Genomic DNA, 57,288 nt, shown 5'->3' with positions numbered 1-57,288 from the left:
TGGGGCCACAGTCATACTGAGAGTAATCAAAACACTGGCGTGTTCAAGAGTACACGTGGGTTTGTAGCTTGTCCTGCCAGCCAGCAACCTGCATCAGTGTGAAGCTGTGAAGCCTTCAGGGAAGAGAGGAAATTATTATTATTTTTTTAAAATATATGTTTCTGTCCTTGCTCTACAGCCTGTTCTAAAGTTCAGCGATTGCTGCTGGAACACTCCACATGAGCAGGTTTAATCAGGCCCACAGACCAGTTATGTAAGCATGACGCAATTTGCTGGGACGAAAATATGGAGCAAGTTCAGCATTTCATTACCCGTCCAGAGACTCGGTCCGTACGTAGGCTGGAGGTTGACTAAACCGGGTGGGTAGGTGGTGGTAACACGAAGCAAAGGCGTCAGGATGTGCTGGTGGCATCCCTTAACCTGGCCAGATGGACGAGCTGTCTGGTCCTGCAGCACGTTGTGCCTAGGCGAGAAGATACTCCTCCAATGATTAATATATATACATATATATATACACATATATCTTCACTTCTTAGTGGATGTTTCTATATTGCCAAATTTGCCTAATCTAAAACGTTTTCCCAAGCAGGGAACAGCAGTTTTTTCCCGTCATATGAAAGTAGCTCAAGCTAAATGGGTGCAGAGAAGAGCTCCAGCAAGGCTTGCTTGGAGTGGTTTACTAAATACAGACACAGAGATGAAGGTCTACACGATAAGCCCCACAGACAAGGGGAATGTATGCTGTGAGTTTCATCGCTTACTTAGGATACTGGAACATCCAGTTACCAGTAAGAATGATCTTTTTGTGCCTGTGTGTGTGTTTGCTCATGGCAAAGAGGTAGCAACATTTTTTGGACGCTTTGCCAAGAGCTATTGCACTCTTTGGTGCGTGCAGATTGCATTGCTCTTGGATGTCCTGCCAGCTTTGGTATTAGGGAATCCAGCATTAATGGCCACAAACTTGTACGAGCGATATATTCTCTGAGAAGCAGCAATTTAAAATTTTATTTCAGAAATGTATTTTAATTCCAAGTTCCTGTTTTCAGATCCATAAGTATTGTAAAAATCCTGTTCTCTGAGATGTGTGTTAGTCTTAGCTGTGGGGTAATTTTACCTATTTATCTTGTTACTTCCTTAAATAGTCTGGACAAGTCTGTTCTGTTAACTGAGTTCACAGCATCTCACAATGAATTGACATCAGCCATTTCGGCCATTGCTCTTTAGCTGCTAAAGAGATTCATGCAGTCCAGCACAGTATCATTATAAAATACTTCACACTCTGCTTTAATCCTCAGCCACGACTTGCTAACTACTTGCTATGCAGGAATCACTACTCATTCCATACTCTTAATTAATACTCTGTTAAATGCTCTTTACCACATGGGGTTTCCCTGCTGTGCTGGAGGTGATCTCTCAAGGTGAACTCATGCTCTCCCCTCAGCACTCTGTCCAAGGGATGAGACCCTCCCTAAGGATTGGCAAACCTCACATGTCCCCTCCAATGCTTCCGCATGTGCTATTTCTGAACAGGGCCTTTTAACTATTTTGTGAATAACTAGGCTTTTTTTTTAACTTCTCACCTGGATTTGGAAAAGCAGACCTGCTGGCCTTGCTGGGAATGGTGTTTCTCACATGTGGTGGTCGCAGATATGGCAGTGTTCCTCGCTAAAACACGGGGCAAGGGCAATGCAGGCAAGCAAAGCTGCGAATGCCGCAGCATGTGAAATACTACTCGGCTGTGTTTATCTGCCCTGCAGCGAGCAGAGCTAAATGCCTAGCCTTAAAGGGAAGTCCCTATTTTAAGGGCTTACTCTGGCGAGCAGCGAGGCGAGAATTTCTACCAAACGTGTTCACCATAATGTAAAAATTTCAGGGATAAGGATCTGGATGAAAGGGGTCAGGGGGAGGTACATTAGGTTAATTCCCCTTGTGCCAGGCACTAGTCAGGAAGGTGTTTCTCTGGGCTGCATGTCCCAAAACTGCCTTCCTGCACCGTCACTGCCCCTGTCAGCAGCTCCCTTGAAGCAGGGATCAAAAGTCACTGGTATCCTTCTCTGTGAAACAAAAACCAAGCACACACAGTTTGCAGATTTGAGACTTTATGAGTTTCTTTCTTTGGATGCCTTTAAAAAAAAAAAAAGCGTGATATGATCTGCCCAGAAGAGAGCAGCATTGACACCCTAGGAAGGACAACCAAGGTATTCTCTTGCCAGACAGGAGGCTGGTTCACCTTATCAGCCATTGATACTGAGATGAAAGATTCTTAATAGGAGCTACCTGAAGTTTGATGAGAGCCCTTTTGTGAAACCAGCATACCTCAGAGCACACCACAAAGGAACATCAGCACAGGAACTATGTAAAACATTTCAGGCTTGCTGATGTTAAAAACGCACCGTGGCACACACAAAGGCTGTCCTTGATGTGCTGCAGGTGTGCCCTTAGTTAATGGGAGACGTAACCTGTTGTTCATGGGGGATTTTTGACGGAACCACTTTAGAAGGAACGTGCACAGCACAGCCCGCACTTTGCAGACAAAGTACAACTAAGTGCTGCGGCTTGGGGATTTGGGGGAGGAAGCCGAGGGTCCCTTTTCCCTTTGGTGGGACAGCATCGCCTCCTAGTCCCAGCTTGATGGTGGCAGCTGACACAAACACAAAGCTCTGAGTTTTTTCCCTGTCGTAGAAGCCCAACTGCATCCACGTTGCTGTGTGGGTGCCTGCCTCTGATCCCACACAGAGGAGGCAGCTTTCTTGAGGAGTGTGCTGGGAAGGAACAACTGTTGATCTCCCTCCCGAAATCCCATCTGTTGTCTTCAGCAACTATGACTTGCTGGCTGGACTAGATAATGTTTCCCTGGCAGGAGCTGCAAGTTTCCAAGCGCTTGCTTGGTGCAAAGTCAGAACTTGATTAAAAAAGGACAAGCAGGAATATAATTTCCCTCTCTCCCGTCTGTTCTGTAGCACAGTACGAGGTACGCTGCCAGCAGCCAGACAGTGCAGGGTCTGTGTGAGTTTTGGGGTTTGTTCCATGCCTCAGAAAGGCGAGGAGCAGTATGCTAATGCTAGAGGCGGGCTCAGGAAACAGGGAAGCCTTTCTGGGCATTAATATTTGTGGTGTTATTACTCCGCATGTGTTTGACAATCGGCCGCTGTAGATTTAGTTTGAGGTGGAAACAAAGTCAGCAGAAGCTGAAGTTAAATGTATTTCGATGTAGCAAAGCACTGGCTGTGCCATGAGTTATTTGGGGAAATAAATGAGTTATTTGGGGAAATAAAGTTAAATGGAAGCCTGTATGGCAGCCTGAGGAGTTGGGGGAAAAAATGACTGACTTTTAATGAGGTATATATCCCCCTGAACCTAGTCCTGAGGAGCACTAGTGCCTGCAGGAGCCGAAGCACAGGGGCAGGGGGGCTCATGCCGGGACCTTCCCCCACAAGCAGCCCCCGGTGGGGACCCCGAAATGGCGGCTGCCCGCGGCGGCCCCTCCGGCCTCCGCAGGACGGGGTTTGCTCCGGGGCGCCCCGCTCGCCCTCTGGGGGTCCCCCAGCTCCATAGGGACCCCCGGCAGCCCCCGTTTTGTCACGGGCCCGGCCCCCAGCACGGGAGGGAGGCGGATCCGGGCGGCCGCCCCCGCCCCTCAGCCGGCGGAGCTCCGCATGGGGCGGCCGAGGCGGCGCTGCTCGGGCTGAGGAGAGCCCGGCCGGGGCTCCCTGCCGGAGGGGGCCGATGGCCGGGACAGAGGGCGGCCGGGACTGGGCGTACAGGTAGGCTGAAACTCCGTCCCTGGGGTGTGCAGGGAGAGGTTGGACCTAGTGCTCGGGGACATGGGGCAGGGGGTGACACTGGTGGTGGCAGGACCAGGTGATCCTGGAGGGCTCTTCCCACCCTGCTGGCGCTGTGTTAAGGAGAGAAATGCACCCCGGGCTTCCGTGCGGTCGTAATTTGGGTCGATTTTGCACACAGCAGAGCCTTTGCTCTAAAAATGCCTCGCTTCTAAAGCGAGCGAAATCTGTAAAACTGCCTGAACGGCGCGTGTGTAAGTTCATTTACTTCAGCAGCTTGGATACGCTGTGCAGCCTGTGTGAAGTAAGTGTTTGCTGGGAGGAGAGCTGCGTTTAGAAATAGCAGCTGGAAGTTATTTAAAGCATAATTAACTTTTTTTTTTTTTTTTCCTCACTTGAAGGTATGTAGAAGCAGTTGTACAAGAATTCTTATACTTCTTTTTGTTTATTTTATAGGGTTGATCCATATGGATTTGAAAGGCCAGACGACTTTGATTACGCATCCTATGAAGCTTTCTTTTCCAGGTACCTAGTGGTACTCACAAGGCGAGCGATAAAATGGTCCAAGCTCCTAAAGGGGAAAAACAGCATACAGAAGAGTCTAAAAGGTGAGCTGTACGTTTACTTAAAAGTAAAAGAGCATTATGTTGGAACCGGTATACATCATATTCAGTTCATGTGGGTTTTTGAATGTTGAATTTTATTTTCCTCTTCAAATGAAAAATATTATTGGGAGGATCATTGATTTGATTTAAAGCTTACAAAGGAGTAATCCTTCTTTGGCATACACTGTAATATTTTATTACATCTGTAACCCAGAGATTATGGCCAGTGGCACTTCCAGGTGCTGCTGTACAGCTGTTATATTGCTCTGTGCACTCTCTGAAAAGACGTGTGATGATGCAGGAGGCACTGTCTTTAGCCTCTCTCCTTGGCAGTTTATTGATTGCTGAAATTTTCTAGTTCATTTTATCCTCCTTTTGTAAAACGATGTTCACCTTGCTGCTAGAAAGGTGTGTACAGAGAACTAAAACTTAGCGCCTTACAGAGCAAAGAAAGCAAAAATTCATGCGGGAGCTAACACAGCATTGGAGAACATGCTGATGGAACAGTTCACGGCCAGTTCAGAAAGGAAGAAAGCCTCTAATAATGTTTCATTTTACAAGAGAGATGATGGGGAGAAATAAGTACATGGAGGGAATCAGAAGGGGACAGGGTGTTGTCAGACTGAAGGTCACCCCCCCTCCCTTCCTCTGGATTAGTTATTTTTCCATATAGGCATCATTTTTTCCCTTTGCTCTCAATTATGTTATTCAGCTTGCTTTCTTTTAGGAAACCTTTTGGAGTTCCCTGTAACTATATTAAAGAAAAAGTGAGCAAAACAACCCAAAAGTTCATGCACTGGCTGTAACACAGCTGAATATTCAAAGCTCTGCTTCAGGTGTGGACCTTGAGTGCTAATTCTGGCTGTTTGTTTTTTTTTTCCCTTGGCACCAGGAATGGAATGATAACAAGTGAGACATTTTCAGTGGAACAATGTATTTAGTGGAAGGATGTCAGTTTTGTGGCCGAGGAACACCAGAAAATGTAGGTTTGAGCTATAGTTGCTAGATCATATGCTGCTAACTAGAAAGTAACTACTGATACTCTCTTATTTTTCTTCCAGAGATAAAGAAGATACTGTTTAGGGTGTACATTTTTAATATAGTAGTAATTATGCAGTATTCTGAGTTATTTTGAGGTTCTGAGTTATTTGCAGTATTCAGAGGATTTTGAGTTTCTGCAGAATTTAGGGTTCTAGTTGTGGAAAAAATAATCTTGGGTTTTAATTCATTTCCTTATTTTCTTAAAATGGGTGAACCATGACAGGTGAAACCTTTAGTAATTTGCACGAGGTGCTCACATCTCTCTGCTCTTGTGTAGCCTGTTCCAGCCTCACAGATGCAGAACGTTCCTGTGATGCAGCAGTGTGTGTGCCTTTCGTCTTATTTCAGAGCTGAAACTTTGACTAATTCTCTCAGCTTGTCCACTAAGCTTCAGTACCAATAGTGGTGCTGCCCTTCTAGCCACGTAATGATAACAACCATTACTGTCATGTTTATCTTCCCTAACAGGCTAATGTGTTGTATTTTTAAAAAAGTCTGCTGCAGTTTGTGAAAAATGGGGTAAAGTAGATCCATTGAGTGGGTGCAGGCAGCAGCTTTGGCTGTAGAAGCCCTTGCAGGCTGGCATATCATCTTTGATGCTAGTTTTTGTTAAAGGTACTCAAATATGTGTTCTCATGCATATGTGTAATCTATAATGTGTAATTATAAGGAGAGCGACTGGAGTTAAGTAGCGTTGAGGAAGTGTAAATTTGAAGTCGTTACACTAAGCCGCCCTCATTACCGTCAGCTGATTCCTCAGCGGAGGAGAGCAGCAGATTAACCTGTACAACTACTGATTGAAATGCTTCCCCTCTGATACCATGTATTTAGATCGAAGCCTGTCAGTTCTGTGAAGCACAGAATTATTTACCTAAGTAGTGGCTTCGTTGTGTGTTTTATCCTACAAGATGATCCTGCAGGGCCTTGGGGAGCAGAAGGTCTGATTTGTGGGGTGCTTGCTGCCTGGTGAGGCTCTCCACAGAATTACGAAATCACCCAGGTTGGAAGAGACCTCAAGATCACCGAGTCCAACCCTGACCTAACACTAACAGTCCTCCACTAAACCATATCGCTGAGCTCTACATCTAAACGTCTTTTCAAGACCTCCAGGGATGGGGACTCCACCGCTTCCCTGGCTCCAGCACCTGGCTTCCTTGCTCAGGAGCTCAAAAAAAGCTTTAAAAGGCGCCCTGCTGTGTCTAGCAGGGGGAGAGGCGCTGTACGTGTGACACCTCTGTGGCTCCACACCCATTTCTCCCCACACAATGAGGAGCTCAGCGTTGCTGGCCAGGAAGAAGTGATGACCTGTGCTAATTTTCCAGTTTGGAAATGTGGCGTGTTCACGTGCTGCTCAAGTTAGCCTCATGCCCATGTGCGGTATGGACACATGTAATTCTGTCCTACTGCAAAGAAAACTAATTAGGCTACATTTTAACGAGGGTAATTAAGCGGTGTATCCTGTTGTTCTGGATCAGAGCCTTCCGGCAGGGCAGGGCATGGGAGTTTTGGCTGGTAGTTCCTTTTGCTCCTTCTCCAGCCTCTTCCTTTGTGCTATTTTGTGGTGTTCTGTTTCCCTTTCTACCCTCGTTATCAATGCTGTCTCCTCTGCACATGAGAAATTCCAGTTGGCACTCGGTCGCTTACCTCCTCTCTCTCTCACAGGATCCCAGTAACAAAGGTAGAATTACTGCTTTCATCCACTTGGCTGCTGTCTTTATTGGGACCAAAAGACAACTGCAGGCAGGCAACAAACACTCTGAGATAATTACCCAAAGGAGCTTAACTCTGACCAAAAGTGTGCTGTGTAAGAGAATCGGGCAGCAGAAGGCACTCTCTGGTCTTTGAGGCTGGTAAAATCCAGTGAAAGGTGAAAGTGGTTGTCGCAGGAGCACAGCTGGTCCTCAACAGATGTTGGAGGAAGGAAGGAGCTTCTTGGAAAGTCAGTTTGTACGTTTGACAGGAACTTGAGTGCTCGCAGCACAGGTCTGCTTTGTTTCTTCGATGTATGCATAAAACAAAACCTTCAGCTCCTTGTTGGGATGCTGTTCTCAGCTCTGCCGTAGAGTTTTTTCCAGGGTCTGAGTTACTTTCCTCAGCATTTAATCGGAATTGTTATGTGCAGGTGTTTTTCAAAACCACACTCTTCTAAAATTTTAGACACGATGATTTTTGTTTTTAAATGGCATTTTCCTGAGTAACTTGGTCTGCCCATGGTGTAGAGTGAAACAACATTAAGGGGAAGGGGAAAAGGTAAACACAACTTTAACTTGAGGCAAAAACCTTTGCCTCACAGAATTAACCTTTGCCTCACAGAATTAACACAGAATTTTCATATTCTGTGTTAAACAGCTTGCTTAAAGACTGATGCTTCGTGTTTCATCTATGAACGGAGGCAAAACTTTGATGTACAGATATTTCTTTATCACATACTCCGAAACTTAGACTGTTGAAGGCTTGGTGGTTTGGAGCAGTGCTGCTTTTGAGATCAAGCCTCTGGTGTACAGTTGGAGTCTGATGCGTGCTCGAAGACACATGCACAATCCGGCTTCATCTGTGAAAGCTTCTTAAACCCGACAGTGGGAGGATGTTCTGCTGTGTGGGATGTTGTTGTGGGTTTTTTATTTCCTGAAGATAATGTGGAAGCACCCGGGGCGATAGGAGCCTCTGGCTGCCTATTGTCATGTGAATGATGACACTGAGGAATAATGAGTGTGTTGGGCGCTGCAGGGCTGCTTTCCCCTTGTGCCAATGTCAAAGGCCTGTCCCCACTTCCCTGAGCGTATTGTTGTTGGATGTGGTTGCTGGCTGTGCTTTCAGGATTGATAGTTGTACCAGGAAAAAAAAATAAATCCCAATTTGTGTGTTAAAATATGATAATCCGGTGATTTTTACCCACTAAGTATTCTTCTAGGAGCAGAATGGGGCTGCTTCCTCAGCTGCGTTCCTGCGCTTGCTGTGCCCATCTCTAGGATTTATTGAGCAGCGGAGTTCAAAATCTTGTAAAAAAAGATGAAGTGGGGATTATCAAACAGAAATGAGTAAATTATCTCCAGTCTGCCTAGAATAAGGTTGCGGTTGAAGTTACTTTACAGCTGGAACAAGAGAGGCTGTTACCCATGGCATAAATCCTCATGGGAACGCTAAATAAAAACTGTACCCTGAAGGCCAGGTGCTTATTGCAAATGTGAAGGGTAGGAACGTTTTTTTGAGAGAAAGTGCCAGATTTTAGGTGGGCGGAATGCCCATTAGAGATGCACAGATCTCTCCGTTGACATTGGGAAGGCAGTTTTGGCTCCTAAAGCATAGGCAGCTAAAAAGAGGTGGAAGCGAGGCATGTAGAAGGTCGCTGGCTGAGTTGCTGTAAACTCATTTCGTTCTGCTGTTTTTAAGGCCAATTGCCTTTAATTCAGACACCGTTTATCTTGAGTTACAAACCTACAGAACTGGATAAAACCAGGTTATGTATTGATATTTTGTGCAACAACCAAGAATTCTCCACTCTCATCCGAGTCCCGTTGAATTTGGAGAAGAGAAGCTGCAGCTTTAATGAAGTGTCATTCATTTAGTAGTAAATGTCTGATTCCTTTGTCACTTTCTTCTCCCTGGAAAAAGCAGAAGGATCTCAAGTGTTTGGCTGTCTTTTGGGGTCAGAAGGGGTAGTGCTGATGTAGGATTACGTACCGATGAGCAGCATTGGTTCCCTTATTAATATCTTTCATTCCATTCCCAGGAGGAAGCTGCTTTGGCTGTTATTAGCCTGATGCTCCTTCCTGCAATCTTGCATCCTAGTTATTCACACTGAATCATCTGCTTAAAAAAATAAATAAAAAAAAAAAATAAGGCTAGGATGCAGGAGATAACAGCTATTTTAGATCTGAAAAGATTTCCCCAGTTATTCTGGGACAAACCGTCTGCTGCTCTCTGACATTTCCATCCCTTCTAAATGAGTTTAGGCAGTAGCCACGTGTTTCGTACTTCTGTGTCTGCGATGGTTGCAGTGGTTAGGTGCTAAGCTGAAATCCCAGCATTAGGTTAACGCAGCCATTTATGCTAGAGCATAACCAAGCAAACAGTGGTAACGTGTCAGAGGCTGTTAGGGAAAGAAAAAAGTTGGTGCTTGTCTGAATGATAAAGGAGGAAGATCAAGGAGAAGCTTTTTGGTGTTCCTGTCTCAGAAAGTGGGAAGGATTCAAAGTCCTACTGAGGCAATAGAGGACTGAGAAAAGCATGGGTCTGGTGATCAGCATGGGGAGTTTGAGTGGCAAGTATTTAGGCAAGAATCAAAAATACACGGTAGCTGAGAAGAAAATGCTTATCCTATGTGGTGGTCTAGGGGAGAAAGCGTAATAATCTCTAGTCGATAGTTGTCCTGTGACTTACCAGCTTTCTGTTGCTTGTTCCAGAAGAAAAATGTATCTGGAAATGTTTTCAGAGCAAACCAACAAACAAAAGCTTCTTGTTTTGCAGTGAAGAGGTATATCAGGAAAGGCATCCCCAATGAACACCGGGCGTTGATCTGGATGATCGTGAGCGGGGCCCAAGCCAACATGGAGCAAAACCCTGGATACTACCACAGGCTGCTCGAAGGGGAGAAGAATGACAAGCTGGTCGAAGCAATCAAAACAGGTTATTGTCCTGATAATAAAACCTGTGTTTATCTACTGTCTTATGTCCTTAAATTGTTAGAGGTGAAGTTATGTCATGGAAAACTTGGGTTTCTGTAGTAGTGGTTTAAGTGCTGAATTAGCATGTAAATTAGATTAGCCATAAGCTCTTTAACAGCACAGATCTTTCCAGGTTCTTCATGTAGCCAAAAACATTAAGGAAGATTAGAAATTTTTTTGGAAAGGAACTGAGAACAAACTAGAAGGCGTTGTTATGTCATCTCCTAGGTGAATGATGAGTTCTAACTCTGTAGTGTGAGACCTGCCTTTGCATCTGTTTCTCCTTATTTCAGTCCCAAAAGGACCTGGAAGAGCAGCAGGAATGGTTGAAGACGTGGAGCAGTGTCTGCGTAAGGCAGATGAATTACGCTTGCATCTCAGCTCGAGGAAAGATTGCTAAGGAAAAAAGCTGCTGACAGACCTAAATGAATTATAAATGGTGTAGAGAGGGTGAATGGGGAACAGTTGTTAACTGAAGCAATTCGTTTCGTCTAGCAAGAACTAAGGACACTGGATGAACTTTGCCATGCTGTGGATTTAGAAGAGCGTATCACTGAATTGTGGTGCTTGTTGCTGGAGGGTGCTGCTGAGGTCAAAACCATGAACCGGTTCAAAAAAGAATTTAACAAGCCGAGGGGTGGGGAAGTCCACTCAGGAACTGGTGGTTTTACCGTGCTGGGCAGCTGAACACCACAACCGCTCTCTCACTCCCCCTCCTTAGAAGAGGAGGGGAAGAAGTAAAGGAAATAACAACTCACGGGTTGAGATAAGGATAATTTAATTAAAGGGAAAAAAATAATTATCAAGGAAAGGTTATTATTAATTAAACAATTTAAAGGAAAAAAAGAGAAAGGGGGAAAGGGAAAAAACAAAACAAGTAAAGGCTGTGTGGAAATGCAGAGGAAAGAAATTACCCTCTACTTCCCACAAATGAGCGATGCTTGACCACGTCCTTGAAGCAGGGCCTCAACGCACGTAGCTGGTGTTCGGGAGGACAGATTTTTTCACAACGAGAGCCCACCCCTCCCCTCCTCTTCCTTTTTCCACCTTTTATTGCGGGGTGTGACATCATCTGGTATGGAATATCCCTTTGGTTGGTTTAGGTCAGCTGCCCTAGTGATGTTTCTTTCTTGTTTTTTTGCCCACCCCCTAGGAGGGTTAGAGAGAGGCCCGATGCTGTGCCAGCACTGCTCAGCAGCAGACACAACACTGGTGTGATAACACTGCTGTTCCATATACAAATGCAGAGCACAGCCCTGTATGGGCTGCTGCAGGGAAAGTTAACATCCCAGCCAGACCCAGTACAGGCCGTTACAACGGTATGGATGTACCCCCTGATGCATGAAATCACTAAATGTAAGTCCTTGAAAGAAGGGAAGAAGAGGAGGGTGAATACCACTCCCCTACTAGTCCAGTTGCTTATTTGTACATTGACTAGTGGCCAAAAATAAGTGACAAAGTGTTAAACCACCCCAACCTTGCACTGGCCCTCTAGGTGTCTGAAAGAGACAGGGATGGGACAAGTGAGTAAAAGGTTGATGTAACTCGTATTTGTCCCCAAATTTTTCAACCTGTTGCAGCAGAGTTTTTGCGGAGAAGTTGTTGCTGCCTGGATTACCTGATTCCTGAGTTGAGAGGTAGGACTGTGCTTTGGACAAGCATGATGCTGAGGCTGTTATGTTAGAAAGGCAGGTGCAGTTACTGTTGTCTTTTTTTTTCATCTTAAAAAAGCCAGGTAGTTAAAGCTGGGATTTTACTGATTTTAGTTGGAATTGGGTAATCATTAGAACTCCTTTTGTTTTAGTTCCAATTTTCCCCTCCACAGCAGCACCGTGGGCTTTTGGGACTACACACCTTAGTAAGGCATTTTGAAAGACAAACTTTCATGTTCCTGCAAATGAAGACTAAACAGAAATCTCCAGGCTCATATCCTGCCTAGGGATAGACACAGCAGAGCTCTAACTTTATCTATACGGAGGGAAATGAGTTTCTGTAGCGGCCTAGAGAAGGAGCAAAGTGTATTCAGTGCAAAATTCAGAGCAAAATGTATAGTTGCTGCAAGCGGGAGATGCAAGCAATTTCTTTTCTGAAACTAGACCATAGCACAAGTGGTCATAGTGTGACAGCAGGAAGCTTTTCACACTGGTTATACAATGAATTAAAATATTTCTGCGGGGGAGGAAGAATAATGTCAGAAGCTGAAGATCTACTTCTGAATTACTGAGGAACTAAACTTTTGGAAGAGCAACTGCATGGATAGGTAAATCACAGAAGAGGAAACTAACAGGGAGCAAGTGAGACAAAGGGATGAAAGAAAATTGGGTTAGAGGGCGAAAAAATATGAAGAGGACCTCAGACTTCAGTGATAGATTTCCCTTCAGAAAGCAAGCAATGATGTGAACGTATGGGGGTTAGGAGAAAAGTACATTTTTAGACAGTTGTGCTGTATTTAGTCATATAGTCCGACTGTAGAGTAATAGCCCAACACAATACTTTACACCATACTTTAAAAACAAGAGAATAGTAACCATGCTTTTTTTGTTGTTGTTTTTGATGGGAAGGACTGGAGGGCAAGGCCAACTTAAGACTTTAAAATCCCTTGTAAAACATTTAAGAGCCAGTTACCTGTTTCTTTTACATGCCCAGAAGCTCCAAACAATTTTAATTTCCATTTGGAACTTATTTTCAACATGGAAATGTCTTCAATGGGGTGTAACTAAATTAAAAAATGCAGGGGGACTGTACAAAGAAATGGTCTAATTCTAAAGAAAAATCTGCTAAGTAATAACAATAAATCTAAACTATCCTTTGACCATTCTTCCTCTTCATCTCGTTGATTCTTAACTGTTGGGCTTTATTGCTGATTTTATGAAGCTTCCTTTTGGAACACTTTTGGGTTTTATTTTTGAAGAGAAATGTGGGAGAGAAAAGACTTCTTTAAACATAAAAATAAGACCTTAAAGAATGCAGGTCTCAAAATGTTGATGCCAGTTTTCATAGTTTAGGTTATGTACACATTTAGAAGGGAATATGTTTCTACAGAGCTTTGTTGTTCATGCCCTGTTGTGGTAAAGTTCAGTTGGACAAGTGGTGTTGGCCCAGTAGATGTGGCTGTCCTCTGATGCAAAGCCCGCCTGCTGGTTATTGAAAGGCCTGGGTGTAAGTTAATGTAGCTTCTTTGCAGTAAGTCCCTCTTCAACCAGGCCATTTTTAGTTAAGCATGTAGTGTGTGCAAGTCTTCCTGTGTACACGTGCAGCTAATATCCATGTTTCCACTTCTTTTTTCCCGTCTTAAATCTGCTCTCAGAGAGACACAAACAACATCACTTTTTGGCTCAGCTCTGGTCAGCAGCGGGGCCCTCACCTAACATGGGGCAGCTTCTAGATCCTTCTCACAGAAGCCACCCCTATGGCCCCCTGCTACCAAAACCTTGCCACATAAACCCACGACAGCATTTCATGAGGGGGAGCTGTATTGGTGACAAACATATCTGATATCTGAGAGTCCCCACGGCCTGTATGGCACCTCATGACTGCTGGCCTGAGGGCCTAGCTGTGTGGGTCGGGTAGCGGTTGTGGGATCCTTCGTAATAGGTTCAGAGCTGTAATTCAGACTATAGTAAGCTATAAAATCGACTCTACACTGCTCAAAGCATGAGTAAGTTTCTCTGAAGGGGGGTTGACCTATTTGTGGAGGTTAGGAACGTTCTCATGAGTTTTACATGGCGTTTAGCCATGGGGAAGAGCAGCGTCAGCTCTTTGGGCTCTGTGTTAAAGTTAAATCAGGTGGTGCCCAACTGCTACCTCGCTTCCTTGTCTGTCTGCCAAAACAGTTAAAGGAAGAACTGGAGAAGGAAAGTGTGTGGTGATACTTCCTCAGAATATTTTACCTACCTTCTCTCCAGTTCTGGTATCACCTTTTGGAGGCAAAAGGGACTGGAGTTTATGCAATAACCAAGACACAGGATGCTGCTTAATTGCAATTCCAGGCAGTGGTATTACTGTTCTCATCTCCTTTTGTAGAAAATCCTATCCCAGTTTGCTTTCTTCATTGCTGTAAGCTATTGAACTGTTACTTGAAGCTGGGTGATTCAGGCTTGATTTCTCTAGTCTTAGTTGATAGCAAACTTCAACTTAACTTTTAAAAATAAAAAAATTATTTTTTTACTGAGAACTAGAACAATTTCTAGTTCTCATTGTTACAAAGTAAACATTTACTACAAAGTAAAGCTTGAAGCTGAGTCCTGAATACCAATTATATCAAATTTAAAATACCTTTTACATATTTTACTTTTCCAAATCATTATCGATGACCTCCAGAATAATGAGATTAGGTTTTCACTGGAGTTTTTTAATGCTTGTACTTGACAAAAAATTAAAAAATGCCTGGAATCTATTCAGAACAGAAGCAAGTTACAGACTAGCAGTAGTGAAGAAGTGTGATCAAAATGGAGTACAGCGTGTTAATAAATAAATAAGTACTTGTGTGATCTACTGGGCATTGTGTCTGGGAGTGGGAGGCACATTGATACGAAGATATGTACAGAAAGGGTGGGGTAGCAAGCTGAAGAAGTCTGGCTTGTAGGCATGCCTGGCTTTGGAAGTACCCTAAATGTGAAAAGCACTAGAGTGATGCAAAAACACTAAACATCTTTTTGCTCCAGAAATAGCATCTACAGTTCTAATTGTGTGTGTTAAAATAAATACCTCTTCAACTGAGGCTAATGTGGATTCCTGCCTATGTTTGTCTTGCTGAATGCGAGGTGTAAATGCTGCAGTCCTGGGGAAGGAAAGAAGCAAGCCAATGCTCTTCTCATGCTTGCTGCACAGAGATGAATCAACAGGAGAAGAAAGCTGTTGGTTTAGTGTTTCACAGGAGCTTAACACCGCCAGTTCCCAGCATTGAAGGATCTGAAAAGAAAAATAATACCATTTTGGGATTTAATCGGAGTGTACTGCAAAGAAGTAGCTAGTCATTTCTCTGTGACTTTCTTCCTGGACCCATGTTCCTGTGCATAGCTTGAATCTCGTCAGCAGGTCTTCACACAACAAGATTGTCATGGTTTGGGGTTTATCTATCAGTAAAAAGCATTAACTTTGATTTCCTTGCTCAGTTTATTCTGGTGATTTTCTTTCCCCAAAACTGCAGTAGCTCGAGGTTGTGTTCCTTTGGCTGCTAACATCTGTCCAGAGGGAAGTAGGTGAGCGGAGAGCAGGTCAGCTCTGAGGTGTGGATTCTGCACAGGTTAGGGGGAAGAGCCACAGCTGAAATGTCACCATTCATCTTTTTCTTTTTTTTTTTTTTTTGAAAAGCCCAGCCTAAGTTTCAGTAAACAAGAAATTATTCCAATTATGCAAACACAGTGCTGCTCTTCCTACCAAGAGGAAAGACAGCACTTGGTTATCCTGTAACTGCCTGGCTGTTGCTCAAGTCCTTTTAAAAATTAGCTTTTTCCTTCAGCTTTTCTTCTAAGTCACATGAGCGGTGAGGTGAAATATTTTCTAACCCTCCCATTTCTGTAAATGATTTATTGACTTCAAAAGGAAGAAAGAGTGAGTAAAGTCTTTTTAATGCTTGTGATTTTCATGAAACTAATCACGATTTTGTGCGACTTTCTTCCTTGAGTTGCTTACAGCTCAAGTTTGTGTCAGAACTGTAGTAGGCTTCTTCCAGTATGGAAGACCTAAAAGAAAGCTAACCAAAATAACTTGTTTTATTAATGTCTCAAGGTTCAAAAATCTTCAAAGTAATGTTACTTTCAAATCATTTTTTTTTCCCCCGACTTGGACTTCTAAAAATCAGACGTGGAAGTGGATTAGTAACCTTGGCTTCCCTCTTTATAGAGTGAAGCAAGCTAAAAATTAACTCTGCCTGTTTTTCCAACAACCAAAGGGTGTTTGGGTGACTAGCTCAAACCTGCATGGTTTAGGCCTTTGTAAAGAGAGGTGAGTCCTGCTATTCACATCATAGGGAAAAAAAAAACAACTGTGATTCCAAGTAGACATGCTCAGTTACAGGAATGAGACTATTTCTTTTTAGTTGTTTGGGAATGCTTGGTTGAAGCCCCCTGAATGATAGGCCAACTGAAAGATCATTGGATTTGTTATGAGAATGTTTTCCTAGAGGTGTAGGTCATTTCATGCCACTCTGCTAGATAAATTTGGTATGAGTTCTTTTTTCTGGGTCTAAACGAGTGGTTTGCTTTCATTTAAGCTTTTGCAGTCAGGCCTTGAGTCCATTCTGCAGGAGAATTTCTTTAGTCCTGCTTGAAATCGTTTTCTGTACCCTAATAGGATTAGTCTTTCTAGGAATGGATTATCCTCAAGTGTAGATGCTCTTTTAGCCAAAACAGAGGTAAAGCTGGTTCTTGGTAAAATTCATCCACCAAAACTACAGTCTAATAAGGTTTCGGTTGTGCTTCAGGAAAGCTGTAAAAGTCTGCTTTGAAGACCAAGGAGGGAACAGCTCTTAATTTTGTTCTTTTTTTTTTTCCCTTTTGTCTAGACATGAATAGAACATTTCCAGATAACATAAAATTCCGCCAAACGGCCGATCCCTGCCTGCAGCACACGCTCTACAACGTATTGGTAGCGTATGGGCACCACAATAAAGCAGTAGGATATTGTCAGGTATGTAGTCACTGTGTTGTGTTTTTTTTTTTTGTTTGTTTGTTTGTTTTTTTTTCCCCTGTTTGTTTCTAAATGCTGCATTTCACTAGTGGTAATTGGTTTTGCCCATTTGAATGTGCACTTTCAGAAGCAGATCCACAAACAATTTCTGTTCTTAAAATGGCCCTGGGAGAGAAAAAAAATAATCACTTCAAGCATGTTCAGGTATCCTTGTGAGTTTCCCCAAGGTCTTTTTGTAGCTACTTCACTGTATTTGGTTTGATTCATGCTTTGGAGAGGAGAAAGAGAGCTTGTCTTTCCCTCTTCCTCCCTCCTGCCGTCTTTCCTGGAATAGTCCTTGGAGTGTAGGAGTCGTGATGAGATCTCAGTTGTCTTTGTTTTCACTGGAATGTTTTTCAAAACACAGGAAAACCAGTGCTCATGTGATATATCACCTAGGATTTGGGATAATTGGGTAAAGGGAAATGGTGGCATTTATTTGATGCTGTCTCCAAGTATAGACAGGCAGGTAGGAAGACAAATTGTTTGAATTTCACTTAGAAAGTCTTCCCTTTCTTCACCAAAGATGCAAGTGCTAAGCTGTATCTCATGCTAGGTGGGGAAGTTGGTACGGTATATACAATTATTCCAAAGTTTAGAAGATTATGAATTATATTTACTGAAGTTTGGAGAGTAGGAGACTAAGGAGGAGACTTAGAGAGGCTTAAAGCTAGACCAAAGTCACAAAAACAAATTATTTTTGTGTATACTGACCAGTTGTAATACAGAGATTATTTGAAACAGGAATAAAAGATGCCTGGATTTTCCATTTTGTTGTTCTCGGTATTATAAATTTATTAAGATGTGATGTTTAAAGTGTTGAGAACAACAGAAGGAATAGAACTGTGAATAGTCTGTTTTGCAAGGGTCAGGCCCTTATATCAAGGTAGAAACGTACCACTTCTGAACCATGCTGGCTTCTAAACAAAATAGATGTCCAGTTGTTGAAAAGTTTTGGTATATTGTTTAATCAGTGTGCTAATCTTTGCACATGGCATTATGAACATTGGAGATGAAAGGTAACTTAAGAAAAAAAAAAAAGTGATTTGTTTAGTTTTTCTCCTTTCTCCTCGCCTCTGGTGTCCTCACAGGATGAATGTTACTTTTTCTGGCTAAAAATAATTAGACCATAAACCAAAGGCCAGCAGCGTCTGCTTTCCAAGGCACGTTGTAAATCAGGGAATGTTTCAGGAAAGGATGTTTTCTACTAGCGAAGCAGCAGATTTTGTCCAGGTAGATATTGTGATGCCCGCTGCACTGTAGCGGAGACCCTGTAAACACTAGAAAATGGAGTAAAAAATGAGAACTTTAGTATTTTGCAGAGTTCTTTTTGGCATCTGAAGGCTCTTCAGGGGGCATTTTCACAATTCTACCACATTTGTAGTATTTGCTGCCAGTTAGCTCCCCATTTGGGAGTGTGTTGGGCTTCGCATGGTCATGCTGTGACAAGGCCATGGTACTGCCTAAAATCAAGAGCCCTGTGAATTTATGCTTAAGACTATTTTCCTGTGCGTGCCGTGTTCAATGCCAAGCAGGCTCTTGTCACCATAGATAGATGCAGTTCCTGAGCTGTCGGCCTCGAAACAAATCGTTGCCTCCCTAGCTAGAAGGCCGAGCACCGTGTAAGGCCACGCAAGGTCTGTCCGAGCTGTCTGAGTAACAAGTGCTGCGTGACTCAAAGCTGGAAAATGAAGCCCTGGGGAAGGTGCCACGTCCTAATATTTCCCTGTTGTGGGAGTGTTGCAAGGCCTTGTATGGTGGGATGGGCAAGTGAAATCTGCTGAATGCAAGAAATGAGATTTCAGCCGAGATAGGATCTTGTAGCTTCCAGAGGCTGTGAAGGGCCTCCTTGGTGGCCGTCATCTCTTCAGAGCCACAACTGGCAGCACTCAGGAGACCGAGAGACAATGCTGGAGAAGTCAAGCGTGGAAGGGGAGAGAACAGGGAGAAGGCCAAATAAAGGGATGGAACTGAAGAAGGCAGTGTAACCAACACCAGCTTTCATAGCCTGTAAATATTTAAAGATAATTTCCTGTTAGCTTAGGAAAACTTTCAGAGACACCTTTGGTAAATTGTCATGCTGGTGTGCTTGCTGTGATATTGCAGTTGTCATCTTGTTTACAATAGAAAAGATACACTTAAATGTTTTTTGTTTGTTTGTTTTCAAGATGAGGAGTCCAAAGAAAGCGAGCTACTATGCAAGTAAATCAGTAATACTGCTGTAACTTAGTGATATTATGGCAGGTACAAAAAAAAAGTGCCTCAGGCTGAGGCAATATGTTTATGGGGAATACCAGTTCACAACCTGTGTGTTCTCAATGCAGTCAGAACAGGCCAGTTATGGGTTGACTAAGCTTTCATAATTTTTTGGTAGCTCCCCCTCCCTCCTTCCTGCTGTTTCCCTTCCTTTTTACGCTGAAAGGCAGGAGCTGCAGTGGCCAGAGTCATTGCCCACCATGAGCAGTACCAGAGGTACTAGAGGAAGCAAATGATTTGTAGTCATTTGATGGGCTAAGCACCAACAGCTCATAAAAGCTGCAGCTTTTTACAAAGGAGTGTTTGGATCAGGCTCTCTCCTTCTGCAGCTGCGTGGTCCACCTGCAGGTGTGTTACGTTTGCATTGCATGTTCAGATCAGCTGTGTTTTGGTGCTGGTCAGAACAGTCAACAGTTAACACTGGGACAGGGCTTTGGGATTCTTTAAAAAGGGAAAATTGAATGTAAATTATACACTGCTAAGCTTTTTATTTTAATTTTCTCTCCTTGAGCTTTGATAATAATTCTCACCAGCTGTCCTCTTGCAGGTTTAACAGCTTACTGAAACAGCAGCCTTTATTACTAGACTGTACTTGATGTGCTCACTTTATATACCGTGGTAATTTAGCTCTTAATCAAAATAAATGAACTAGAAACTCTTAAGGTAAGTGTACGCATCTTAAAATTCTTCTTCCTTTTTCAGGGCATGAATTTCATAGCTGGATACCTGATTCTTATTACAAAGAATGAAGAAGAGTCCTTTTGGCTGCTAGATGCTCTTATTGGAAGAATATTGCCGGGTATGGTAAAAATTGAATTGGTTTTGTATGCTGGAGCTTGGCTTTTATTTTATCTTTGTGTTTTTGTTCGTTTTTAGAGTGTTTTCAGGTGTTAAAATGGGCTTGCATGGACTGAAGACTTTTTAGGGTCCTGGAAACACAGGACAAAGACACCACACACAGGCAAAAGTTGTCTGTTCTGTAGTCACAGCTTAGTCCCGATGGAGTGGTTTGCTTTTATGTTAATCTGCAGTCTCATTTCTCACTCCCTACTTGCACCTGTTAGGTAGGTGTCTTCCCACGCCAGTGTGGAGCTGGGGAACAGAGCTCAGAAGGTGTCTGGGATTTGGTGTTTCTGTTTGCAGGGATGTGATTTGAGGCACAGATGAAGCAGTAATCCCAGAGCGAAGGTGGGAGATGCACACAGACTGAGCACTCAGCCTGCAGCAGTGCTTCCCAGTGGCTTGGCAGGAGGCAGCACGAGCTTTCTTCAGAGACAGCTGGCAAGGTGGAGTGGGCTTCTGCTAGGGGGGATCCTCTGAGCAGGCACACCTTGGGCATTTCCACATACTGATGTTGCAGCAGGGCAGGCAAATGTCAAAATTCCTGGCTGTATGCAAAGTTCCCTTCAAAGCTCTTATAATCAAGTGTGATCTAGCCAGGTTGGTCGGTAGTCTCGAGGGAAATTCAGTGCACCCTACAATGCAGACAGCATTTACATCTGGTCGGCTCAGTAGCTCCCTAACTTTTCTTGCCTGGGTTTGCAGCAGGAGCTTCCACACTGAATTTTGCTTCATGTTCAACTGAATCTCACCACATGTGGAGTAGATCAAAACCAGAAGCAAACATCAGGCACAGCTGTGATTTATAATCCTGTGAAATACATTTGGGAACGTTCTTTCTTGGGATTTAATTCTAGAGGAAGAATGGCTTCATCGTGAATTCCCAAGAGTGTTGTGCATGGGATTGACTTACAGCTACAGACTCAGTGTGTATCACATTCAGAACAGGAGAGACTCCTTTTTCTATAAGGAGGCTGTGAAATTCGCTGTTGGCCCCGTTCTGCTTTTGAGCAGATGTCTATCCCAAGTGGCTGGAGGCTGAATCCAATGTTACAGCATCAGCTAAGTGCTGGTTGGAGGCATCAAGGTTGATATTTGTATTTCTGTTTCTTCCTGGTCTGGTTTAAGATTTAAAAAAAAAAAACAAACATTTTTCTTCCCTTTTGAAGAGAAGGGAAAGACTCTAAGAAAGATGAAGAGCTGAGGGAGTTTTTTCATGCTTTTGACCAGCTGTAAGAATTACCTTTTGCATTGAATTACACCATATAGGAGCTGAGTTTTTCCCTTGCACGTTAAGCAGCATGGTTGGACAGAGTTTGCAACTTGCAAGAGTGGGAACTGGCAACTGTGACGTGTTGAGTCAATCTGCAAATATTTGAGAAGTTGCAGCCTTGAAGCTTACTCTCAAGCTACAAGAATAGCCTGAAGAAACCAACTGTCTGCTGGTTTGTTCAGCCTTGAGAACGATAAGCTGTGCAAACAGGTAGGAGACAGCAGGCTGCCATGGGACCTGTCACTGGCTGAAAGCAGGGGATGTCTTCCCATTGGCATCACTTTTGGGGGGATAAGACCCTCAGTAAAAGGCACATTTGTTTGCAAACTGGTGTGTGGCACCTTCTGCTGATAATCTTGTTGGTAGTCCTACGTGTTTTTATTTGGGACAAAGGAGTAGATTCAGAATTTTTTTTGTTCATCTTGTGGGTCCCTTCCAGCTCAGGATAAATTCATAAATTTATCATTGCTTTTGGCAAGGAATTCACTTCAATGAGTTTGTTGTGAAGCCCTTCATATCCTTCTACGCATTGCTGGTATCTAAATGACAAAAGTTGCTCTTATTTTGCCCTCTTAGTCATTGCATTGATATTATGCTGGTAGCGTTGGTGTTGAGAAGAAATGGATAATGTGAAAGGCAATCACCGTGTACAAAGGAGATGTACGTTCACTTATATCCATGGCAATATTTTTTACTACCCTGTTTATAGATAGGCATTTACTACCCTGTAATGAGAGTCTTACTACAGACTTTGGCCTGGGTTCAGCACGTCCAGTCCAGCGGCATCCAGCTGAGGTACTGACGTTAGAAACACGCCCACTGGCAGTTCTGCTGCTGTCAGTGGTGAAGGGGATCAGAATTGCTAACCTGCCTGTGCCCCTTTCTCCTCCAAAATCAGCTTTAAGAGAGTTTGAGGTACCCCTTCCAGCTCAGGTTACCTCAGCAAGAGCCTGAGTTAGTAGGGTGAGTCTTCTATCTAGGGAAAATATTTGCACTGGGGAATGCAAGGCTTCATTGTCTCAAAGAAGCAGCAAGTTTTCTCTTTATTCTGCCAAAAAATTCACGTGACAGTTCTCTGTCATAACGGTGATGATTTCTCTACGTACATATTACTTTTTATCCCCACTGCCCTCTCAGCTCGTGCTTGAATTGTACGTTTATGAAATGCAGAGCATGATGGATAAAATAATCAGCATAGTTTCAAAGCCATTATGTATGTGAGAGAGAGAGGCAGACAGACTATATGCATAAAGAAACTGTCTCAGATACGTACTACCCTGGTGTTAATAGTGCAGGGTACAGCACATTTCAGTTTAAAGCCCTTCAATTACTTCTTGGGAAAGCAGAGAAGTGCTGTGTCCTCTCCAGGTCTTCAGAGGGAAAAGTAGCAGTCAGTTTCGCTGGGTGCCAACAGTTTAAGCCAATCTTTTTCCGTCAGTTTTATTCCTGTGGCTCTCTTCTTGATCTGTTTGCATTATGATCTACACCTTTTCCCCTTTCGCTGCGACAGATATGCCTCCAGGTCACGTCCTCGTTTTCCAAGTATCCCTGTGTCACTGCAGTTAAATTGGGGGCGATTTAGGACAGTGTGGAAATCCCTCTGCTCTCTGTGGTGCTGCTGTGAAAGCTTCCTTGCCCCTGCCCGCACATGTGTAATTCCACTCAACACCTGCATACTGGCAGGGTTTTTGGTCAGCAGGTGAACCAAATAAGCCAGAGATTGTGCCACCTATTGAAAAACGTAGTGTGTGACAGGTAAAGGATTAGAGCAGCTTTTGGGGGAAGTGACAGAGGGCTCCCCCAATCCACAGCTCTCCTCCCCAGTCTTACTGGTCTTTATCCCAGGGAGCGGGATGTGCCACAGGGTACGATGGAGGTGTGACTCCTCCACCCCCTGCCAGAAGGGGACAGCTGGTGATGGGACCACGTAAGTAGAAGTTTTTCTGTCTGAATCATCCCACTACGCCCAGATGGGGTTGGTGCAGCTCTAAGAGGGAGTCAGCAGAAGTTAAAGGGGTTTGCTGGCGTGTAGGGCTGTGTGTACACCCCGCATCTGGCTGAGCTCAGCACTGGGCAGCGCAGCTGAGCGGAGCCAGAAGGATTTGTGCTTCTGCTGAAGGCCAGCCCCATGCCTGTTGTGGCTGTCAGCTGCTCAGCTGGGGGTTTGGAGGGATTAGGGGCATATCTCCTTTAAACACACCGTGGGGGAATGCAGCTGTTTGTTTAACTGAAGTTTTGGGTGCTACCAAGATCCTTTTATTCCTGGGTCAGTCAAAACAGGCCGAGCTGGAGCAGACGGCGTTGCCCAGAAGAACCAGTATGGCTTCAGTTCAAGCTCAGAGAAAACGTGGCTTTGCTGTTTCTGTGTGGTATCTCTCTGCTGTTGCTGTTCTGCTCATAGCTTTACTTCTTGCTGAGAACATTTTTTGTTCTTGTGAGGAAATATATGAGGAAATACTGGGGGGTTGCTTTAGAAAGTAGCAGGTAGGAGGTAACGTATGACTGTGGTACTTTGGTATGTAATTTAAGGAGCATATTTGCCTTTCTTTTTTTTTTTTTTTTTTTTACATTTATGATTAAATGGTGAGTTTAAGAGAGGAAAAACTTGATGGTTTGAACTCACTTCAGCATGGCAGGCATTATATATATCAGTATATATATATATCTCGGAACATTTTTTTTTTTATTATTTTCACTTGTTTCACTGGGTTTGTATTACTAAGCTGCTTCAGTCAAACTCCTCTCTTGCAGTTTGGTCTCTGTTCCCTTCATAGCCTAAAAATGTGCACTTATTCCAGTTAGATTTTTTTTTTAACATGCTCAAAATGATATTTCCCCCCCCCTCTAGTGGGAGTATTGCTAGTGCCTTGTGCGGTGGCATTATTTCTCTCTTTTCACAGCTGGAAGTTTTTTATTTGAGAGAAGAAAACTGTAGGATCTCCTCTGCCTTTTTTTCTGGGTCGTTTTGAGCTGTGATTTTGGGAATGATGTACATGTATGTACTACTGTCCTCTTGTTGCTGACAGCTGTTTTCCTGCAGCTTATAGGCATTTATAGCACCTTTTGGCGAACTGTTTGCACACTATTCTCTGGGTATTTTTGTTAAATATCATCACATCTCTCTGCCTCCATCCCCAAGTAATCCAACCCTTTCACTACATTACTCCATTGTGCCCTGTGTGTTGACGTGGGACGACACCTTCCAGGTTAGTATTGGTAACAAATACCAGCTTGCTCTTCTTCTCCAGTGTTGTTAACATAAATCTTAAATCAAATTTAGCCTACAAGTCTTCCTCAAGGAGGCCCAGCAATGTTCCTTCAGCCTGGAATTGTTTTAGGTGACTTTTTGGGGAGTTTTTTTTCTTTAAACTTTCGGCGTAGTGCCTGGTTGTGTATCAGTTACTAAAATAAGGATTTTTGAATAACGAAAGAGTCACACAACTGGTAGACTGCCGTGGGCATTATCTGCGAGAACAAAAGGTGCAGTGCAAGATATTGCTTCGCTGTGTAGCTTAGCAACTGCTGGTTCAGGCACATGTCTGCGTCTTCAGATAAGTAATAACTAACACATCCCTGTTTTGAGCTGGCTGTGGTTCTCAGTTGTGTCAGCCGTAGACTCGCAGGTATTTTTGCAGAAGAGACTAGGCACAGGAAGAGGCACGAATATTTGAACTGAATTATAACATAATTGCTCGCCCAACTCTTGTGCATCCTTGTCTTTCCCTTGCTCAGTGTTAGGACATTCTTTCAAGTCCCATCACACAGACTTCAGGTTTCGAGGGACGAGTCACTTGAGAAATACAGAATGCTCTACTGCCTATGAAGTATTGCTATTCAGACTGCTTGCTTGTAGTTGCAAGTGAGCGTGTATTTGTTTCCTTCCTGAATTGAGCCGATGAGGTTGCTGTGGTTGTTCAGTCTGGAGAAGAGGCGGCTCAGGGGAGACCTCATTGCTCTTTGCAACTGCCTGAGGGGAAGGTGTGGGGAGCTGGTGGTCGGCCTCTTCTCACAGGTAAGCAGTGACAGGACCAGAGGGAATGGCCTCAGGTTGCAGCAGGGGAGGTTCAGGTTGGCAATGAGGAGCCATTTCTGCTCAGAAAGAGCAGTCAGGCACTGGGACGGGTTGCCCAGGGAGGTGGTGGAGTCACCGTCCCTGGGGATGTGCAAGGAGAGGCTGGGCCTGGTGCTTGGGGACATGGCTTAGTGGGTGACAGTGGTGGTAGGGGAGGGGGATGGTTGGACCAGATGCTCTTGGAGGGCTTTTCCAGCCTTAATGATTCTGTGGTCACATCCACCATGAGGAGAGAGGAACGCTTGGCTGCTAGGCTGGATAAATAGGAGCTCTGAAGTACGAGACTGACACATTCTACTGTTAGTCAGCAGCCACGATGAAAGGATTCATCTTTGAACATTAGAGGTCAGTTGTATTTATCCAGGAATTAAGCATGCAGTGTCCTGATAAGCTGAAGGTGGAACGCAGGGGTCATCGTGTGTGTATATTTAGAAACCTTGATAAGCCTGAAATGCTTATTACTAACAAATCTGAACTGCTGTGGGAGACTTGAGCAAGCAGGAAACGAGTAACTGAGGTTTTTCTGCTTTTACATGATAAGTATGCTTATGCTTTTGGAATAATTTTATTTCCTATATGCATCTTATTCCTTGTAATTCATAAGCCTCGTCAATAAAAATAATGCTCAATATTTAGCATTTGGGCTTTAGGTAGCTGGGTAGAAGTCCGACAGTTTTGTCTAAACCACAGGTTTCTTGTGTATGACCAGATGTACATGTTCTCAGCCTTACTTCTGTGTGGGGACGTGCTACATTTTGGCTACCCACCAGAAGAACCCTTAGTGTTTTAAAATGCTCAAGAGGATTGCATTATTCCTCAGCCTGGCTGTATTTACACCGTGGAAGCAGGACCTAAATGATTTATTCCATCCAAAAAGTCGAGCCCATCTCTTTCCTGCTGGCAGGCAAGCCCTGTATTAATAGAATTTAATTATGTTAAACCTTGAGTTATCTTTAATAGTCCTTCCGTGGCCCTACTCTGAGAGGGGACTGCAGCCTTCGGCTATCTGTGCCAGCCGTGCTGTTTGCCTCTTTGTCTCCCCAGTCGATCAAAGTTTCAAATCCCTTTCAAAAGCCACTGGCACAATAAAGTTTTCAAATGAAATCTTAATTTGGTTAGGTCCGATTAAAGGCAGAACCGCCTGGCTGCTGATAAAGCAGGAAGGTAGGTAGCAGTGGAAATAAAGGAGCAGGGGGTTGGGGGAAGGAGGTCCTTTTTTACATTTTTTTGGATGTGTAAAAGCCAAGCCTTAATGCACAGCAGTTCCTTAAATTTAGTGCCTTATGTTTTATCCAAATAGTCGTGTTGGTGGGGTGTTTTGGTTGCTTGTTTTCAGCTCGTGGTTTTCCTTGTGAAAGCATTAATGTGCACGTGTAGTGTTGAACCACTGTTGTTTTGACAGAGCTGTCTACGTATTGATTAAAGGGATTGTGCTGTTTTAACTCTGTGATTAAAGCAGCAGAAGCAAAGCTGGCGAATAGCTCATTTCATTCCTCACAGCATATATTTTTGACCTTCTAATGGTCAGCAGGGGCTCTGCGTGTTCATTTTCGATGATGCAGCCTTCCCGGACATCTTATTTGGACAGCAAAAAGCATAATATAAATGCTGACAAATGCAAATTGGGGTTGTGGGTGCTTGTTGTAGATCCTAAGACACAGTTTTGCATTTCAGCTTGTAAATTCCTCGAAAATGGATTAGCTGGAGTAGACAAATACACGTGTTAGATGCCAAGGCTCGTGGAGTGAGGTTTGTAAGTGGCCTTGCTGGACAAGAAGCCAGCTGAGCAAACAGCAGCATTGCTGCCCGTGCCCCCTGCTGCAGGCTTGGGGCTGTGAAAGGCCCCAAATTTGGTTGGAAGAGAGACCCTACCACTGCTAGTAGCGTCTTTGAGCTGTGAATTATAAAACCACAGAAAGGTTTGGGTTGGAAGAGACCTCAAAGCCCACCCAGTTCCACCCCCTGCCATGGGCAGGGACACCTCCCACCAGAGCAGGCTGCCCAAAGCCCCATCCAGCCTGGCCTTGAGCACCTCCAGGGATGGGGCAGCCACAGCTTCTCTGGGCAAATCACTTTTTAATCTGAATGTGCCTCATTCTAACCGGTAGCTACTGCTACTTGTGAAGACTTTTTCCTCTGTCGAAAAGCCCATAATGTCTGGGGTGTTTCCTCTGTGAAGCAGTCGAGTTTGCTTTTCATATTTCTTGGATAAACTCTCTAAACAGAGAAGTTCCTTACACAGCTCAGTTTCTGTGAGTAGTGTTTATAACCCTTTGTTTCTCATCCCCGCCAGTCCATCAGCTTCCTGCCTTAAATATCAGAGCTGCTGCAGTGTTCTGACTTCAGTTTGGTTCGTGTCACATACAGAGATAACACACTCTCTTCTTCAGCACTGAATACATCCAAGGATTACTTTAGCTTTTCCTGAACTAAGACCTGCTTATTCAGGATTTATTGTATTTGTAACTTAAGATGTTGGGGAAAAAAATATTTTTAAATTGCTCAGCTACTGCGAGCTTTGATATTATTTCAAAATACAGTGAAAAGCATCAGCTACATTGAGAATATGTTTATGGAGGGACGTGTGCTTTGGGAGTAAAGGAGAAACCATAGGGAGAAACTCATGTGCAGTGCCCAACAGTACCTGTTGTCTCCCTAAATGTTTAAAAACTGATGGCCTGTTTAATTTTAGAGATGCTTGGGAAATATTACCTTGTTTTTTCATGTGTTTTACGTTCAGAAGACTGAAATGCAATACTAAATTTTCAGCTTATGGCTGGGGGAGAGGTACGCCTCTTCTCCCATTTGCACCTCTTGCAGGTTTAGTAGGACCTGTCGCTTCAAGATTAAAATTAATACACGTTAGCTTCCTCAGGCTTGAAGTAAGAGGATTGTGGATCTCATGCTGTTCAGACTGAGGTGTTGGATTGGTTTCCTTCTCCAAATACCAGGCTGGAGCCACATGTGCCTGTTCAGCTTTCTATTTAAGCCTCCTGCTTCTGTCCAAGTCTTTTAAGCGAGGGAGTTCCCGTGGCGTGACTGCAGCATTGTTGTGAAGAGCTGGAGAAAACGTGGCTTGTTTTTGAGTGTGAGATAATGAAAGTGCTGTGTTTTGTGCTGAGGTGTCAAGAATGATCTTGCCAGTGCAGTGAACTGATAACGTAGTTCCTCTCCCTAATCCCAGCCAGGAATCACAAAAGTCAGAGACCAGGATCCTCCTTCAGCTGCAGTCGGGTAAGACTCGTGATAGGGTTGCAAATTCATAACCGAGTATTTGTCCCCTCTACACGCACGGAAAGCAGTTGTGGCAACCTGCAGTGTTCGCTCATGAATTCCCCTCCGTTGGAGGAAATGGAGGTAAAAGTCTGTCCAAAACCCCGACTCTCGGGACCATCACCCCACCTGGTGAGCTGGAGATGTTGTGTGAGCCTGTACGAGATTGCTTTGGTAGCTGGAGCTTCAAACTGTGCTTGTTTCTAATGATGCACATGTCATTATTGAATGCAAGATGGTAAAATTAGTATTTAGAACAAATCTAGGCTGCTGCTTTTCCCATAGCGAGAAGGTCTGAAAGTTGCATTTGTGCTTTCTAGCCTGCTGCCAACTTCATTTTTCCATGTCCAAGAGGTTGCACAAGGAGTCTTTGCTCCTTCATACTTCACCTTTGTCTTCTGTAATGTCAGCAGGAATATTGGTTTTGCCTTTATTTCCATTGTCGTTATATTTAACCAGTGGTAGCTCCTGCACCTGCTCAGATTTGCATGGTGCTGCAGGAGATGCAAATAAGAAGCCAAAAGGCCACTTCCATCCCACAGCACCCATCTTCCAAGCTTGAGATCAGAAGTTTTGGTTCACTTTGGTTCAACGGAGTAAAAGCTCCAGCTTGAGCCTGTTTTGGGGCGTTGCTCACCCTCCCCCTGGAGGACAGGGAGCTTGTTTTTGACGTGACATGGTTAAGAGCTCAGCTTGCCATTGAGCCACGTATCTGCAGGATATCGCTTTGGCCAGGACATCTGCAGGGGGTCACTGTGGCCTGAGGTTGCAAAACGAATTGGCAGTACTCTTGGTTTTCCTCCTTTTCCTGTTGTGACTTCTCTTATTTCCTCCCAAACATGTGTTGTCCAGCTCTGTATGCAAAGCTGGCGATACAGATCCTTACAAACCCCCCCTGCACCTTTCTGAACTGTCCCATGGTCGAAATAAAAGGGCAGAGCGTTGCCCTTCCCTCCTGGGTAAAAAGAGGCTGCGAGTTGCCAACGGGGAGAATGAATGGGCTCCAAAGGTGAGGTGGGACTGCTGTCGTCGTCTGGTTTGACTTAACTGATGGGATTCATCATGTGCCTGCTGCGTGAAGTTCATAAATTCGGTTGTGATAGCTTATCAACCTCCTCCTGCAGCACGGAGGCCTTTTGGGTGTTGAGTAACGATGTAAAAGTGAGCATCTGGGGGGAGAAGGACGACTTCCAAAGTAAGGGAGGGCAACGCTGGGTGGCTCTTCTCCTCTGCACTTGTTGCCTGGAGTCAGTGGGGATGGCTGAGGGTCTGCAAACGGCACCCGAGAGGTCGCTTCTCGAAGAACTGAGTCTTCAAAAATGGTAGGATTTGGCTTTTTTCCCCTCTCTTGGCTCCCGGGGACGTTACGGGTACATTGCTGCGGATGAAGTGCTTCACGTGGCTCGTGCCTGTGAGAAAAGTTAAAATAGCCAATCCTCAATTCCTCCCTTTGGTTAAATAAATCGGACCTATAATAAATACATCACCGCGTGCCCCAGGCCGGGTTGTGCAGGCTCCTGAAATGCTGCTGAGAAACGCTGGAAGACGTGCGGCAGGGCCTGGGTCCTGCCGTGGGTATTTCTGTAACACCCAGAATAATTTCCAGCCTGCTGCTGCTCCCCGTAGGAGTGTTTATATTTAACCTGACACACGCGCACCAGCCTCGGAGGAGCCTTTTTTTAACTTCTGCAGCTCTGACTCGCAGGGGTAACTCGAGGCTGTAGGAGTGCTGCTTCTTAAACTTTTATTTTGGGAACCGCTTAATCTCTCCGTACCGCAGGACGAGGTCACGGGGTCCTTGCAGGCCTGATCCTCGCTTCCTGCAAATCCCATTAGCGCCGGACACGCCACTGGGAGGCTTCGGGCAGGTGCCTGGCTGTGCTGGGAGGCAGCGAAAAGGAGGCTGAGAGCATCTCTTCGCCAGGATCTGCGCTCAAACAGGTTTCGGGCTCAGTGTCTGCATGCCACAGGCAGCGCAGGCATAAAGAAATCCTACGAGCAAGGAGAAAAGTCCCTTCCCCTCATCCCGTTCCTCCCACAGCAGCAATGCACCAAGGCAGTGGATGGAGCTGGCTCTTCCTTTCGCAGCAGGAGGAGCAGCACCAGGTGATCCAGCGGAGTGAGGCACGTGCATGGAGCAGCCGGCGTCCCAGGCAGATTTCTGGAATTTGGTCGTGGTTTAATGGTAGTATGGGATAATTATTTCCCATCCTGTGCTTCGTTTGGTGCCTCCCAGAACACGTGATGGGAAGTAATGCTCGCCTCCATCCCCGTCACTGACAACTGAGAGATGAAGGGAAGCCATCTGACCTGACCCTGTGCTGTTTCTTCAGGGGATAATATCTTGTCAGAGGGCATTCCTGCAAACCAACCCAGAGCCGTAGATGCACAATTAGCCTGCACTCGTTAGTTATTTGTTTATTTTTAATTAGCGAGCGGCAGCTTGGGGGCAGATCCTGAGCCAGCTCCATTCTGGGTCACAAACTGCTCAATATTTTGCCAGAGAAGGACTAACAATGAGCATGCTCCTCAAATAGTGTCTGCGATCGGGGAGAAGAGGCAGGACCGCGGAGTTTTTGCTGAGGGGCTGTTTGCAGAGGCTTTAGGGGCTGGGCATCGCTGGCAAGTAGGAGCAAAGAAGAAGAGGAGCGGGGCAGGTTTGGTCTTACCACGCGTTTGGGCACCAAGCCAGGTTACAAAATCACTCTGACTAACCACGCTGGGTGCGTCACCTCTCCGGGAAGAGCAGAGGAGAGCCAGAGCTGCGCCGTCGTGCCCTCCCTCAGGTGCCTTGTGCAGTGGCTGTGCTCTGAGATGTGAGGGTGAGGTTTGCTCAGGGTCCCGCAGGAATGCAGCTGGAGGACTGGAAGTGCTGCTTCCCGAATTCGGGCAGCTGTTTTTATACACTGGTTTGCATTACAGGTACATATACGTCTTATATATATGTATATATCTCATAAAGTGATAATACATTGAGTGATAATTAAATATTTTAGCTAAGAGGTAAGAGAACCACAGAAAGGTTTGGGTTGGAAGGGACCTTCAAGCCCACCCAGTTCCAACCCCCTGCCACGGGCAGGGACACCTCCCACCAGCCCAGGCTGCCCAAATACCTGTAACCTCCCTGCTGGCTGTAATTTTTGGCCGTTCATTTTTTCCTCGCCAGCTCTCAGACAGCTGGGCAGGTGCCTGGCTGCGTCCTCACTGGGATCCTGGCATTTATGTTGTTGTGCAAATTAAAAATAGCAGCTGCAGCACGTGGGGTGATGGCGCAGGGCACGTGGGTCCTCGTTCCTCCCAAGGACACTCGCTGGTGGTGACTTGAAGTTTGCAGTCGTATCCCTCAGGAGCACCAAAAAGAATGGTTTGGGGGTGTGTGAGAGGAGGAAGGAGGGTAGGAAAGAGAAGAGAACTTGTTCTTTCACCTGAAATATAATTCCTTGTTATTTTTTCCTCGTATAAAGCAGCAGTTTAGGCAAAGTTTACTTGGCCAGTCAACATTATTTTGCCAGCGTGCCAGTTCACAAACGTGCACAGCACAAACACACGCAGAAAGAAAGGTTTTTGTTTCGGCTTTGAGGTCATGGTGCAGTTTTCTGTTTGTTCTCAGCCTACTTCCTCATGGCACTGTGTGTGCTGCAGCTCTCCAAGCTTTCCCTACAAGTAAGTCAAAGACAACTGGTTAAAGGAGTGTCTCCAGCAGCAGCCACTCTTATGCTGGTAGAGGAGTTTTCTTCTCTAAGCATGCCCACAACTACTTGTTTATGGAACTGAGGTGCTCGTTGTTCAGCCTGCACCTTGATAACATAAATGCTTCCCCTGTCAAACAGGCTCTGGACTAGCAGTTACATCCAAAATTAAGGAAGCCGGAGGGTGCTACAACAATTCAATGCAGTGACCAGTGATGTAGGTCTCATTTCAATCCCTGTCCCTCGGATAAATCTTTAAGTGGGAAGAGCTGTTACCACGGGGACCCATCGACTGCTGACTTTTTGGTTTCCTCTCCCCAAGATTATTACAGCCCGGCCATGATGGGCCTGAAAACCGACCAGGAGGTGCTGGGAGAGCTGGTGAAGCTGAAAGTCCCCGCCGTGGCAGAGCTGATGGAGAGACACGGGGTCATGTGGACCCTGGTGGTGTCACGCTGGTTCATCTGCTTGTTCATTGACATTCTTCCAGTAGAGGTAAGCGGTGACGTTCGCTTCTTTTTAACATGCATCCATAATCCTTAGTCCCTTTGTGGTGCTTCAGTGATACAATTTCCTCCTGTAATCTGGGTTCTCCCCTTTCCTGCAGACCGTGCTCCGAATATGGGACTGTTTGTTCTACGAAGGGTCAAAGATCATCTTCCGCGTGGCCTTAACCTTGATCAAGCAACACCAAGCTTTTATTCTGGAAGCCACGAATTTCCCCGACATCTGTGACAAATTCAAGCAGATCACCAAAGGAACATTTGTAACAGAGTGTCACACCTTCATGCAGGTAAATTCTCCACGGGTTTTTAGCTGCTATGAATTAAAAAACAACTTTGCTCTATCAAAAAGACAGTTCAGAGAAATGTGTCTGTGGGAATTGCTGAAAGGATGAAGAACATTTTCATATATATATACACATACATACATATATATAAATTTATATATATATATATATATATATAAATCAAACTTGTTATTTTAGAACTATTATCCAAATCCATATATAGCAGTCCATTTGTATTCTGTCCTACAGGGGGGAAAAAATTCCTCCTACCCTTTTCAACTTTTCTTTTTGAGGCAGGAAGTCTGGCAAGAAAATAACTTTACTGAATGCTTTCAGTGAACTGTGCATTGATTACATTCCTGTGCGTTTTCTCAGATGAATTGTAATAATTATTATTATAGGATACAACTTGCATTGATAAATCTTCACTGTAAAGCCTTGTTTAGTCAGAGAACGAGAAGTACCCAGCTCTTAACCTCCAGCCTGAAAGCTCACTGCCATGAGAATCCCGGTTCAGAGGCTGATACAAACACTTGTCCTTGAAGGGCACTTTTTTCTCTGCCCTTCCCTTTAATGTCATTATAATAACTGTCTTTAGGAAGTCCAGGAGCTTTTTCTTGCAGTTTCCCCAATAAAAATAGCTGGGTTACTTATTTTCCAGAAGTGTTTATGTTATCTGGGGTGGTTGCTGTAGTGAGGGGGCTTCCAAGGCAGTAACATAAACAATTTAGGTTAGGTTTCTGTGGGACGGGGAAAGGCATGCTCCTGGGTTGTTTTGCAGAAATGCCGACACTGGTTCCAGTGGAGGTGATGACAGCTGAAGGTTTTATGTTCCCCTCTTGAACAAAAACTTAGTTTTCAGTGTAATGCAGTGGAGACTTCTTTATCAGAGTGCTTTCAAAGCTGGCTCGTTCACAACTTCATCTCCAGAGCTGCCGGTTACAAGTACAGAGAACAGAGGGGCCCACGCAGCTCAGCTGGAGACTTAAGCACATAAACTCGCTTTGTGCTTAAGCTTGCTGCACAGTTCTGTTCAGTCAGAAATTTTAAATTAAGTAGTGAAAACAAATGTATCGTTCTTGAGATCTCAAAAGCAACAAGGGATAGCCAGAAACATTACAGAAGCGTTTGGTAGCATTTGAAATGTCTCAAATTCAAATGCTACCAAAAAAAAATCCAGGTACCCTCCTCAGGAAACAGAAAAGCACCACAGGAAACACGCATTGATACTTTGTAGAATTACCCAGGATGGCTTAGTTCTGAGTATGATTTTATATCATTTTAACTAAGGGTTTTCTCATTTTGCCCCCAGAAAATCTTCACGGAACCCGGAACCTTGTCCATGACTACGATCGACAAACTCCGAGAGACGTGCAGGGAGAAGCTGCTTTCTCAGGGATAACTCAGCAGGCGGTCAGATACGACAGAGATCGACACATTCCTCTACTTGCACTGGCTGAAGCACACTTTAAGCTTTCCATGAGTTAACTGACAGTTGACCAATTTTTTTTGCTGCCTTTCAAGTAAGTGTTGGTAACACTTTGTACTGTATGTCAGACTTGATAACTGGAACTACTGGACCTGGTGGTTGTGTTTTTTGTTGTTTTTTTTTTAAAGGATTAAAGTGTTTTCAGAGTAGAATGTGATCAAAGTCGAGACACTCCTTTTAAAAAAAAAAAAATCACTGTCCTTGTGTTTTCAGGGCATTTTGTAATGTTAAAAACCAGGTGTATAGAATTACATATCCTTCCTTACTGTTGACTGTGACACCTCGTATCATTTGTACAAAATAAATCTAATTTAATTTGTGAGAACCTGTTGTTTGGCGTGAAGAGAGTACGATAGCTGACCCTAATGCTTAGTGACTGACTGAATACAGCATCTACTGATCTCTTTGCTGACAGAAACAAGCAAAGCTGGCACTAGGCCACCTCCAGCCTTGCTGAATTAATTGCTTTCTTGTCCTTACAGAGCCCTCTTGTGGCCACATCCTTTCCCTCACCTTTTCTCCTGTTAAACTAGTGTGGAAAGCCTCACCTTCTACAACACTTCTTTTCAGCCTCTGCTGCAAGACTGAGTTTTAATAAGGAAGTTAGTGGGTTTGTTTTGCTGCACAGGGAGCTTATTTCATTCCTCACAAAGGAAAAACAAACAAACAAAGTGAGTAATAGTGCTTTAAAAGTCTTTGTGTGGCTACCAACACTATGATGCTGTGTTATCCCATCCTTTATGCTAGGAGATGCTACTTTACATCTGCACTGCTCAGTTCTAAGGCCAGTGGCATCCCTTCAGTATGGCAGCAGCTATCAGGAACTGAGAGTTTGTTTCACCATGGGTGAAATCCATCGTTTTCTAGTCCCTTGAGGGTAGCTGGGCAGAGGTCCAGAGCATGCCAGCCTTCACCATCAGAAGGCAGCTGCTCTGTGCAAAGCCTCACTGGAGGTTGGCTTTAGAAGAAAGAGAGGTACAGTTAAACCTCACACCAGTTGGTTTTTTCTGCCAGAGGAAAAGAGAAATGTACTTTTAACAATCCCATACTAAGGGTAGCTTAAAACTTCAGAAACAGAGCCAAGACTACAGCACTTACCAGTCAACTGTTTTAAAAAGTGATCAGCAACGCCAGGATTTACAGAAAAAAAGTGTCTTTATTAGCATTGTTACAGGCAATGCATACATAAGAACTGATCCTTGAAGTGTACAACCCCCCAGCCAAGTTTAAAGCAAGAGAATCAGCAGATTGAGACCTATATTGTACACATGTGCAGTAACAGGATCTCTCTGGACCTTCCAACAGAAGAGACTGAAATCACTTTACAAAAAAATGTAAATAAAAATAACACCCATTTTTAAAAAAGTGCCGGCTCCTCACAAGCTGGCGCAGCATCAAAAATATCAAACAGGGGAGCTGTCCAATCATAAAGAGTTCCTGTAAGGTTTGCGTATTGCGTTCACACCCTGCATATGCCAGGCATCGTGTTTAAAGCTTAGTAATAAAAAATACACACCTAGTAGACAAGGTGGAGTTTAGAGAAATTTCCATTCTGTCAGTTGTTACTGGATTTCCTTAAACGCATCATCAGTATAATTAACATCATCACTGGATGGCAGCAGTACCAAAAATGAACGTTTTCCCTTTGTTAAAGAGTTCTGCAATTGAGTCAAAGTAAATTAGCAACATCCCTCTCTGGAATCTTTACACTGACATTACCTTATGCCAATTCCAAAAAAAAGCACCCTTTAAAAAAAACAAACAAACAAACAACTTTTAGCTGGTTTCTAAGTGGGTAAATATTTAAACTAGTTAGCAAAATTAAACACCAGAATTTTCAGAAGTTATTTCTGTGCATAGTTAAATGCTGCAAGATGATTTCACGTTTAATAAAGCAGACTTTAAGAAGCAATTTGCAAGAAAAGGTGTTCCCTTACAATATCAATCTTAGCTCAGGGGAGATAGGTATTTTTTTTTTTTCTCTAGCTTCTTGCAATTGCTTTTCATCTACGCTGGATTTTAGTGCAAGTCATTAAATTGTTTGATATCCAGCATGGCTCCTCCTCCTGCCGCTCAAATAAGCGATCAGGACGATTAGAACAAGACCAGCAAGGGCTGCACCGACTATTATAGGGATCAGCATGTTGTTCTCATCCAGCTGACATTCTTCCACTGAAGAGAAAGAGAGATTAGCATTAGGCACTAGTCCACCGACAGACAGGTATTTCCAGAACCCCACTCCTGCTCTTCCATGACTCTTCTCTAGACCATAAGTAACAAGTCCTAGTCATTTCAAAGCTGCTTCTTACACTCGCCTCAATTCAGACATCTTATCAACCCCCACAACGCCTGCAATAGGGCGTGCAGAGACTAAGCACAGCACCTACAGAGTTGTCTTTTGACTACAGACTATTAAATTTACACCAAATATGCAGTTCACAAACCTTAGTGTCGTTCCCTCCATCTGCCCTCCTGTAATGTAAACCACTTACCTGCCCCAAATTTGTCTCCATCGACCTTGAAAACCTGGACCTGAACATTGAACACGTTGACGAGGGCTTTGTCTGTGACCTGGAGATTCTCCTCGGCACTGCACTTGTAGGAGTTCCCTACCGTAGCTCTCAGTTCGCTCATGCTGTTGTTTGAGGCTTCAAATATTGGAACTGCGTAAGAGAAAGTCTTATTACAGAATCCCGAAAAGCAGGAGCTGCAAGGTCATTGAGCTTCAAATTCATTCTCTTGAGCTTAAAATTCAAGGCATTTACCCCATTTCTAATGGGTTCTTTAATGCAGGCAACCCGTAACGTTTATAGAAGCAGTCACTGAACGTAAGCTTCCTGAAAGGCCCTACCTTTTGCCTCAGAAGGCAGAGTCGTGCTGACACTCACACCTTGCAGGAAGAATTTGTCACTACTTGCATTCTTAAAAAAAAAAAAAAAGAGGGAGACCATTAGTTTTAATATAAAATAATGACGTCCAACAAGCTGTTGAGGTTAGGGTTCATTTGTGCGTGCATTCAAAGGACAGTCCACAACTGGGATGCTAGCATCCAAAGGGCTTATTTTTAGAGAGAAAAGGCTACCGAGGGTGTGCACCTTAGGGAAGGCTGCTGGTGGGGAGGGGGGGCAGAGAAATGCAGGCTGCTGCTCCTCAGACTGACCTCACATCCACCCCAAAGGCAGAAGTCCCAGCTCTGCTGTAAGAGCAGTAATGCCACCCGTGCTACAGGGAAGTAACAGGTCAAGGCAACAAATTTGATCAATCCAGAGATCATCAAATGGAGCATTGAAGTATTAAAACCAAAGGCATTTTACTCATTCCCCTTCCCACAGATGGATTTTCTGCTCTAGTACCTGCCCACGTTAATTTTCCTGCATCAAAAGAACTGCCGACCCTCCATGCTTTGTCTATGGATCCTTACCAATACGAAGTGGAAGATGATCTTTGTTTTCTCAAAGGTCAGATTCAGGAAGGCAGACGTGTTGTCACATTTTCCAGAAGCAGTTGTGTTGTGTGGTATGAAATTCAGCAAGTCTAACCCCATCTAGGAGAGAAGAAGATTGATTACAACAGCTGTCCTTCAAGCAACTAATACACCACCACGTGGTCAGGCAACTCCTAGTTTGCCTGTACTCACACGTATGTGATGCTTTATTTCCCTACCTATTTCTCATGCAAAGAGGCAGATATGTAATGTAAATTAGACCCAGTATAAGCTGCACCAGAGCTACCACGCTGGCACCAAGAGCAAAGCACATCTTCGCATCCCTGAAGAAGCTCCCTGCAGCCCCAGCTGCTGATAACCTGCTGCTTTCTCCAGGCTAACCTTCTTTGCTCCTGGCAGCACGAGGAAAACATCAGTAACCACCACTGCAGAGGGAGCAACAAGCTATAAAATACTGCTTCAACGTGATGTAGAAGCAATCAAGGGAAAGGTCTGCAAGGATGGCACCTCCTCACCGGTCGAGGAGTCAGAAATTAGGCAGTCGAGCTGTGTTGGAATGCCATGCTGCAGGAAGCAGCTTTGGGAATTCCATACAATTAAGGTGGCTTAAACACAGCTGCCATCAACCATCTATTTACTGTGCAACAGCACATCAGCAATCAGTGCTCTTACCTCTCAGTCATAAATAAATGCAATATATTTTTGTGCAGTATGAAGCTCCTAAATCCTAAACAGACGCCACCCTCCTCACAGCAGGCCCTTTTATCACTGGGATCCAACTTAAACTACACAAAAGCGGCCACAATTTGTTTGCCCATGGTCATTCACATTACCTCAGATATGAGAACAGCCATTATTTAAGTAGCTCTTAGGCACTGCAGTTAATCCCAGCACTCTTTGATATTCGCTGGAAATTAAGTAAGGCTTTCGCAAGTGTTTGAGTCCCTTAAGAATTTGTCAAGTCTGTACATTGATACAGTAGGAATATTTCCGACTCTAACTGTCATTCCTCACTTTCATTTGGGTACCTCAGGCCAGATTCCTGTAATTAAGTTTGCACATCTTGTTTAGATGGCATCCTTGGTATACAACTCCCCCTCATCAGATCTTTATCATTTTTAACTGCTTTTGTGGCATGGCCATTTACACTAACTGGATTTGACAGGCAAGTTTAGTCCTCTTAATAGAAAAAACTACTTTAACAACCACTTTCAGTAGAGTACAACTGTTTGAGTAACCACTAGTCTAAACCAAGCTAACCAATTCAAATAGAGGACAGGCGTGGATGAACACTACAAAGAATCAAGCTTTTTACAGAAAACAGCCTGTAATAATTCAGCAAATCTTCGCCAAAGAAGGAATCCTAAGATCTTGAAGAAAAATGTACCTTTTCATCTTTTTTTTGATAGGTGATATTAAGCTGTAGCCCCATGGAGGCAAGCACACAGGTTCCATTTGTGCCGGTCACGTTGTATCTACCAACTGCAGGGTTTGGAGGCAGCGCAGTGGGCGCTGGGCTAGCTGTAGGAACCTGGCTGGTAGTGTGTTTAGCAGTTGTCTGTTTAGGAGTTGTTGGTACTACCGTGGTAGTAGAAACCATATCTTCAGAGCATTCTGTCACTGGAGAGAAAGGAAAACAGACAGTCAAACAAAGGCACGGGATGATCTACCTTTATAATCCTCCAGGGAAAAGGAGGACGATTTCAAGTAGCATTTCCTAAGGGAAGATAATAAAAGCTGAGAAACAAACAGCAAAGCATTACTGGAACTCTTGCTGTGAAATTTAGGAAACTTAAAACATCACACATGGAAATGCCACCTCTGCTGTTATTTGTAGAAGTTCATGGTGCCTGCATCTGCTTTTATTCATTTCTCATTTTGCTTCACAATCGCATCAGGATAAATAAGATTCATATGCTCAGAGCCAGCCTTCCTGCTGTACAGTCACAGCAAGGCTCAAGTGACTCCCCCTTTCGGGCACTCTGTGGAGCAGCAGGGGAGCAGTTCCTGTGCTCAGTATTAAGCGGTCTCCCGGGAAATATGCAGTCCTCATTCCCTCCTTCTCCCCCCAATACACTACCAGGTCACGAGGGCCCTACTTCATTATTTTGGCAACACCCACAGTAGCATTAAAATACCACTGGGCCTGTTATCAGAGCAATGCTGTGGCTCTTCTATCCTTAACAACATGACTTCAGGCCCTGTTTCTGACGGCAAGTGTTCTGGTATATCCTTTCCATTTGGGATTTTATGCCCACCCTCTCTAGTTGTGCATGACGAGCTACCTACCACCTGAGCTACAAGGCTGCCTGCCTTTTCTTTCCATCCAGTCTCAGCACCAGCTTCCAAAGCAAAAGGAACAGTGGCTTCATTTGCCAGAGCATTCACAAATACCTGGCAGCAAGATCTCAACACGTTGTGAGAGCCAAGAAGGCTCCTGCACTGAAGATCTAAGCCAAAACCAAAGGTCGCAGCAAAGACACTGCTGTGGCACAGGCTTCCCTGTTCCAAGCCAAGGTCATCTCCCTATTTCAGGGATAACTTGTAACTTTATAAGGATGACAGCAAGTGTGACTGTGCTATAAATCATCTCAATTTTGACACAATTTCTCAAAAGGCCTGGTTCTAAAATGCCATCCATATCTTGCAGATACCAGATAACTACCGAATAACCTCTGTACAGCAGCTTAGCTTCTGATTATGGCTCAGAAAGAGGAACTCCAATCACACCTTCTGAACTCATACAGACTCCAGCACAGCACGTTTTCCTATTTGTACTCCATTTCTGGAAGGTGGAAGTGCAAAAAGAAGGTGGATGAGAGGAGGAGTGACCCTACCTTCTGTAGACTTAACAGATACTGCTCAGGTCCCAGAATGTGATGATTTCCTAGCCAATAAACCAGACAGTCACCTTGATTGGTACTTCAATGCAGGATTTCTCTCCATCTGCAAGGCCTCAACATATACCGTGTACCACCTCTTAGTGCAGCTGGCAGAGATGGAAGCCTCCATCTCACTTCAAGTGAGAGTCTGCACTGGGTGGAGTTTTGATACAGTATTTTTACTGAACTCACAGCACAGCTCCTACCAACTCTGCAAGACAGACGTGGAGATAAGATACCCTCATGTCTTTTTCTGAGGGCTACAGAAAAGCAGCTGACAACAATACTAACAGATAAAATCCAAACCTCCTCTTTTCTTCAGAGCTGCAGATAATCATTGCAGTAACTGCCAGAAGTTACCACTACTACTGATGCACAGATGCATTGAATACTGACTTTTCTCCCCTTCAGAGAACCTTACCCAGATCACCAGCAGAAATACCCTCTAATGAAAGAGCTGCAGGTTAAGAAAAAGTTAAGGGAGAATTCTAGATCTAAAGTTTATCAAGAACTAGCTGCCAAGAGGATAGGGGAAGTCTTAAGCTCAAAAGGGTGGAAAGAATGAACTTATCTGGAAAGAACAAGGTATTTTCAGGACCAAGATTTAAAAACTGATAAAGTAAGAATTCTTTAACCACCTGAATTAACAATAAAATGAGAGGAGATGCTCATTATGCAGGAAGAGTGGAAAAATACAAAAAACTGGGTACAGTCTCGAGAATAATAAAAAACAAGGGAGTAAGTTAATCAAATGATAAAAACGAGCATGGCAACATAAGTAATAGTAATGTGGAAATAGAAAGACAAAACAGAGCTTGAACTCAAACTAAAGCATCTATTCCCAGATCATAGGATCACGTGTCTTTTCTAAGGACAGCTTCATCAAGACAGTGATACCACAGGATGGAGGAAAGCAACCCTGAGGAAGTGAGCCTGGCAAACAGACATTAGGAGAACCTAAAAACGGAAAAGGAATCAATTAGGAATAGAAAGTAAAACAAATGTTGATAAACTTGTGTTCCAGAAGGAACATCCGCCCCAAATAATGCAGTATTGTCTTACAGCTCAACCAAAGGACTGTAAGGACAGATAAGTGGTGCTGAGAAGTATTAGGCAGTAAGGAGATTTTACTGAAGTTTCATAGAGATTAAAAAATAAAAACACTTTTTCCTTAATATCATGTTAAAGCCAGCTCATAAGTGATCACCTTCCATATTTATCCAGTACACCCGGATAACTGGATCCAGGCACTTAAAAAAATGAGATTGCTCTGAAGACTGGAGTAATAGAAACTTTTCTAAAATTATAAATATAGATCCTTTTTTTTTTTTTTTTTTTTTTTTTTTTGCTGGAAAACTAGTTCATTAAAGGGAAAAGCCTGATCAGGAGAATGATAATACACAGAAACCTGAGGCAGTAACTTGAGGCAGCCATAAAAGAACTGCATTATCATGCATCAAGCAAAGTATTTCTCAGAGATGGGACAAGGATACGCCTGTAGAATGCAGCTTTTCAATGAATCCACAGGATGCCAGCACTGACTACCCTAGTTTTAAGATTTATTTCAATTTATCAAGTGTATAAATGGGATTAACAGCCTAAGAAAGAAAAGTTTCACATTACCCTGAGAAGACTTCTTACTTGCCCCAGCAAGACTTACCGCTTCCTAAAATGCCTCGGACAAACATGAAGAAACACGAACTGAAGAACTTTGCCACAGAAACAGCACCGTGAAAACACCATGAAGTAGCCTGACTTCTAATCATTACAGAAGTGAAATTCTGAAAGGCCTTTCAATGCAAGCAACCAGGACAAAAAGTCATTCTGACTGAGGCTGAGTAAACATAATTTTTACAGGTTATGTAAAACTTCCTGTAGGAATTGTTCAGTATCTGCTCTCTACGGAGCAGTTCGCTGCTGTCCTCCACTCTGTCATTAATTTTCCCCAGAGCACAGTAACTGGTTCAAATTACTTTGGTAGCATAACCGTACAGTAATCAGATACTTCTCAAACCAAGATTTTGGCCATATATCCATCCAGCTGACCTACTGCAGCAGGTCTTTACACCCCTAAACAATCATGAGCAGAAGGAACGTTCCCTAAAGCCTGTACAACATCCTTGGGAACATGGTGCACCATCTTCCAGTCGTAGACACTGACACCCTCAGAGAAAATCCGAGGCCCGTTCATTTCAGAAGATTCTGCTACAGAGCTATCAGAGCTTCAGGTCCAGCCTACAGCTGCCTAAGTATGATAAATCAGGACTTCAAAAAAAAAAAATTATTAGAAAGATAGTTCCCCAAGTACATTTTCTGCTACAAGATACTTACTGTTTCTGCTGAAAGTGCCGTTTGTGGGGAAGGCTTCCAAAGTCACATTGCTAAAAGTAATGTTCACATGCTTCATAAGGATGTGCTTGGAGTTGATGCATCTGTATTCTGTGTCCAGATGTGCCTGAATAACAGATTTTTGTGATGCTTCCATCACTTTTCCTGTGGAAAGATCATATTGCATCAGTAGGTAACAGTTTTTACAGAAAAATCCGTGTTACATCCGGAAGGGTGACACAATGAGAGCAGGAAGTTTACCTTCAGTTGAATTATGGAATAAAGTTGTATCTGACAGGTTGTAGCGGAAAGTTAGCTGTTCCACTTGGTACTTATCCACAGTTTTTGAGAAGTTCAGGCGTAACAAGTGTCCTGCTCCAAAACTCAATGCTAGAATTGGGTTAGATGTGTTGCCATCACCACAGGAGCTGTGTGGCTGCGTTGTGGCATTTTGTGGAAGAAAGAAGTGTGCAAACTGTTAAAAAAAAAAAAAAAAAAAGTAAATAAAACAACACGTAATATAATGTATAAATGGGATAATGTAGTAACTTTTTCTTACTGCTTTTTAAATATCCTATGAACCTGCTACAAAGCATACAGCTGACACTCTTATGCTATGTCTATTTACATACCTGTATATAGCAAGTAGCATGTCACTGGCACTCAGTGTTTCTAAGAACATTTGTCAGAAAATTGAGGACAACTGAGGACAAAATGGTATGTCCTCAAAGACTTTCCCTTTAAGCTAGGGCTAGGAATTTGCTGGTGAATCTGTACTAGGCAAATCTAATCTGGTAAACTCCAGGCGTGTGGAAAAGAGAATTTACCCTTTGCTTCTTGCAGTACAAATGAGTCAGAACAAAAGCAAATGGTACAGCATACACAGTTTGGCTCCAATTCTTTTGTATTTATTATACATTAACAAGGAACTTGGTACCTGAGGACAAACAGAATGCTTGCTGGAAAGCATGAGCTGACTGCTCAACAAGAAGAAACAGACCAAAGCATGTGATGAAAGCAGTTACCTCTGAATGCAAACCTGTACAGCAGTATCAGCAGGATTCCAGACCATCAGCACTGAAAAAGTCAACTACACAACTCAGCTCTGCTCAAATCACACACAGCAAGTGTAAGCACTGGCAAAGCAACTGGATGTTTTAATCTCACACTACAATGACTGGAAAAAGGTAATTTTAACAAAAGTGCCTTAAAACAGGCAACTGCAATAAGATTATAAATAATCCACAGTTCTGTCTAGTAGTAAAGATGGGAAAAAACAGCGAATTGAAAAGCAGAGTATTTGTAAATAAAGATTCTTAACTTTCCAGTTACAGACTCGCTGATAAAAACCTGTAAGCACTGCACTGGTCTGAAGATGCACTGAGATTTACAGGGATATGCTAAGCAGGTCACAGGTTTCAGGGAAGCTTCAAAGCTAGATGCCAATGGCCATTTCCGTTCAGAGGCAGCCCGTATAAGTAAGCTGCAGTGACCAAGTTCACCAAAAAGAGACGGGCAGTGTTTTATCCTTTACAGTCACAATGAAAGCCATTATAGCTACCAACAGGACTCGTGTCGAATTCCAGACAAAATTTCACATGTATCACTCGTGGTGGCTTCGGGCAGCTTCAGTCCTGCTGTATAATTACAGGAAGCGTCAGTAATAAAGGAAAAGTTGATGCAACGTGACTGGAAGGACGGAATGTCTGCAGAAGCAGTTTTTCTGGCTTAAATATTTGTTCAACGTTTGTTTCAGTCCTGCAGAGGTGCAAAAACACCCCAAGTTTTATAAATGTGTGTTAGAGACAAGCAGCGAGCTCCTCCCATTACCTGTTTTTGCCCATTGCTTTTGTATTCCACTGTGAAGGCTGCTGTCAGGTTAGCAATTATGCAGACTTTGCCAGTTGAATCTTTCACATCAAATGAAGAGGAAACCTGCAAAAAGCCTGGTAAGAGCGACAAGGAGTTAGCTTGGCGTCACATTAAATTTACTTTTTGAACTAAAACGATGAGACAAATATGTACAGCTCTATGTTTTGGGAGAATATCCTGAACAGCAGTTGAGTTTGGAAACGTTTGTGAAGTCTACTTGCTAGCCTTAACATCACTAGCACAGGATATATTTAACAGCCCGTTTAGAAAAAGACAAAACCACCCAAACTATTGACACGAGAGCTCCTCAGAGCGTAAGAAAAACCTGTAACCACCGTACCAGCCCTGCTGCTTGAGGCAGCAGCTCCTCATTCGCCCTACACAGCAACTATTTTGCAAGCTGCAGCCAGAGCTGACTTAACAGGTCGGACTCCAGCACTCAGCCTCCCCCTGCAGCACGCCGCGCTGCCTCCACTCCCGCTGTACCAGGACGCTCGGCCGCACACGCGCTGAATGCAGCATTTAGAAGGCTTGGACTGACTGCAGATGTTTTGGAGCTCCGGCCAAAAATAGCGTGACAGAGCATGCCACCCTTGCCAGGAGAGCGTCTCTTGACTGTCCTCACGCTCCCCGCGCTTGAGAGGAGGCCGGGGGCCACGACCTTGGCTCAGATGGAGGTTGTTTTCCTGCCTGGTTTAAGCTCATCTCTGACCAAGCGCTGAGAAAAGCGGGGCTTCTTCCCTGAGCAGGGTAAAGCCATGTGGCTGGAGAAGCGTGGCATCATCCCTGCTAGCAGGCTGCATTCAGCCTGAGCACTGGTTTTCCCTTGCTTTGTCTGCAGCAAGTGCCAAGCAGACAGCGCTCCTGCATCTGTACTCATACCAAGGTGCTCACATTCTTTATTGTAAAGCATTTTCTGTTTCCGATTCTTGTTTTGTCCCCACACATCTGAAACAAACCTCACCACAAAAAGCCTGCGCCATTTTCCTGCTAGCATGTTTGTCACCTCGCAGAAACCCTGAAAAAAAGCAGTTACAAGGCACAAACCACTCCATTTATCACAAGCAAATAAGCTTTAAAGAGTCAAACACGCTAATCCACTCGACTGCTGACACAGCAAAAAGATCCATGTGAGGGATTATCCATTAGCTAGCTTCCCAACCCTCAAGAGGCTTTTCAAAAGCAAATCCCAACTTCAGAACTTTTTGCCACAAAAGCATCTTGTATCCAATTGCATTATGACAATTATTAGGAAAAAACTGGACTTTTGTCACAGTTACACTCAGGCACAAGGCACTTCAGTTGTAGGAACACAGTGGGAACAATTTCAGCAAGCATTTGCCCTGCTTGCTTCCCCCCAGCAACAGTTTCCTTCATCTCCAGCAAGGGACATACATCTCCCCCAGCATCAAAAGTGACCAAAATTAGCTAATACTACCAATGGAAACTGCAACAGAATGAAAACCTTCAGTATGCATCCTGATTCCGTTGTTTTATGGCTACCAAAAAAAAAAAAAAAAAAAACAAACACACACAAACTTTGGTGATTTTAGAACTAAAAATGAGTATTAGGCACTACAGAATGAAAAAAGTTTAGGAGAGAATTACAGGGCAAAGAGAAGACTGAAAAACAGCATTAAGAAAAACTTGCTGTCCTAAAGGAAAATATGAGAGTCCTGCCCATTACAGATGATTCAGAGAACAACAAAAGACAATGCAAAGGTACCACAGAAATCACTGAATGGAACAGAGATTCTGGGAATGAACAGCTGACAAATTACCCTCGGCAAGTTTAAGTAATAGAGAACAAGTGGTTTGAGCAAATATTAAGAATACCACCTACAGAGCTACTAGGATTATGCAAGGTTAAGTTCACACCACGATACGAAACCCTGTCTGGTTAGCGTGGAATAAACACTAAAACCCCATTCCCCCTCCAGAAATGTTAGGCAGCCGCTGGATTTGCAGTGTCAGAGTGATGAGACATGCGTCAGGCATGAGACACCGAGCTATCCTCAATGAAGTGGCAAAACAGGGCTGCTTCCCTGCAAGTAAATTGGCGTTCACGAGGACGGCAATCAGAGCAGGCAGTGTAATCCACTGCCATCGTCCTGGGGGCGGGGATGGAGAAGCATACAGAACAAACTGTGTGAGCAATAGAGGAGCACTGAAAAATTAGCAAAGCCACAGAAGAGCAAAGCAAGGTACTGGAGGCAAGACGTTCCTGCCTACTCTTCGCTCCAGCCAGCCAGCTTAAAGCAGCAGAACAGCTTGCCGGGTTTGGGAGGAAAGCAGCTGCTGAGTTTGAGAAGGCTGCTTCAGTGCCGACCAGTGATTAATGTGTGAATCATCTCCAGCCCACAAACAATAAGAGTCTTCAGTCAAAATGTCAAGAATACAGAAAGCAAACTGATGTTGAATCAATCTGTCCTGGGAATATTTCTAATTAAGTTACATAACGTAACGGTCAGTGTTGTCACAGCGTATCTACAAATTGAGAATATTGCTTGTACTTCTCATAATGGTACCATTCTTTGCTGTTTACCACAAAAACTGATACAGCCTCCAGTGTCTTCAAACTTTAAATGCTCTTCTTAATAAACTACAGCATCTTACTGTGCCAGAGCCATGGCAGTACTTGATTTACACAGCTGAATAGATCCCAGGCTTTTCAATAGCAAAAAGTTTTCTGACATTCATTATTCATTCAGCTGGAAATAGTATGTTATATCATCTAGCAGGAGAATCACCAAGGATGTAGCAGCATCACAGAAATCTCACTTTGTTCAGATGGTTCCTTTGGATTCCAACAGGTTTGTAAAAAAAAAAAAAAAAAAAAAAAAAAAGGTTCCCTCACACATTTATTCCAGCTGCACATTTTCACCTGAAAATGGTAAGGTAACTGATCCCTTTACACCTCATTTCTGAGGTTATATTGTCATGCAATGAAGATTGAAGGAAAAACTGTTTAAGGAACAACTAGATAGATACATTGCTTAAAATCCAGCATCCATCTTTAACACACCTAAATAAAAAACCACAACACAGAGCTTAATAACACTCCAAGAATCAACAAGTCAAAGAAAACTAAAACTTCCTTGGTCATACAACAATTTATCTTAAACTCATCTACCACACACAAAAAAAAAAAAAAAAGTTAAATTTGTTTTAAACTGAGAACTGTGAAGCTAGCAAAACAATCTGGCATATCTGAACAATCTTAAATCTGAGCCCTTTTGAATATTGTTCATAGAAAGCCAGGATTCCCCTCTGTTGACCAGACCAAGATGCTTTCAGGTTTCAAGCTTTTTATGATTTATATCCTGTTAGTCAAGTGCAACTACCCTTAGGCTACTCTCCCTTATAATGGAAACCTATCAAGGGAAAAAGATGAATGTTTTATTTTCCTCTAAAAAAAAAGCATGCATGTATTAATGCCAATTGTTTACGCTAGCTGCTTGCAGAGAGGACTTCGGTTACAATAGTTAATCATTTACCATCTCTGAGTTTTTTCTAAAACCATCGGACAAAAAGGATCTCAAGCATGAAAGCTACTTATATGTTGTTTTTTGTTACTGTATTCGTGTTTTCTGCATAAATATTGTCCTGCCTCCCTCTGTGAGGAGCCACCAGGCCCCAGTGCCAGGGGTGCCTGTGCAGCAGGTGCCTGGCGGCCATTTTGTATCCATGGCGTCAGGCCCTCAGCGCCACCACAGGGAGCGCCGCTACCCCCAGGGCGGTGATCCAAGAAGCAAAGCCATGCTGGGTCTTCCCAAAAGGTTTACTTCTCACTGTACACATGAGTGGAAGTGCCCCAGTAATTTACTCACTTGGCTGGTTCAGAAAGATCCTGTCAACTCAGTGCCATTTTGCGAGCAAAATGGTGACCCTGGCGCTTCAGACTCCTAGCGTCTGTGCCAGAATGGGAAAAAACCCTGAGGTGTTTTGCTTCTCTCCTCTAATCATGTCTTCCAATTTAAGCACCAATCCCAGATAGACACCTTGTACAAGTCCTTTCTTGGAAGAGAATGCAAGATCACTTGCTTAGGATCCAGGATCTACACTACCTTGGGACTGTACAAAACCCAAAAAATTATATATATATACACATATATATATATATATATACACACACACATATATATTTAAAGATCATACTATTCATTAACCCTTATGTTTCTGAGGAACAAACAAAAGCAATAAATCCCTTGACAGATCTGATCCATGACCCACTTGGCCTCAGACAAGATGGTCTTCATAAAACTGAGTTAGCATTTACCTGTCACCGGTAGACTCAAAAGACTGAGCACAAGATATCAAAAGCATATCAAGAAGAGATAAGGCTGGGCTCACATCTCAGTTGCTGTTGGGACACGCCTGAATACAAGCACAGTGACAAAAAGCAGGACCAGAGCTTAATTCAAGATTGGTGGGTACCTTGGTAGGGAATATGAGCTATCAAACTCCAGATCCAACCCCAGAAGATGCATCCTTGCCAACTTACAGGGATGGATTCACATGACCTTAGATGGTATTTTTAATACTGTCGATTTACATTATTAGGGCAGTAAGCATTTTGTTTTTCAATCCAAGTGCGCAGGTGAACGACCTCTCTCTTTATAAACACCAAAGCACAAAGCGTTATAAAGAAAAGGATATTTTGCAGCTGTACACTTGCCATTTGGCCGGACAATTGCACAACTGCATCAAGTTCAGTCACATGAAGCTTCTTTACGGTTTACAATCTAGAGGAAGGAAGTCTTGGGATAGCTCTACAGCAGCTGATTACATGAGTCCACCGGGAGGGCTGATACACCATGGCTGGACTCTTTCCAGCACTCAAGTTCATTTTGCACTTTCTGTGGTTAACACTGCTGTCTCACACCACACAACTAACACCCCCTTCAAGGTGTTGGGGCTGACAGCCCCAAACAGCACCACACTGACAACTTAAATCCCCTCGGAGATGAGGAAACTGGAAAAAAGAATAGTCTTGCCTCAGTAAACCACCCTCCTATTCTTATTGAGGGTAAGGGAATAGATCTCACTTGTCGGGGAAAGTAAAACCATATTAACGTATGTAATATTACACAGACTGAACTCTGTGTATTTAAGAAATGAGAAACCACTGAAGGTTAATCCAAGAAAAGGAACTGCATTAAAAGCAAGGACTACTGTCCATGCTGCACTGGCAGGGTGCTACTTACACTCTCGCCCTTGGAAGCGGAGAAAAGAGTGCTGGCAGGCGGCGTGCTGCCAAGTGGCAGGGAAGGCTGAGGAACTGTCACGCTTGGATTGAACAAGATACCACTTTATCTTAATGTCAGACGCACCAGAAACACGAAGGCCTGATTTACCAAAGCATAAGATGCATTTTAAAGAAGTAGGCTTGTAACTTAGAATTCAGGTAATGCAATGAAGCATTCAAATGGCTGCTGTAACTACTGCCGCTCACACCCAAAAGGGTCGCCTGCCAAGCTTAAGAGAATAAATACCAGGAAATCCAGGATCTCACTAATCTTTCTCAAAGAATTTCCAAATCACGCCTGATTTGAGAGAAAAGAAACCATTGCAGTTCAGCTGAAACAAGCAGAGGCAGGCATGCCTTTTTAGCACGAGAAACGAGTTCTCGAAGACATGGGAAAGGCTACACTGCAATAAAAATAGCTCCTCAATGAAATACCCACCCTCTCCTTTCAGTAGGGCTCCCCCGTACCTAGAGTAAACTCTCCAGCTTATCATCTGCTACTGATTAGCCACCATTCTATTCACTAGGGAACCATCTGGAAAGAGGTTACGCAAAAAGTGAAACTTGAAAGCCGGTCTGGACAGGGACCTAAGGCATGTCTCAGGCAGCACGATGGGGAGCCAGTGGAGTTTTTACCCTGCCAGGCAGGAGAGCCGCACAAGCCAAGGCTGCATAACCTGTCACATGATGACAGACTGGCACTAGCACACCAATTCAGGTCCTTTGAGACTGTGTCAATACACTTAAAGAAGCCGTCAAGCAAGCACAGTGGTAAGTGCGGCGTTTGCTAGGGCAACATTCCGCAAGTTGCACAACACAGCAGTGGTTATAGTTTATGAAAACTACTTCAGTCTCAGTTCCATACAGCTGGTAACCCTAAGACTCAGGAAAACAGTAAAACACCTCATTATTTAGCGGCTGGAATTCATTAGTCAGGTTTATCCTTTTAAGTTGCCGTTTCCAAGAAGCATTCTGGCCTGTTATCAGGGCGCTGCTAATCAGCACATCCAATGCAAGTACAGGCAGCACAACACGCTGGTAGCAAAGTTTGAAATTCCCCTTCAGACGCAAGTTGTGCAATAGAAGCACGTGGATTACGCGTCAACAACCCTGAAATGGCATCATGGCACCTATAACTCCCCCCCTCCTCCCTGCCAGATCCCAGATATTTCGTTATTCTGATCCTGAATCAGGGAGTATGTAGCAATGCCTGCCTGCACTTCGGTTTGGGATGTGTTTTCTCTGCTGTGCTCATGTTTCAGTGAGGAGGAGGGCTTATTGGTGCTCCAGCACTGGGAGAGCACAAGAGACTCTGCTGGGCTGGACACCCAGCACAAGCGGCATGTTGTGCTCAACAGCAGGCAAGCACAATCGCAGTATTTCAAAAAGCTACGGCCAATTTGAGGGAAAGCACTTGGTTTCCTTTAGATTCCCGGAATTTATCGCTAAAACTCAAGCCCTTTGCTCCTTATATTAGCCAGGAAACTCATCAGGAAACACTCCATGCTGACACACGAAGAAACACCCAGCTCAGCACTTGCTATTCACGGCGAAGGGAAACCGAAGCAGCAAATAAGCCACGGCGAGGGGAGACAATCCGTGCAGACCCCAGCCTGCTGCCTGAACCCGAGGCACTGCCGAGCAGCGCTTTGATACCTTGATCTCTCTGATATCACCCCGATAACCCTCAAGCCTCCCGCAATCTCACCCAAATCGGCGTTCACCCAGAGCACCGCAGGGCTGCGAAGGAGCCCAGGCGAGGCGAGGCAAGGGGAGCCCCTTCTTCCCTGCCTGCCTGCCTGCAGGTTACCCGTGCCTGCAAGGGCAGCGTCCCCCTCTGCACCGCAACGCCTCCCCCTGCGATTTCAGGGCATAAAGCGGTGGGGAGGGATGTGGAACCCTCCCCCCTTAGGGTCTTTAGGGCCCCGTCCCCCTTACCCAGCAGAGCGGCCGCCGCCAGCAGCCGCCGCGCCATGGCCGGGAGCGGGGAGCAGGGGGCGAGGGGCGCGGAGCGGCTGCGGGAGGAGGAGGAGGCGGAGGGGGGGGGGGGGGCAGCGGGAGGCGGCTGCGCGGGGTCACATGACCGGGGGCGTCACGTGAGCGCTCTCGCGAGAGGGGGGTGGGGCTGCAACGGGCGTAACGGCCGCAACGGCCGCCCCCAGGAGGCTCCCCCTGAGCCCCAGGAGCTCTGTGCTGTGCGGGTGAGGAGCCCTGGCACAGGCTGCCCAGAGAGGCTGTGGGGTCTCCTCCTTGGAGGCCTTCCAAAGCCGCCTGGAGATGGGCCTGGGCAGCCCAGGGAAAGTGGTAGAGCTGGGTGAGAAACAGCTTTGGCCTGCGACAAAACGCACCTAAGCTTTGTATGGCCTCCAGAACGCTTCTTGCCACTGAGTTTAAATGCAATCTAATGTGGGTACAACATCTCATGTAGAATAAATCCAGTCACAGCTGTATAAACTCAATGGAAATTAATAATTTGTTATCTCTGAAGTGATGCATCTCTGTCTGCCCGTGTAGACAGACAACCTGTGTATCTGTTCCAGCCCAAAACAGGGACCACTAATGAGTTGTCCCTGTATGACTTGTCATACATGTAAAATTATTTGTGTTTTCACATAGCTTCTGACATTGCCTGATAGCTTTATAAACAGGAATTTTAAGAAATCCCACACCTTATTTTTTGGGAAAAAAAAAAAAAAAAAAAAAGTGGTGTTTTTTCTATTGACATTGTCAGAAGTCAGTGTAGTACAGCAACACAGAGCCCAGCCATATGATCACTTTGTAATTCAATGCAATCCAATGCTCTCTCTTATCTAAGCTGTTAAGGGTACAGTTTCTCCAACTGAAACCTTAGAAGTATTTATTTTACTATTTCTATCAGAAAGTGCCAATAGCTGTGGGCTGCTGCTTTCTCCTCATTACAACCTACTCCAGGTTAGTCAGGTCAGAGACGGAGCCCTTTCCACTCCCAAGCTGCCTCTGTGCATTTTTATGTAGGACCGATTGGAAATGCAACGTAGCCACGACCAGCTGCTGAAGTCAGGTGCGGTTGTTCTAAACCAGATGACTTTTCCCCGATGTTTGTCTCGTTTCACTTACACTTCCTATTTCCACAAAACATCCTAGAGAGGGTTATCAGCTCTTAAGTGTGCCTTGGAGATCTGCCTTTCTCTTCCAACGATGCTACTATAAACAGACCTTTCTTTATAACGCATTTTTCTCCATGCCTTTTTAAAGGCAGAAACACTTCATTTTTCACTTGCTTTTTCCTGCAGCTCTTGGAGTAACCTTTATCCCCACCATGCGTTGCCAAAAGCAGAAGTTAGCCTTTAAAAAGGACGTTAAGGAACAGCTCTGGTCAAGTGCTTTGAATGAGTCATTTGCAGAGGAGTGGAGGTGGGACACGGCTTGTTCCGGTTTTTTGATCGCTGCTTTTGGAACCTGCGCTGGGAGTGGAGGAAAGCCTGTGGGCTACTCAGAGCCTGCCAGAACACAACAAAGAGGGAGGCCCGATGGCACGCTTAAGCTCGCTATTCAGTGGCCTTCCTCTCTGCTGAAAAAAATGGGGTAGGCATTGATGAATTGAGAATTTCCCTGATGAAACACATCTTACGCAAATATTGCCATCAGCCTCGCTGCTCAATTACTTGTTGGCCAGCATCAGGCAAGCTTGGTAGCAGGGTAAGGTACAAGCAAACATAAAATTAGGGCTTGTCTAAAAGCCGGTATACAGACAGAGCCCAGAGATCTCAGTGCTGTCACCGAGGGAACAGCGGTCACGCGTTGTGTGAGCTGCTGACCAGCGTGCAAGCAGTTCTGCATCCAGCACGGTGTGTTTCTGGCGAGCCACGGATGCAGGGTGGCTGCCTACAGCAAAGAGCACGGGGAAATGCTGACAGGATCTGAGAGACGGGTGAGTACAGCCTGGCGTGCACAGTTCAGGCGGAATATGAGCAGGGAAGGCAGAGTACAGGCTGAGAATTTTCACCAGGAAAGGATTTCCATGAAACACGACTCCTTTTTTTTCCCTGTAGCTTTTTGCTGCCTATTATCAGACTGCACAGGGTTATTTTCCTTCCAAAGAGATTCACCTAGGAATAGATAACCAAGTTCGTAGTACAGAGTCCACTCTCCCTAGCACCAATCAAGGATCAAACATGTACAAGTAGATCTACGTGTGTAACAAGATGATACACTGAAATTGCTGGAAGGTTTATGATTTATTTCCAGAGACACACAGCACAAAGGGATTCACCGCCAGGCTGGATTTCCAGATCCAGGTGTGTGTGTGTGGCCTTGTGCTCCTCTGCATTTTGTATTTCAGGGGAAGGAACACCAAAATCTTCAGCTCAGAATGGAGCTTCAATGGAGTTAACACCAAAGGCAGAAAGAAAGCTGGAGCAAACCAAAGAAGTTAGATAATGAACCCAGATCCAGACAAAGTATTAGGGGGGGAACTAAAATACAGAATGGAGACAACCCAACACAAGGAATGGGCAGGAGGAAGGCAGTTAGTGCCTGGTAAGGAAAGCTTTAATTGCCAGACTCAGGAAGAACCTACAACTGTCAGCCATCAACCAGCATTCTTGTACTCATTTTCCCTCAGAAAACCTTGGGATGGAAAATTGTTCTTTAAATAGATATAAGATATGTCTAGATAAATTAAACTAAAGGTTGAAGTTAAACTCAAACTAGAAGGTTTTGGTTAAGACTCAGATACCCCTCACTTGCATCCCAGACTCCTGATTTTGTTGTCATTCCATACAAGGGAATCACTACTGAATTTAATCCAAGGATGCTGAATCACCAAGATTCAGGCTTTCAAGGCATTTCCTACTGAGCGTAGATGCACTGCAAGGGAAATCTGTTACCTTGCTGCAGCATGGCTTCATCACTAGGTGATCTTCCAGGAAGAAATTTTGAGCAACGTCATCCCTGTGGGCACAAATACACCCGTGGGACATAACAAACCCAACAGCCACTATCAACTAAAAGCTGGTGGAGACAGGGTGCTCAGCCAAATTCTATCACCAGCAATCAAAAACCAACCAAAAGCAGCTATTTCACCATGAAACAGCGATTACCATGCTGACTAATGAGCCAACTGCTTTTCTATTTGTTCAGCACGCACAAGATTCCAGGAGAAATTTGAGGCAGCTGAACAGAAAACGAGGGCCTGAGAACAAGAGCCATGAGCACACAGCGTCTCAGTCCCTCCCATAGCTTTTGAATTGCTGAAGCCACTTTCAGACCATTTTTTGGGGGGGAGGTGAGGGAGCGTGGGGGAGATTGGCAAATGGATCATGGAGAGTAAAACCAATGCTGATGGTTTGCTGTCAGCAGTATCCTGCAATACTTCTTCTTGAGGTTATTTATGGGGAGCCTCCAGCCAGGGCCAACCAGCATATATCACGGAAAGACAGCCATCATTATTTCTGCTGCTCCTGGAACAACCCATTTTTAATTGCTATACCAGAGTAATTTGGCCAAGGAGTTCTAGGCAATGGCAATTAGGAAGAATTGCAGATCTCAGCACTTTTAATCAATTAACATCACTTCGCAAGGCAGAATCAGTCCATCATCTTCAGAATAGCACTGCTGCTCTTAACATATTGTTTAAAACTATTGGACCAGGAAGTGCAGCACACGTTCGTTGCTTGGTATCAGTTACTGTTTACCATGGCCAAGTTTCCATGCGGACAAAGCCTCTGCCCAGCACATTTCTGTGAAGAGCACCTTCCTTTTTGTTTTAAAAGCCCTGAAAGATGGAGCTGACTGGCTTTCGCATGCCTGGAAGATCACTTACAAGGCAAGTCATAATTAACGCTAAAGAACGTAATGCGTAAATTAAGGGCCACATTCTCACCAAGGCTAAGGAATTTAATATGCATCAAAGATTTTATTTGAATTAACTGGATTCAAATATTAAAATAAGTACATTAAATTACAACATTAAATATGCTTTAAATACAATAAACTAGATGTTTTTAGTTTCTAAACACAAAGGGAACAAAAATAATTCAGAAGAATGCAATACAATTAATGACACCAGGTGACAGAACAAGGACTTCATGTAAATCTGCGAGATGTCAACTCTTTGCAATGTTTACTTTAAGAAGACATGGTGGCATTTCAACTGATGCACAAAATCCATGTTACATAAACTTAGCAAGGTATCTCTCAGAAAATATTGCTGTTATAATTTCTCATTTTCGCCACGATCAAAACTCCTTTGGTAGCTCTTTTTCAGAGTGAAACACACCAGTATGCAAATCCCGAAAATAAACAGCATCTTGTAAGTATTACCACAAAAGGTATCTTCTTTATAGTTACAATTATCTAACAGATCTACAGTGTCTTTCCTCCTTTAGTTCAAATCAACTTACATATATACAATATGTAACAAAGTACTCACAAAATCCTTAGTCTTTCAAGACAAAAAACTATGCTTTCACAACATCAAGACCATAAAAGTCTGTTTTTTTTAAAAAAGTTCTCGATTCTTAAAGTGGAGCACGCTGTACAGTAGTTTCCCTGTGATTTTAAAGGCAAAACTAAATGTTACGGCAAGTACATCAACAGTGATAAAAACCAGTTGCCCTAAAATGAGGTAGGGCCTCTGACTCAAATCTAATCCTTGCCACCCAACCCAGCAGAAGTAGTAATAAAATAACAATCCATATTTTCGCTAAATAACCCAACAATTCACTACACACACGAACGCAGTTGTCCTCTTGGCACATAAAGGATCTCACTTCAAAACCTGATTTATCCAAACCAGACTGAAGTTCATACTCATTTGAAAGAAAACTAAATGAACACAAGGTTGAGAGTTTTCACGGTGCAGAATTTCAAAAATTCAGTGTATTTCAACAACACTGTTTGTACATAAATGTTCATCAATTAAGGGTTTTTAAAAAGTTACCCAAGTTGTCACTGTAGCTAAAGAATGCAGCATATAGGGTCTTTACGGATGCAGTCAGGAACACAGAAATGAAAAAAACAGACTTGCATCCATCACAGAAGCATTTCTTACACAGGTGATTTTACCTTTCCAACCAACTTCGATGACA

The 57,288-nt window shown here is 44.0% G+C and overlaps 3 protein-coding genes across 4 annotated transcripts in view; 1 reads left to right on the top strand and 2 right to left on the bottom strand.

The window, feature by feature from the left end:
• The first annotated feature begins 3,637 nt into the window (after window positions 1–3,637).
• Window positions 3,638–34,683, top strand: GRTP1 (growth hormone regulated TBC protein 1). 2 transcript variants are annotated; one of them, XM_084291490.1, is made up of 8 exons: window positions 3,638–3,764; window positions 4,239–4,390; window positions 9,896–10,054; window positions 16,598–16,722; window positions 19,720–19,816; window positions 32,487–32,659; window positions 32,772–32,957; window positions 34,267–34,683. In XM_084291490.1, the coding sequence occupies exons 1-8, from the start codon at window positions 3,727–3,729 to the stop codon at window positions 34,354–34,356; spliced, it is 1,020 nt and encodes a 339-aa protein (XP_084147616.1). In that variant the 5' UTR covers window positions 3,638–3,726; the 3' UTR covers window positions 34,357–34,683. The 2 variants fall into 2 exon arrangements, with proteins under 2 accessions (XP_084147616.1, XP_084147617.1); XM_084291491.1 differs by lacking the exon at window positions 3,638–3,764 and adding an exon at window positions 5,706–5,751 and having other exon boundaries at window positions 4,348–4,390.
• An 896-nt stretch (window positions 34,684–35,579) lies between these two features.
• Window positions 35,580–52,292, bottom strand: LAMP1 (lysosomal associated membrane protein 1). The gene is made up of 9 exons (XM_084289387.1): window positions 52,157–52,292; window positions 44,929–45,044; window positions 43,360–43,573; window positions 43,102–43,263; window positions 39,276–39,508; window positions 37,865–37,987; window positions 37,295–37,364; window positions 36,936–37,106; window positions 35,580–36,615 (listed from the first exon to the last, which is right to left on the bottom strand). The coding sequence occupies exons 1-9, from the start codon at window positions 52,191–52,193 to the stop codon at window positions 36,476–36,478; spliced, it is 1,266 nt and encodes a 421-aa protein (XP_084145513.1). The 5' UTR covers window positions 52,194–52,292; the 3' UTR covers window positions 35,580–36,475.
• A 3,795-nt stretch (window positions 52,293–56,087) lies between these two features.
• The window catches only part of CUL4A (cullin 4A), a 36,419-nt gene continuing 35,218 nt past the window's right edge, over window positions 56,088–57,288 (bottom strand). The window contains exon 20 of the mRNA XM_084306528.1: window positions 56,088–57,288. This exon is cut by the window's right edge and continues 395 nt beyond it. The gene's annotated coding sequence lies outside the window, so the exon portion shown is untranslated.

This window comes from Netta rufina (assembly GCF_964035555.1).
Source record: "Netta rufina genome assembly, chromosome: 1".
NCBI classification, from domain to species: domain Eukaryota; kingdom Metazoa; phylum Chordata; class Aves; order Anseriformes; family Anatidae; genus Netta; species Netta rufina.
The sequence above is the reverse complement of the archived record's forward strand: the minus strand, read 5'-3'. Positions and strand labels throughout refer to the sequence as shown.

Excerpts from the sequence above, each read along its gene's own strand:
- GRTP1 (XM_084291490.1), top strand. The coding sequence starts at position 3,727 with ATGGCCGGGACAGAGGGCGGCCGGGACTGGGCGTACAG. Across the intron at positions 3,765-4,238 it reads GGCCGGGACTGGGCGTACAG|GGTTGATCCATATGGATTTG; the intron begins GTAGGCTGAAAC and ends TTTATTTTATAG. Across the intron at positions 19,817-32,486 it reads TATTGGAAGAATATTGCCGG|ATTATTACAGCCCGGCCATG; the intron begins GTATGGTAAAAA and ends CCTCTCCCCAAG.
- LAMP1 (XM_084289387.1), bottom strand. The coding sequence starts at position 52,193 with ATGGCGCGGCGGCTGCTGGCGGCGGCCGCTCTGCTGG. Across the intron at positions 43,574-44,928 it reads AAAGCAATGGGCAAAAACAG|TTTGCACACTTCTTTCTTCC; the intron begins GTAATGGGAGGA and ends TTTTTTTAACAG. Across the intron at positions 37,107-37,294 it reads TCTGCCTTCTGAGGCAAAAG|TTCCAATATTTGAAGCCTCA; the intron begins GTAGGGCCTTTC and ends TCTCTTACGCAG.